This window comes from Pogonomyrmex barbatus, unplaced genomic scaffold, assembly GCF_055798465.1.
Source record: "Pogonomyrmex barbatus isolate J1 unplaced genomic scaffold, ASM5579846v1 scaffold19, whole genome shotgun sequence".
Classification (NCBI taxonomy): Eukaryota; Metazoa; Arthropoda; class Insecta; order Hymenoptera; family Formicidae; genus Pogonomyrmex; species Pogonomyrmex barbatus.
Window position 1 is genome coordinate 2,559,150 of NW_028297115.1, and position 72,089 is coordinate 2,631,238.

The 72,089-nt window shown below is 32.1% G+C and overlaps 4 protein-coding genes and 3 long non-coding RNA genes across 14 annotated transcripts in view; 4 read left to right on the forward strand and 3 right to left on the reverse strand.

Annotated features, from left to right (window-relative positions):
- The window catches only part of LOC112553059 (uncharacterized), a 16,710-nt gene extending 9,561 nt beyond the window's left edge, over nt 1-7,149 (forward strand). Inside the window, exon 3 of the mRNA XM_089075730.1 lies at nt 6,999-7,149. Coding sequence (XP_088931856.1) covers nt 6,999-7,149 — 151 coding nt within the window. The remainder of the gene's footprint in view (nt 1-6,998) is intronic.
- A 4,101-nt stretch (nt 7,150-11,250) lies between these two features.
- LOC148936896 (uncharacterized) lies at nt 11,251-15,527 on the reverse strand. Its single transcript, XR_016138883.1, has 5 exons — nt 15,161-15,527; nt 12,494-12,756; nt 12,201-12,419; nt 11,557-11,674; nt 11,251-11,475 (listed from the first exon to the last, which is right to left on the reverse strand). It is a non-coding gene; the product is annotated as an uncharacterized LOC148936896 (long non-coding RNA).
- A 499-nt stretch (nt 15,528-16,026) lies between these two features.
- Nucleotides 16,027-18,573, forward strand: Vps36 (vacuolar protein sorting 36). 2 transcript variants are annotated; one of them, XM_011642701.3, is made up of 7 exons: nt 16,027-16,164; nt 16,243-16,371; nt 16,530-16,725; nt 16,818-17,173; nt 17,238-17,402; nt 17,873-18,088; nt 18,166-18,573. In XM_011642701.3, exons 2-7 carry the CDS (start codon nt 16,276-16,278, stop codon nt 18,343-18,345), a joined length of 1,209 nt encoding a protein of 402 aa, XP_011641003.2. In that variant the 5' UTR covers nt 16,027-16,164; nt 16,243-16,275; the 3' UTR covers nt 18,346-18,573. The 2 variants fall into 2 exon arrangements, with proteins under 2 accessions (XP_011641003.2, XP_011641002.2); XM_011642700.3 differs by lacking the exon at nt 16,027-16,164 and having other exon boundaries at nt 16,171-16,371.
- Nucleotides 18,574-20,453: 1,880 nt separating this feature from the next.
- LOC105429607 (uncharacterized) lies at nt 20,454-56,208 on the reverse strand. 2 transcript variants are annotated; one of them, XM_089075345.1, is made up of 15 exons: nt 55,941-56,208; nt 31,718-31,808; nt 30,820-30,919; nt 30,339-30,472; nt 29,505-29,897; nt 28,630-29,349; nt 28,069-28,294; nt 27,863-27,970; nt 27,660-27,754; nt 27,462-27,528; nt 27,052-27,386; nt 26,647-26,779; nt 26,213-26,467; nt 26,013-26,132; nt 20,454-25,916 (listed from the first exon to the last, which is right to left on the reverse strand). In XM_089075345.1, exons 2-15 carry the CDS (start codon nt 31,795-31,797, stop codon nt 25,734-25,736), a joined length of 2,949 nt encoding a protein of 982 aa, XP_088931471.1. In that variant the 5' UTR covers nt 31,798-31,808; nt 55,941-56,208; the 3' UTR covers nt 20,454-25,733. The 2 variants fall into 2 exon arrangements, with proteins under 2 accessions (XP_088931471.1, XP_011641004.2); XM_011642702.3 differs by having other exon boundaries at nt 55,852-56,208.
- On the forward strand, nt 38,083-41,970 carry LOC148936897 (uncharacterized). The gene is made up of 2 exons (XR_016138884.1): nt 38,083-40,277; nt 41,692-41,970. It is a non-coding gene; the product is annotated as an uncharacterized LOC148936897 (long non-coding RNA).
- Nucleotides 56,209-59,852: 3,644 nt separating the features above from the next.
- The window catches only part of Sytbeta (Synaptotagmin beta), a 30,643-nt gene continuing 18,406 nt past the window's right edge, over nt 59,853-72,089 (forward strand). For 4 of the 6 annotated variants that reach the window (XM_011642709.3, XM_011642707.3, XM_011642708.3 and 1 more), the window contains exon 1: nt 71,143-71,389. Coding sequence is in view for 2 of the 6 variants with exons in the window: in XM_011642705.3 (XP_011641007.2) it covers nt 66,996-67,259 (264 nt within the window). In the remaining 4 variants the exon portion in view is untranslated. Of the gene's footprint in view, nt 60,268-66,937; nt 67,260-71,142; nt 71,390-72,089 lie in introns of those variants that run through there. The other 2 variants (XM_011642705.3, XM_011642706.3) reach the window with 1 other exon arrangement.
- On the reverse strand, nt 68,329-70,994 carry LOC148936898 (uncharacterized). Its single transcript, XR_016138943.1, has 2 exons — nt 70,873-70,994; nt 68,329-68,539 (listed from the first exon to the last, which is right to left on the reverse strand). It is a non-coding gene; the product is annotated as an uncharacterized LOC148936898 (long non-coding RNA).

The following is a 72,089-nucleotide window of genomic DNA, read 5'->3' on the forward strand; positions in this document are numbered from 1 at the left end:
TATAAAGGCGGATTTGGAGGTTCAAACCTATCGTCGCTGCGTCGAGCATTATAATCAATCGTCGGATCGAGATCATATAGACGGTTCTGCACCGAAGATAAAGGATTGTGGCCTATGCCAGCAACAGCGTCAAACGAAGGCTACATTGGAGGTCTGCTCAATCGAGCGATAAACGCGCTTCCTTTCGAACTACATATCCCCGGCTATCAGTTTTGTGGTCCGGGTACTCGGCTGAAAAAGCGATTAGCCAGAGGTGAAACGGGCATAAATCCACTGGACGCGGCGTGCCGTGAACACGACATTGCGTATTCTCAGAGCAACGATCTCACCGACAGACACGCGGCGGACAAGGTACTCGCCGATAAAGCCTTAGGACGCGTCATCGCGAGAGATTCGGCTCTGAGCGAGAAAGCTGCAGCTGCAGCCGTTTGGGCAGCGATGAAAGCCAAGACCAAGATCGGCATGGGTATGAAGGCGAAGAAACAATCCGGCAAAAAAAAGAAACGAATACTTCCAACGGCGAAACGAGGTGGTGTGTTACCGATTTTGCCAATTTTGGGCGCTCTCGGGTCCTTAATCGGCGGAGCGGCCAGCGTGGCGAAAGCGATAAACGACAGGAAAGTCGCGCAACGTCCACTCGAGGAACTGCAACGTCGCGCGATGGAAACGCGCGGACAGGGACTGTATCTCGCTCCGTACAAATACGGACGAGGACTGTATCTCGCTCCGTACAAAGGCGGACGAGGCGTAACAGCGAAAAAAGAAAAAAAAACGTCAAAGAGACAATAAAAATACCTACGGGTGTAACCACCAATGTACAATTGGACCAGCTGGCGAAGCGTATACGCGTACCGTACTTTAGAGGTGTTTTCATGCGTGACGCATTACCGATTAGCGGCGCGCGTCGAAATGAAAATGGTATCGTAAATCTGGACGACACGACGGGCCCCGGTACTCATTGGGTAGCGTACGCAAAGAGAAACAATCGCGTTGTGTACTTTGACAGTTTTGGTAATCTTCGACCGCCCAAGGAACTGATACGATATTTCGGAGACGATGCTACGATAGAGTACAATCGAACGTCCTATCAGACGTACGATCAGAGCGTCTGCGGACAGTTGTGCTTGTGGTTTCTTCTCCAAAACGGTCGACGCGCGTGAATTTATAAAGTCCGACAAAATGTCGCGGCGTCTCAGTATTCGTCGAACGCTTTTTCCATCATGTCGCTGACGCTTACGCTGAGCGGGAAGAGCAGCGTTCTCGCGACAAATTATTCTCCAGCCATAGATTTGAGCGACGATGACTACGAGCTTGGTCTAACAATTTTGGAGACTTATCACACGATACCGAATGTAAACGCTTCGAACAATACATTTTATTTTGGCAAAGACGATGCAGAAATTACGATTCCCGAGGGGTCGTATGAACTGCATGCCATAAATGAATTTTTGAAACGTGAGATTTTACGGAAACGTCCGCGACGCGACGCGCCCGAGGGTAACGCTGGTGACATCGCGCGCGGCGATGACGAGATTGGAGAATACTCGATAGTGCTCCGCGCAAATTACAACACGATGAGGTGTGAAATTAAATGTGCCTACAGAATAAACTTTAACAAGCCTCGTAACATTGGCTCGCTGCTGGGTTTCTCGAGGCGTATACTGCAACCGCGAAGGTGGCACGAATCGGACGTGTCGATCAACATAATGAACGTAAACATTATCCGTGTAGAGTGCAACGTGACCGCGGGCGCATACAGCAACGACAAAAGTGTGCACACGATACACGAATTTTCACCGAGCGTGCCGCCAGGATATAAGATATCGGAAAGGCCGATGCAGATCATTTACCTGCCAGTCATCGTACGGAGCATTACGGAGCTAACGATACGCATTGTTGACCAGAACGGACGATTGCTCGATTTCAGAGGAGAAGAGATCACCGTCAGATTGCACGTACGACGGCGACAGCGATAACGCGAGCGTGACATTTGAGATGCTCGTGTTGAACGAAGCGAAGCATACGCAGAAAGATAACGCATCTTGTTTTACAAAGAAAACATCGATCGACAATATTCGCTCATCCGGCTGCGTCAAGAAGAGGAAGAAACTTAACGCGTCGAACGTTAAATTTTTACAAGCTTTAGGATTCGCGGTGCGTAACTTGTGAAATGACTGATATGCTAAACATCGAAGACGAGCCAATCTTCGACGATCGCATCGTCAAGATTGAGACTCATGCGTACAACCCGTTCGCCAATACGACGTTCGGGTACAGCGATGAGATAAGAATACCTATACAGCAACAGGATCTGTACACATTGCCGTACGAAAGCTTTCTATATATCGAGGGAAAACTAACGAAGAACAGAGTTGTCGAGGGATCTGATGTGGTGCTGGGAAATAATTTTGTCGCGTTCCTGTTCGATGAGATTCGATACGAGCTTGATGGTGTGGAGATTGATCGTAACAGAAACGTGGGCGTAACCAGCACGCTCAAACATTACGTAACGACATCATCCGACAGAAGCGTGATTCTGAGGAATGCCGGTTGGGATGCGCATACCAGCGCGGATGGATATTTTAACTTTTGCGTACCTCTCTACGCACTGTTGGGATTTTGCGAGGATTACAGACGCGTGATAATCAACGCTCGTCACGAATTGATCTTGATACGATCTCGTAACGACAACAATTGCCTGATGGGAAATTCGGCGTTGGATCCCGTGATCGACTTATTCAAGATACAATGGCGAATGCCGCACGTGTTATTGAGCGAGATAAAAAAACTATCGATGCTGCGCACTTTGGAGAGCGGACGATACTTGAGCATGGCTTTTCGCTCGTGGGATCTGTACGAGTTTCCGCTGTTACAGCGTACAACCAAGCATTCGTGGGCCATCAAGACCGCTACTCAGCTCGAGAAACCGCGATACGTCATCTTTGCTCTGCAAACAGGTCGCAAAAATGTCATGGCTGAGGACACGAGCCGATTCGACGACTGCAACTTAACCAACGTGAAACTCTATCTGAACTCGGAATGTTATCCGTACGACGATATGCATCTTGATTTCGACAAAAACAGATGGTCCGTGTTGTATGAAACGTACGCGCGTTTCTGCAAGGGTTACTACGGATACGAGTATCTCGAGCCGAGTCTCACCGTCACGTCTTTTCTACATAACGGTCCATTCGTAATCATCGATTGTTCTCGACAAAACGAATCGGTCAAGAGCGCAACCGTGGACGTGAGATTGGAATTTGAGACTAAGGAGAACGTACCGATGAATACCACCGCGTACTGTCTCATTATACACGATCGCGTGGTTCACTACAATCCGTTGACCAATGTTGTACGCAAGATCACCTAAGAGCATCGCTGGCACATGAGAGAGAGAGACAATAAAATCTACGATACATCGAAATCGACCGCAGTCTCGAAAAAGTGCTCGTCATGGTCGTGCCAACGTTCGTAGACCTGCAAGGTTTTTTCGTTGGAGGACAATTTGTTGTAAAGGAGTTTGCCGCTCTCAGAAAACGGACCGTTCTCTCTCACTATATTTTCGCAAGCCCTATACCATGGCATTTCCTCGCAAGTGCCGACAAGTCTCGCGCACGTTGGGTGATACGTCATCACCATAGACTACGATGGGACGACGGAACGATTCCATACAGCAAAGCTAAGAGTTTGATTACAAAAGCTGTGCATGGAACGGAAGAAGACGACGACGCCGACGACGACGACGACGACGACGACGATGACAGCGATGCTGTCGTATATGTCAAGGGACACGAAAAACGACAATGGCTGTGGAATTTGCTTCTGGACGATGAGCGCGTGTACATCGAGACTCTGGATGCTGATTACGAAAACGTAGATTCTATAAACATTCTGGACGCTGATAATACTATGCGATGCGGATATCACTATACTAATTGCGCATTACAAAATGTATTCAAATTATTTAATTGGTGGTCAGATAACCATGAATAAAATATATATGATATACGAATTATGTTTTTTTTATTCTTTTTCCCCGTCATCCAAAATACAAATTGTTAAAACATATTTTTATACTCTTCTGTAAAAAAAATCTTCTTTTTTACAACACATATAAACATATATATAAACATATATAATATGCAAAAAACATGTATTTCTTTCATTTCTTTCTTCCCCACCATAAAATAATTAGAAAAAAATAACATTCGCCATAAGAGAGAGAGAGCCGCAACGGAAGAGATAATACGAGAGAGAGAAAGATATTTTTTTTACTCGGCGGCGGTGGCGGCGGCGGCGGCGGCGGCGGCGGCGACCCCCCCCCCCTCTGACGTCATGTCCACGCGCAATTTTTTATATCATCTTCACCGCCCATTTTGTTTATATCGCCTTGCTATCTTATCCTACTATTTATTTATCTCACCTCGTCTTTCTTCACTACACCCCCCCCCCCTCGTGACGTCATGTCCTTCGAGTCACAATTTTCTATTTATTTATCTATATATTTATCTTCTTGTTTATCTATTTGTTTATCTATTTGTTTATATCCCCTTCACCTACTATCTTATCTACCCCCCCCCCCCGCGGCTCAGTTCAAAGGATCGCCGCCTCGGACTTCCCCCTCCCCTCTTCCCCGCGCCGTCCGTTCCCCCCGCACATCCGCACCCCCCTCGGAGGACCTGGGTTAGAACCGGCCTAGTATACCTACTAACAATCCATTAATAGCTTTGGATACTAACAGATACACGTACGCAAAACTGACTCACGAAAAATTAAGACAATGCAAGCAAATAAATACAAACTACTTGTGTGACTAAATCTTTTCAATTAGAAATGTAAAAACCGACCCGCTATGCGAAATAGATATATATGTAGAAAATGACAACTGTTATAACAATTGTAAAATTAAATACATAACAATAAAAAATAGCATATGGATAGCTTTGAGCAATTCATATTCTTGGTTATATTCCACACCAGCGAAACAAACTATTACAATTTTATGTAAAAATAATAAAGAAATGCGTAGAACTATTACAAATACAGAAAAAATAACGTTATCAAGTAATTGCAAAATAATCACATCAGACGCGACAATAAAATCAACAAGCACCAACAAGGGAAAAGAAGTAAAAACGTATTTACCAAAATATAACATTACATTAAGCGAAACTTTCAAGGTAAATAAGACAGAAAAAATTAAATTAAAAGTTATACAAGACGCAACAGACCTGACAGAATTAACAAAGAAATTAAATAATATGAAGAACGAAATAAACAATAACGAGATATCCCTTTTTTCACAAAAACACTTTGTATATCCTGTATCAATTAGCAGCTCATTACTAATAATCATTGTTATCGCAACAATAATAATTGTCATAAAAGGAAAAAATAAAATGAAATAATAACTCACGCAATGTAGATCGCGCCGTTAGAATAAGCGAAAGTATTCGATTCTAAGCAAACGATTATAATAAAAAATGTATCGGAAAGAAAAATTATGTAAAAAGCGAAAACTTCGTACCTCCGTTTTCTTTTACTAACGGAGGGGGGGATTGTAGCCAGATCTACAACCAATAATAAAAGTAGTCCGCACGGCAACAAAATTAGGCCGTATGAATCTCGAAAAGTCTTTCGAAAGACGACACAAATGTGTGACCGCCGAAATTGCGATCAGTCTTTCGAAAGACCGCAGAAATGCATCACGCGAGAACATTGCGAAAAGCTTATCAGCAAATTCCTAAATTTGATGATCAAACTGAGCGTAATATTGATTAATCAATATCACGCAACCGATCGACGCAACCGATCAGAATGCTGATCGGGTATTGATCAGATTATATAACCGGTTACACAAGGCGGAGTCGAGAGAGTCAAGAATAACGTGTCGTTCGGAATCATTATTATAAACATCGCGCAAGATATTACAAGAGCGCGGCGAAGTTCATTATCAGCGTCTCAGGTAACATACTCGGTCGTCGGCCGCCAGAGTAACGCGATACGCGCCGAGCCGCCCGCCGTTTAACCGTGTGTAATAAAATAAGAAATACTAAACTCAAGAATTTGTGCCTTTACTAAATAAACCAATTAAAATAAAGAAAGTGTGTTAGTGAATTCAAGAAGATTTCCTTACATTCTTTTGATCCTGCTCGGAGTCCCAACTCCTTAGGCTTAACGAACCCGACTATCTCTAATATTATCGTTGTAGCCTATACGGGTACAACAATAGTTTTGTTCCGCTTTATTCAGAATTCTGCTTGCGTATGCAATTGGTCGGTCTTGGCCTACTGGCCCTTGCAGATAATACTGCTCCGATGGCGTATCCGGATGCGTCTGTCGTTACTATAAATTGTTTAGTGAAGTCCGTAAGCTAGAACTGGTGTGGTTGTTAACTTTTCTTTTAATGTTTCAAATGCCTTCTGTTGTTCTGCTCTCCGAGCGAACTTCTCATCCTTTTTTGTTAGTTTCGTCAGTGATTTTGCTATTTTCGAAAAATTCTCGATGAATCTTCTATAATAACCGGCTAATCCTATGAAGGATTGCACATCTTTTACCCGTTTTGGTATTGGAAAGTTTGCTACGACCGTTATTTTCGCAGGATCCGGTATTATACCGTTTTCGGAGATAATGTGTCCTAAGTATGTCACCTCCTTTCTTAAAAATTCACATTTATTCGATTGTAGTTTCAGATTGTAGTCTTTTAGTTTTTTGAATACTTCAATTAGTCTTTTGTTAGGCTCTTTCAAATTTGGTCCATATATTACGATGTCATCTAGATAGACTAGGCATTTGAGGCCTTGTAATCCAGTTAGTATGGAATTCATAAGTCTCTGGAATGTTGCAGGTGCATTTTTTAATCCAAAAGGCATTTTATTAAATTCGTAGTGCCCGTAAGGTGTGGAAAATGCTGTTTTTTGTTTGTGTTCCTCATGCATGGGGATTTGATGGTATCCCGATGCTAAATCCAATGTTGTAAAGTATTTCGCGTTTCCTAGTTGGTCTAGTATGTCAGTGATATTCGGGAGCGAGAAAGAATCACCAATTGTTAAGTTATTCAACTTCCGAAAATCCACAACTATTCGTAGTTTTCGCTCTCCAGATGCGTCTAATTTCTTTGGTACTACTAGTAAGGGTGCGTTCCACTGACTCGTGCTGGGACAGATTATCTCGTCGTCCAGCATTTTCGCTATCTGTTTATTTACTTCTGCCTTGAGCTTCTCCGGTAATCTATATGGTCGGACATTCACCGGCGCGCTATCTGCTCGCGTATTTATTTCATGTGCTACTGAGTTAGTGTACGATAGGCGATCGCTTTCTAGGTGGAAGATATCACGGAAATCTTCGCAAATCTAGTGCAAAGTTTTCTTTTCCTCTTTATTTAAATGTTCGGTTCGCATTTGTCTGTGCAATTTTTCTTTACGAGCTTGAACGGGCTCGTCGCTCGTTTCGTTACTTGACATCTCCATGGTATACATGCGTGCGGCGTCTTTTGTCTTTATCTCGTCCACTGTGACTAGCGGCGTTGTTATCTCCACGGATTCTCCCGTGGTATTTATCACACTTATTGGACATACATTTCCTTCTGGTATGACCAAACAATTTCCTACGAAAACTTCGGGTTTGGTTTCGACTGCATTTACTATTCCAATGCTATTCCGATTCGGTTACCGTCTGAATTATGGTTTCACTGCGAGGCGTTAGCATGGTTTTCTTGGACGGATAGAGTTTGAAAGTTGTGTTGCCAATACGGACTTGTTTTTTCCCATGATCGCATTTCGCTTGCTGTTTATTCAAAAAATCTAGTCCCAGTATCCCCTCATAATTTATTGGGAAATCATCTCTTACCACATACATAGTGTGCCGTATCTCTCGGTCTCCTAGCGTTATTGTTGCTCTTATCTTTCTGAGTGTGTGTATCTTGTGGCCCGTAACTCCGGTTAGGGCTAAACGCTCTTCGCGCATTAGTGTGTTTCCCTTTAGATTCCCTACTTTTATTAATGTCAAAGTGGCGCCTGTATCGAGGAGGAAACTTATTTTTCCCTTTTTTTGTCTCTCGCATCGGAAGGGTAATCAAGTCTAACGTGGCGTTTGTGTGAGGCGTATTCACCTGTGTCACTTGATGCTCGCGTACGGTTCGCGTTATCTTTGTTCTCGGTTTCTCTTCTTCTTCGTCGTCGCCACTGCTTGTGAACGATAGGTCATCGCTCCCTCTTTGCTGCTTATTCTTTCTCATTATTACAGCGGTATTTATTTGTCGCCCCTTTTCATTATCCTGTCTCGTGCGTCTCGGCTGCCCCTTTCTCGGGCGGCTGTTCAGTGACCAGCATTCGTCGCGCTTATGGCCTGCCTTTTTGCAGTATGAGCAATATTTCTCGATATTATTTACGTTCGCCGGTCGTTCGGCTCGCGGTAGCGGATATTTGTTTGTGTATTGGCTTGAACGACAGTCGCGTGCCAAATGTCCTAGCCTACCGCATTTGTGGCACTCCAATTTTTGATTGCGATTTCTATACTGTTCTTGGTTGCTTCTTGCTTTTTCGTTATTGTACATTTTTGTAGGTTGGCTACCTTTTAATTTTTCTTCGGCTGTTGTGCCTAGCATCGCGGCTGTTAAATTCGTATAGTTCCTGAATCGTACTATTGTTTGTATCTCGTCACGTAATCCTAGTTGGAAATTTTCTAGGGCTAATTCCTGTATCGTATCTAGAATTGCCTTTCATTGCTCCGCGGTGTGCTTGCGTTTTTCTACCATAGATTGATAGAGTTCAATTGCTAGTTTGTCAACGCGGAGTCCGTATTCTCGCGCGCTTTCCCCGGGTTTTTGGCGGGTTATATTAAACTCTCGCTGAATGTGCGTAGTGCTACGCTTTGCCAAATAACATATCTCGATCTCGCGCTTCAGTTGCATGAACGTGCATATATCCCTTGTTTGGAAATCGTGCATGGCTTTCCCTGTTAATTTCGTGCACAAGATCGCTTTTAATAATGATTTTTCGTCGGCAGGATTTATTTCGCTCATCGCGTACGTGCTTGCGTTTAAATTTTTGAACTTGATTCCGCGATGATCCGTCCATCTCCGGAATCGCATGCTTCTTTTAGTTTCTTAAACATATGTGCGGGGTCTCGCGAATTTCGGACATCGTCCCGTGTATGCCCGTATGTCATTTCTATTGGTTCGTCATTTTCTGCGATTGTAATTAACGATTTCTAGTTGGCTTATGCAGCCCTGTAGTGCTCGCATGTCTTCTACCAACTCGACCAACATTGCATCTCGCGCGTCGTGCGAAGCTTTTGCCAGATTTCCAATGTGCCTGGCTTAAAGTGGCTCTCATCCTTCTTACTTCGTCTTCCAATTCTCTGTTTACTGCTTGTTGTTCTTCCGCGATCGGTTTTAACGGTGTGCCCGAGGGTTGATTTGCCATTTCCGCTGGATTTATGTTTCGTGAGGCGATGTAAAATTCGATTGGATCGAACACGCTACTATCGTAAGACGTCAATGAAAATTCTCCGCGGCTAGGGTTACTTGCGTTCGTGCCGTCACTATGGTCAGATCTCGCGTCTGTTGGTTGTAATAGAGCGTCGTCGCGTCTCTCACTACTCGGTAGTAGGTATTGTCTATGTCATTAAGTGAAAATACAATTACAATGTTCGGATGTAATTCCGGTTGACTCGTCAGACTATTGTCGGAATAATAATTACTTAAATCGCGGCGTACGTTATCGCGCGGATCACGTGAATTTTCCGTCTATTCAAGGCTCGGAGGGCTCGGGCTGAGCGCTCGGCTGACGCACTATGTAGCCACGACGTGTTTCTTTGGGCGGGAGTTGGTTAACTCCCTCGTTCGACATCAACCTACACGCTTCTCTCGCTATCTAATGCGCTCGCCTTAATTTTCTAGAACTTACATTACGATCGCAATTCGCATGTTTGTGGCGTGGTACTGACTGTTGCGGTAGATCGCTGCTTCTCCGGTGTCATTGATATGCTCGGTGTCGCTCTACCGGCTCTTTCTCACCGCAGGGCTTCTTTTCCGGCCTTTTCCTTGAATTTTGATCGTTTGTTCCTTCCAGATGACTGGGTGTTGCTGCGAAACGATCTCACCGCTGCCACCAGAAATGTTGTGCGGATCATTTCGAGGATCGACCAAGGAGTCGGCGAGAAGGAGGTACTCACCACTTTGTTTACCACTTAATAAACTTTATTAAAATTGATACAGGTTGTCCTTCTTAATTCGGACCGCGACAGACGTGACGGCAAGGCGGATCTCGACCAGTCCTCTCCTAGTACCGGTCTCCCGTTTTTATCCTGTTCCAGGCGGCCGGTCCTTGCCGTGTCATTAAAATGTTCGTCAGCGTTCGCGATATATTTCTGGGTCGCGCGGCGGCTTTCTGCGTAAGGGCCGCGCACCCGGTTAGCAGTTGCTTCACGTGGAGCGGTTACACAATAAATGCGCGATTAGCACGGTAGCGTTGGTAATCGCTATCGCTTGACAAAATGATAATTCGTCGTAAAGTATCGCTTGCCGCAATCCGCTTTGTTAGTGGTGGGCGTGATTACGTTCTCGGCGCTCGCGACATTCTTCCCCCTTTGAAGAAGGGAACCACGGAGGGTTTCGAATTTCATGTGTCCCTTACTTGGCGTTTGCGACAGTGACGAATGAGCGCGCGTATGTGCGTAGCGATCAGAGCCGGCGCGCGTTCCTTAGGCCGGCGCGGTCTGGGACTTAATCTTTGATGACTTCACGTATTGTATTGTTTAAAATATAATACAAGTTAACAAAATAAGTATTTGTTTTCATCCTTACGTAACGATTTAATAAAAAAATTGTCTGATTTCGTAGCATTATCTGGAAATAAAAATAAATGTAAATTATATGGTGTATAAACTGAGCATTCTATTATTTTAATTATTTTTTATTGTCATATGTGCAATTGCATATGACAATAAAAAAATACTGAATTTAACGAATACTTATTAAGTACTCACTTATGTGAGTACGTAATCACGAAAAGTCAAAAAATTGATTTTTTTATAATAGTGTCTAAATAATTCGTTAAATTCAATATATATTTTTATAATTATATGCAATTGTGCAGTAATTAAAATAATAGAATGCTTAGTTCATACACCATATTATTTACATTTATTTTTATTTCGAGATAATGCTACGAAATCAGACAATTTTTTTATTAAATTGTTAAAGGATGAAAACAATACTTATTTTGTTAACTTTTATCATATTTTAAACAATATAGTACATGAAATCGTCAAGGATTAAGTATCAGACCACGCTGACTTGAAGAAGGCGCGCCAGCCCTGACCGCTACGCACATACGCGCGCTCATTCGTCACTTTTAATTTGATTTACTGTAAAAACTACTCGTCGCACGCAATTTTGTTAAAGGAAAAAGTTCTTTCTTTTAGCATAAAGGATCACGTAGTGTATTCCAAATGCGGGAGTTTTGGGACACCCTGTATATATAATACAGTTTTTATGTAAAATCGAATATCCGAAGAATGCCGGTAGCCGAAGTGCATGTAGTCCCCCCTTACCTATCTCAGCTACCCTGCGCAACAGGCTCCACCCATATATTTTTAGATCCATGGTCTAGTATTATATATAGAAGTCTGTGATGAGTTGTCTCAGGACATTGATCATGTAAGTTTTCCCCTAGAACGAATTAATGAGAAGTGACGAGTCTCATATGGATTTCATTATTTTATGATCACGTAATTTTAATTTCGATGAAAGCGTGAGATATTTAGTGTGAAACTTTTCATCATCAGCCGACATTGTTAAACGGTGAAAATCTAGTGTTTCTTATCCTACACAGCATATTAATTGGTAAAATGGCCGCAGTTTTTTGGATTTTAAATCTGACAATAGAAGATTTTAATTTTAATTTTTAATGACTATGTATTTCGTTGTAGATAAATATTTAAATTTTTTATGAAAATAAATTGCTAATATATATAAAACACATTATTGTCAAGATGTAAACTGAGAAAATATAATACTTCAAAAAAAGAGTGAATAAGAAAGGAAGAAAAATATTGTAATTATATTTTTTTATTATTTATTAAAGTTCCCATAATAAACTTCATTTAGTCAACTATAACATTTTCAAAAAACTTATCTAATTATATTTAAATATAGTTATCACTTTCGTTATTTATATTCTCTTTAGCTTTCTTACCTGAATTGTGATTTGTAGTTTTTATGATTAAAGAACGTTTTTTTCCTGCAAAATTTGATGTATAGACTCCTTCGTTAGGTGCAAATTCATTTAACTCGTTTAACGCTGCAACTCATACTCTTCGATGAATTGCAGCTCATCACTTTGAATGTCTTCAAACGGGCTTAATTCTCAAAGCTGGCTTAGCTTTTATGCTCCTGTTTGTTTGAAATACATATACTAAAATAGAGAAATTTTTTAAATGAAAGTTTATATATTCCAAATTAATAAATTAATAAATTGTTACAACTTACAATTATTAGTAATTGTCTTCTTTATTTACCGTTAATGTATTTATCTTCTTTGCACGGATAGGAATATCTATTCCTAAATTCGTACCTCTTTATTTTGCTAAATATTAAGATTATATTTCAGTCATGAAGTTGCTTTCAGTGTAGTTTTTGGAATATTTTGATGTGAATAGATCTTCTAGTTATGTCATTAATAATTTCTTTCACTGCGTGATCGCAGTGAAAATAACGAACGATGAAACCATGAGATGGCCATCGGTAAAAATCTAAAAATAAATTATGTCATTGAAAAATACGTGATCGATGCCCAAGAGATCAATCATGTAACTTTACGTGAAATTTTTCACTTTCCATTTTTCACTTTTTATTTTTCATTTTTCACATCTTGACATTTCACGTGAAACTTTTCATGTACAGCGATTATGTATGTAGCTTGGATGCGTGGAAAGTGAAATATAGTTTCATCATGAAATATAGTTTCATAGGTTTTAGCTAATGAAAATTATTTTATTGGTACAATATTATATACATCTTTTAATAACCAATTGTATATGTACTACGTACACTTAATCCTAAGCAACCCTAATCTTCTCTAATTCCGAATATTTATTAATTCCCTAGATTTCCGCTTTTCCGCCAAGATACAAAAAAGTTCACGTGAAAAATTTCACATTTTCACGTTTGAGAGAGTTACACGATCCCGCAAAATCATACACAATTGTAAGTTCACGTGAAACTTTTCACGTTTCCGCCCTAGAGGAAAAGTTACATGTCGATCCCCAGCTTTTGAGGGGTATATTCCAAACGGGAATTCCAAAAGGTGATAGTCTAGCTTATTTTCTTTTCTAGATGTTGGCTGCCATATAACTAAACCGAGAAATGTTCCGAACTCATCATAATCTGCAAAGATGTCGAAGATGTTTCATTTGAAAATTCAAGACCGTAATAATAAAATATATAATTTTGTAACAACAAAAGATATTTATGATTTAGTTCATAATGTAAGTATTATAATAATATTATTGTAGTAACAAAATTTTTATTATAATTAATATTTTTTAAAATTTTCATACACAGAAAAGTTTTCGATTAAGCAGAAATATCCTGAATTACTAGTCTTGAATTCTCATTTATACTATACTAGACTGCTAACTTCTCTATTTATTTGATCCCAAAACTTATGCTGCTTGAATTCTATAGTATTCTGGAGTGAGCCTTCAAGGAGTGGAGATGTCTCACTTATTAAAAAAAAGACAACGTGCAAGTTGGTATCGCTCTTTTTGTCAAGAGATTCTCAGATTGGTTAATGTTATTCTTCTACTATAAGGTTAAGTTTCTACTGTGTGCGTGCGTGCGTGCGTGCGTGCGTGCGTGCGTGCGTGCGTGCGTGTGTGTGTGTGTGTGAGATAAGTGCACATGCATGTGTTACATATATCAATACTCGCGTGTAGCTATTAGCTGATTGCATCGAGTGTCTCACGTAAGTGTCGGTCTACAATAGGTGATTTAAGCTTTAAGAAGTAAGAAATTGACCAATTATAATCGAATATGAAAAGAATACTCGACTATGATTAGTCAATTTCTTATGGCTTAAAGATTAAATACTTATTGTGGACCGACACTAATCGTCCGCGTCGGATAGTGAGTTGCACCGCTCCTGCCTATCTTCTGTATGCAGTTCGTAATTCACGAACTTTTCTCTTAGTGTCGGTCCACAATAAATATTTAATCTTTAAGCCGTAAGAAATTGACTAATCATAGTCGAGTATTCTTTTCATATTCGATTATAATTGGTCAATTTCTTACTTTTTAAAGCTTAAATCACCTATTGTGGATCGACACTTATAATTCAAAAACTAAGCTTCTGATAAAAATTTGGTAGAAGAAAAATCATCTTAGAATCAACTCAGGAATATGACATTTTAAGGACAAACGGTTGTTCTGAATCACCTTTATATAGCATGGGACTTTCATGTGCATGTTCCCTTTATTTCATACGCATGCGCATGAGTTTTGTACATGCTTTTTGAGACCATGCTTTGACTATACAAGTATGGACTGCTAGCCCCCCACTTTTCCCATGTTAAAAGCGTGCCTATTGTCACCAACATTGAATCGAGATATTTTGAGTTTAGGCCGCGGTCCGATTCACGCTCAAAGCATTATTGGCATCATTCTATCCTTGTTTTACATCTAATGAACAATAAAGATAGAATGACGTCAAAAATGAGCTTTGAGCATGAATCGGACTGCGACCATAGGTTCTGCCTCGTGTCCTTATCCCAAATGGCGGATAATTTAAAAATGAAATAAGGATTTCATTTTTGTAAACTATAGATATATTTTATTATCATTTTATAAAAATTATATAATAATTTATAAAATCGTGTACTAATTATAAAATCGTATATTAAAAAGAAGTATAAAACATATAAAAATATTATTTATTGTCCTTTAAATATAACAATTTTTGTCAATGTGTGTCGAATGAAAAAATTATGTTTATTTTTTGTTTTACACGCTCCGAAGTACGCATTTTAACATTATTAAATAAGTTTAAATAAGTTTGTGCAATCAATTTAATTAACTTCTATTTATGGTTTTCAAGAATATGTAAGTTTCGTATATGATCGTCGTAAATGAACTGATATGCACTGATCAATTACTTACGCTTCAATGATGTCACGCATTTTAGTTCGTGGGACATGGTAGCGCCACTGTCCAAATTAATGTTGGTGTCACGAATAAAGTGAGTTACTAGCAGTCCATATTTATATAGAGTTAGACGATAATTTCCCGAAAAATGGAGGGGATAATGTTGGTATCAACGAAATCCTCTAAACGAAATAATTTTAGCTTCTATGGATTAGTAGCATTGTTCAAGTAATCTATTGATTTTTATAACAATGTAAATATAAAATGTAAATATAAAATACATTATAGTATTTTATTAAAATAAAATTAAATAAAGACAAATAAGTGAAAACATAATAAGTGAGAACATAAAGGTGAATAAGGTGAAAAACAATGATAAATATTATATACATTAATGTTATATAATAATATACTACTGTAATAATATACTACCATAATAATAATAAAAAACATTGTTTTTCATCTTATTCACTTTATTCACCTTATTCACTTTTTTATGTTCTCACTTATTATGTTTTCACTTATTTGCTTTATTTAATTTTATTTTAATAAAATACTATAATGTATTTTATATTTACATTCTGATATATAATACTTATTACGTACATGCCCGCACATATGTCAAAAAGGATGTGCAAACCAACAGATTATTACTTGAATGTGTTACTAATCCAGAAACTAAAATTATTTCGTGGTACCAACATTATTCTCTCCATTTTTCGGAAAATTGTTATTTAACTGCTGGGCCTCGTCTACAATGCATCATGTGTCGGTGTCGTGGATTGTGAGTTGTAAGAACGAATCAATCACAGACGAATGTGGAGAGAATATTTGATTGTGATTGGCCCGTTCTTACGACTCACGACCTACGACACTGACACATGACGCATTGTAGACGAGGCCTAATAGTGAGCTCCCCGAACACATCCAACATCGTCCATTTTTAATAATATTTTGTCAATAGTTGAACATTGTAAACTTGCTCATTGATTAAAATAGTTGAATCGCATATTTGCGTTGTATGAGTCTATAATCTAAATTAATCTTAGTTTATGGTAATCACACGAGTAGATATAATTTTTGCCTTTGCTTGACAGTTCACGATTCACGACAGTTTACAATAAGCCACGATGAATAGATTCGAGTATGCTGATTCTCGGCTTATGCCAAACGAGGTTTATGTGAGACGTGATATGGCCATACGTCTCTATGATGGTGACACAAAGGTAATAACAGTACGGCTGCTATTTGCGCCTGAAAGGATCAATTCTGTACAGTGGCTCGAAGAAAAGTGTGTGCTATCTTTAGATCTTCTAATTTATTTTCTTATTTTGAGCCGTATATATAAAGATATTCATACTAAAATAACTTTTTATTTCGATAGACAAATTTCGAAAGTGGTGAATTAATTTTAACTAGTCACAGAATACTCTGGGGTAGACCCGGTGATATACCACGAGGTAATACCTGTTTGTCATTGTCACTAGGATACATTGTTTTCTTTGAAGAAGAAAATCCCGGACCGTTTTCCTTTGGACGAAGCAAGAAGATTGTGTTACATCTTTCTGAACCTGCTGTTGGTGCGAAGTTGATTGATTTTATATTTATAATTGAATTATAATTGAATTATTTATAAATTATTTGGTTGAATTAATAATTTATCTATTTGTAGATAAAATGCCTGGTCCAGCAGATAACAGTTTGTACAATTATGTGAAATTATCATTTAAAGAAGGTCTGGATCCAAATTTTATAACACATTTGTCTGATACTATTATGAGACGAATATGGGAATTCACTCCTGCTACTGGATTAATTGTATCTGATACACATACTAATCAAGGAAATGCAAAACTGCTATCTCATATAAAAACGCGAACCGGTATTATAGGCATTGAGAGAAGTCTACAAGAAAAGCAGAAAGAGACTGATGAAAATATATCATTGGCATTTCAAGATCTTACAAAACTTATGGATATGGCTAAAGATATGGTGGCTATTTCAAAGACCATTTCAGCTAAAATAAGGGTGATTTTCAATGATTCCTTTATAAAGCTGACAGATTGAGGTTCATAATGCAAGATCATTGCAGGCAAGACAAGGAGATATAACAGAGGATGAAACTGTCAGATTTAAAGCTTATTTAATGAGCTTAGGTATTGATGATCCAGTTACGAGAGATGCATACAAAAGTAGCAACGAGTACTTTGAACAATTAGCAAAGCAGCTTGCATGTATCTTGGAGGAGCCTATAAAGGTTTGCAATTTATGTTTATTGAATATACAGGGTCCCAAAGTACTGGCATCATCGCTCGTGAGAAGGTAGAAGGGAGTTTTCGCATTATTAGATATTAGAGTCGCACAAATAAGAGCGCGCGGAGAAAAAGCGTCTGTCTGCCTGCCCATAGAATGGCTCAGTGTCGACATTGATCACTTGGCGCTCGGCGGAAGGATGGAGCGCGCGTGGTAAGGGGAAGGATAGCAGCCATTGCTCACACTTCCTATCCTACAGATCAGACGGGCAAGCGCTTTCTTCCTGCGTGTTCTTATTTGTGCAATTTTAATATTTAATAACACAACAATTATTGCGAATATCGCAAAATGGTATAAGACATTTTGATTTATCTCGCTTCTGTCTACCTTCTTACGAGCGATAAGTGCGATGCCAGTGCTTCGGGACAGCTTGTATAGACCAATTAAGAATTATTGAAATATATCTAATTTTAGGAAGTGGGCGGCATGATGACACTTACAGATGTCTATTGCCGTGTAAATAGAGCGAGAGGTTTAGAACTTTTATCTCCTGAAGATTTATTACACGCTAGTAGACAATTAGCACCCTTAGGTTTACCTATTGTGTTAAGAAATTTTGATAGTGGTGTTATGGTTCTTCAAATTCGTTCTCATGATGATAATACTGTCGTTGATCGTATATCGGAATTGGTAAGCTAAATGATGCATTAAATATATATTTAAAAAATCAACTTTATTTCACTACATTTTTTATGTAAAATTTTTAGCTAAAAGAAAAAGGATTTATGACAGCTGAAGATCTTGCACAATCAGAAGGTATATCAGTATTGTTAGCACGTGAGCGATTACTAGTCACAGAAAAGCATGGCAAAGCCTGCAGAGATGATTCAATAGAAGCTCTGAGATTCTATCCCAATCTATTTTTAGAAGAAATATCTAGTGAATAATATTTTAGATCGTTATAAATATATAATCGATTGCCTTTTCAAAATAATGGCTATCATGTAACACCAACTTCAAAGTTTTATATTTTTCTTAAGTTTTTATATCTCCAAAGTACAGCTAAATTAAACACTAAAAATTGAATTATCTTGTAATATATAAATAATACTTATTTTTAAGCATAATTATTTACTTTTTAATGGAAATTTAAATATATGATGCTCTTTGAACAATTTGAGTATATTATTGATATATTTTTCCCATGTAAAAATAAATATATGAAAAGATACTTGTAATTTAATAACTATATATTTTAATAATATTTTATGTTTAAAGTAAAGAATTTTTTGAAGATAGAAAAAATATATTTTAAATTATTGAGATTGACAATAAAATAGATTTTATATCTGTGTTTACGTATTTTCTGATTTTTTTATATATTTTATTAATAAAAAAATAAGATAGCATAAAAAATTTATATAATTTTATGTTTACTAACTTGTTGACTACCTGTTGATAAAAAAAAGATAAATATTTTTGAAACTTAACAAGATAATCTAAGATGAAATAATAAAGTGCAAAACATCGTTCATTAATCGAAATAAATTTTATTAAAATTTATTCATTAAACGAATTGTGTAAATAGAACCGCAACCATGATTAACAATGATCGTGTACAATTAATAGTACATGACTTTTCGCGTCTATATTTAAGTATGTGTACATACAGGATGAAAGTTATTTTTTAAAATAGTGGACCAATAATGGGTGCTTTTAATTAGTATAGTCTTTGGAAAATTTAGAATGGAATTTTTTTAGATGCTTTAGATCTTTTTCTATTTTCCAAACTTTATTGTTAAACGAAATTTAAAATCAAATTTAAATTTTATTAAAGTTTATTTGATTATAAAAAATGTAAGATTTTACTATTTAGCTAATGAAATATTAATTAAATCATAAGATTAAATATATTTAAATATAAATTATTTAAAAATTATATATGGTATTATTACAAATTTTTAAATTGTCATATTTTGAAAGAAAATAATTATTAAATAATTTTAAATTATAAAATATGTTAAATTATAAATTCTGATCCACTATTTCAGAGATACACCCTGTATTAGACATGTGTGTACAGCGTATAAATGTTTGCTGTACAATTACTATTCACCATCTCTAAATTACAATATTTTCCACAAGTTAATGCAGTTATGATTTTTATATAATTAATATAATATAATATAATACAAGATATCGTATAACGATGCATATTATGTCTTTCGTGAACGTTATCTCGAATGTACTTGCTGGTTTAATGGTTTAAGACTATTTTATTATTTTATTAATTAGAACATTAAAATTTGATTAAATATATAGTAATAAAAAATTACAATATTTAATAAATAATTTGTATACTTTAGATAAAATATTAATACATCTAATTATTATATATTTTGAACATAATAAAAAATGTATACGTATATTTTATTTAATTTTGGCAAAGATTAATATTAGTTTTTAGAGAATTAATTACACGCTAATAATTCTATAAAAATTAATCTTTTTCATTAATTTACAATCAATGGATGTACGTTCGAGTGCATTTTGAAATGCAATAGGGAAGGCTTTGCAAGGTTTTTTCAAAGGTTTTTTCGCTTTAATCAACGAGATACGAAGATTATATAACGCACATATACATACAGGATGGGGTAAATGTGCCCTTATTATATCACAGAGAGGCGTAACAAAAATATAAAATAATTTAAATTTTATAGTATTTTATATATGTGAATCGTACATTCATGCAATAGCTACGTGTTTTATGATTTGTCCCACAAATTATTAATATTCTAAATTATCAATAATAACAATTTATTGAAATACTCAACATATAATATTGCTATAATTTGTTAATTTAATGTATTGCCAGTTATTGTCATATACGTGACAATATATAATATATTGATATATATATGTATATTAAATTATTCAAAAATCATTTATTTAGTTTTTTTTTAATAATAAGAATTATTATTATTATTGAAGCGTGTAGCAACGATTTGTGGAACAAATCATTTTGCACTATTATTGTCATTATCACTCGATTCACTCTCTCTCTCTCTCTCTCTCTCTCTCTCTCTCTCTCTCTCTCTCTCTCTCTCTCTCTCTCTCTCTCTCTCTCTCTCTCTCTCTCTCTCTCTCTCTCTCTCTCTCTCTCTCTCTCTCTCTCTCTCTCGCTCTCTCTCTCTCTCTCTCTCTCTCTCTCTCTCTCTCTCTCTCTCTCTCTCTCTCTCTCTCTCTCTCTCTCTCTCTCTCTCTCTTTCTCTCATTCTCTCCCATTTTCTTCTTTCTGTTCGACTATCTTCTTTTTATTTTTTTGAGGATTTTTTTAAAAATCCTCAATAATAGTGATTTTTATTTTTTCCTTGTTCACTTCTTTTCTATGTTGTAATTATCTCTCTTCATTATTCTTTTGCTCTTTTCATTTTACTTATCGCTTCTTCCTTTTTACCACTACAACTAGCCTCTGACAAAATTAAATTCTGAAAAACGAGATGTAAACTATTAAACAATTATCATTTTTCCCCCTGAACTTGTCCTGTGCAAATATAATGTGTCAGATTTAACTTCAACGTACACACATGTACACGGAAATCCCAAAAAATGATGCGTAGTGATATAGCTCGAGTACTCTTATTACTTTACGTACAATACTTTTACGTTATAATCAGGAGAAACTCAAGTAATTTTGCTAAACAATTAACAAAAACCTCGAAAAACAGAGTTTACTATTCTGCAAATCGCAATCATTCTTGGCAATACCGTGTATACAGCGTCTACGTGTAAATGTAGACACGTAACAATATGCGTATAGACGCGAATCGCATATAAGTATGAAGAATAAAAGTTTAGTTTTGTGCTGATATACAACAGTGTTAAATGTTAATTTGCTTAACTTGGCTTATATGTATCTAGGTATATTATGGATTATGCGTACATAATACGTACGATTTATGTACAGTGCTTTATCTTTAGGTGCACCCTAAATTATAATTTTCAGATTTTAATTATAATTGGCGCGTTTAACATTTAACATAATTCGAAAGAAGTTATTTTAAATAAACTATTTCGACCAAGCAATTTAAAAAGATGCACGAGAGGGATGTGATTGCTTTCAAATAACTGCAAATTAATAAATTCATTCTAACAGGTTATAATAATAATAAATTATAATAATAATAAGTAGAAATTTGAAAATTTTTATAAAGTACTAGCTTAATTAATTAAAAAAACATAAAAACAGAGTAGTCGCGGTTATCACGATATAAAAAAATTATTTTAAAAAAAATTGAATCGAGGATCAATAATAATTATTTATGTATATCATGTTTAACAGCATAATTTTCCATTGTTATTAAAAACGTCCGTCACCTTTTGCAAAATACGTATTCTTCAAATCAATTCTGTTCATCTACACTATGTTCGCGCAAACCATGTATTATACATATCGATGAGAAAAGATAAGTATCATTCTCAAAGAGAATGATACGCCTTACAATTAGATTTAAGCTTAGATGGAATTAATGAGAAGTGAGCGATATTATTAGTCCCATTAGTAATTGGCAATAGAAAAATTTGCACAAGTTAATATGTGTAAAGTAGAATAGTTAGTTTTTGTGATGAAGAGCATACAGTATAGATAGTAAAATTTTGCTTGTAATGATTCTTTTTTTTTTATATGTATATATAATATACGTACACGTGTGAACGCGCGTATACAAATATTAAATTTACGAGTTTTATTATGTATAATATGAAGAGGTACAAAAGTTATAGATATAGAGAATAGGCGTTGAGGTCCAAAAGGCTGTCTAATTCGTGCAAGTCATTTAACGATCGTGTCTTTATCTTCTGTTCTTTTTTTTTCAATAATGGTTGAATAACAAGTTCGATTGACAATGTCGCAACCGTGAATTGGTCGGAGATTTTACATCGATATTCCCGATTGCAGTCTATAAAATAAATTTGGAAATATGAGAAAATATGTGACATATTAAAAAGAACTCATAAGAAATTCGTTCTGTAAAACTGAATTTTTTCACATTTTAAAGTTAGAAAATTAATCATAATTTTGGAAATAAATTTTATGTATATTTGTTTTAGATCGTAAGAATGTTCTATTAAGAATCTATATAATCAAAAATCTAAAATAGAATTAGAAATAATTAACTTTGAGAAATTTTTAGTTTTTATTAAAAAATTAAATTATGTAATTTTAAAGAGTAAAAGAAAAATTATATACTTTCTCAAGAGAAAATTTCAAAATTAAATTAAATCTAAAGATCAAAAACTCAACTCAGAATTACAAAATAATTCCTATCGATTTCCTATCCTATATTTCCTTTTAATTTATTTAAGATTTACAAAGACCTTACCCAGTTACCTGATTTTCATTTTTGGTTATTGTTGAATTTTGGGATACAATCCATATATTTCTGTTCTGCTGTTCTAATAAAATAAAATTTAACAAAATTACCGGAGTATAAATCGCGAAGGAACAGGCACGCATGTCGCTATGTATGGGTCACTAACATACAACAGCGACTTTTAAGGGGATAATCACATGGAAAAGTGTAGCATTTTTTTTTACCCGCTAATGTATGATATTCTTAAAGCTAGTCTACATTAAACTCTAATGATAGTCAAAAATTGTGACCCTTAGTTTATAAAAGGCGATGCATTGTCCAAAGAATCAACATGTAACATTTATTAGGAATTTATGGCGATTATATGAGATTGTATAATTTTTTTTATGATTGCAACGAAATCATCATGTTTATACTGTAAGATTTGTTAGTCTCAAAATAATTCCAACATCATCGAATATCGCAATCGGGTTTTGATTTTTCATTATATCAATCTCCTCATCATTGAACATGGAATGAATTATAATCGAATAAGTATATCAATTAGTATTAGCATGAAAAAATACATTTTACATTTTCATTCGTGGCGATAACTGTACGTCAACTTCGAGTATTTTATAGATAATAATTATTCAATTATGTAATTATGTATAACAGAGTTGGGAAATAACGCGTTACTTGTAATGCCGTTATCGTTACTTTTTTTTGGTAATGAACTGTGGCATTACTTTCTTTTTAATAAATACCCAACGAGAAATGACGATGGAATTGACGTCGAATTAATGATTTCGACGTCGAATCGATGTCGATTTAACGTCAATTCATTTCTCGTTGAGTATAATGGTAACGTAGTTATATTTTTTCAGTAACGAATTTAACAATTACCTTTATCGTTACTTTTTATATTTTGAATTTATTTATGACATAATTTTTATATATTTAATGTTCAGTCTTCGATATCCATAATCTGTTATTATAGATCTGTTTAAGACCTTCCTAAGAATAGTTTATCATAAATCAATCACAAGATTTTAATTATAAATACCGCCTTTTAAAAATTTTTTGTAAACAAAAAATTGAGTGTAAGAAAGTGTAAATTATGTTATTATGTTTATGTATGTTATTATGTTTATGAATTTAATAAAAACAATCTTTTGTATTTGCATTTTGAATATTTTAAAATCTTTTTAAATTTTTTGTCTTACGAATTTAATCTTTTCACAGTGTATGTAGCATATATACATAGAAAAAGATCCCAGTATGTATGCACATCTTAAAAAAGCAATTTATCCTTTTGCAATTTGTATGAAACTTGTAGAAAACTTAGTCCTACTTAATTCTATAGTTTTCAAAGTCGCTGAATTCAAATGTGATATCTAAATTTCAAAATTCAATATAAAATAAAAGCAGATAAAAGTTTAAAAAAATAGTTGTTATAAAAATGAGAACTCTAAAATTATTGAAGTCGCTGAATCAAAATAAATTTTTCATGAATTTTATTATTCTAAATGACAGATCAAACTTTGTTGAAAAGAATCACTCTTGAAAATAATAATTCATTTAAATTTTATCAACAATATTATTTCAAGATAGAAAAATTGCTTATAAATTCCGTTCTTTGTCAAACTCAGAGTCATGAAACGAGAACGTGATGAGTTTTCATTACATGTTTTTATTATTTTTATTTTAAAAATTTGTTTATCTTTTCAATAGTCCGCAATTTTAGATCCATTTGAATTTTGAAATTCTGATATCACATTTGGATTCAGCAACCTCAAAAATCTTAATATTAAAATCATAAAATATAATCATTGAAATCTAAACTTTTTTTTTCACACAGTAATGGTACGAAAATCTCATTTTCGTCACATTGCGAAGGGGTTAAAATAAAAAGTTTTATTATTTTTATATTGATAATTTAACAAAAAAATATGAGAAAAATTTATTTTTTATTTAATTTGATCTCGTTTTAATTAAAACAAGTAACGAAAAAAATAACTAATCATACCTTTTTAAGTAACGATAACGATAAGTTACTACTAATAACTAGTAGTGGTAACGAGTTACTTTTAAAAAGTAACTTTTCCAACCCTGATGTATGGTTTATCCATTAATAGCGGGAAAAGCGATGAATGATATTGAAATCAAATCAAATTTATGAATCACCCCTAAGAAATGAATAAAGAATATTTTCATAATAAATAGCATGAATGATAAATAAAAGTTCAATGTTTTGCTAAACATGATCGATTTTCATATCAACTATTATTAAGCATTTGTAATAATTTTTAATTTCTAAGAGAGAAAAACTTACTGTTGAAGTATTCGTAAAAAGGATCTAAATCGAATTCATGGCTTTAAAAAAGTTAATTGCTTAAAAAGAGATATGTAACAGAACACATAAATTTTATATCGCATTTCAGTCGATTGCGTTGAATCCCTTTAAATAGATCTTAGTTCTCTATTTAAAAGGAACTTTTAATTGTTATTATTGATTGCAATTTGTTAGTTTTTTAAGTAATTTAAAAATTGCCGATGAGTCATTCTAATTGTCACATCACGATTTACTTAAACGATGGCGCGGATTATTTTGGAGCCCAAACTTGCTTAACAATGCGTTCAGTATTAATCGCCTAAATAATCGTGATAATTACTTTTGGATCATGTGATTCTGTAGTGTGTATACAATTTTGCTCATAAATTCCGTCATCAACAATATCGCACATATTGCCATACAGTGGTCTGAATGACCGTTAACAGTCGATAGATGGGACGCGCTTGTAATGCGCATCTCTGTGAGATTTTATCTTATTTTACATAGATTATACATATGCATACCCTCTTCTCGACGCTAAATATATCAGAGAATGAGTATGTGACATAGAATTTTATACGACATGATATTTCAAAAGTACTTTAAGACTCTTTCACTGTTCACTGAACGGAACTGAACGGTTCAGTTTCTACTTCCTGAGAGGATGCCACATAGCGACCGGACGCCGTAAGGCCGTTAACATTTGTCTCCAATGAGCCAGTGCTTTTCCCGTCGAGGTAGATCCTACAATAATGTGTCCTACAGAGTACGCTTTTGGATTTGTACCTTGATCTCCATTTAATTCCGCCACCGTTAATCTCAGCTGTATAGTCTGAAAAAAAGATAGGTTTAATATGGTCATAGTCATAAGAATTATATTTTTATTATTAGATTTTTGTCATTAGGAAAAATAAAAATTTATTAAAACCTGTAAAGCTTGCGCTGGCACACTGAATATTATCGCCTCGTTGAAGATTGGACTTTTCTCGCCTTTCTTCACGGATGTCTTCTTTTTATGCAGCTTTTTTCCTTGTTGAAGCAGGTATACCTTAGCGGAAAAAAAAAAATGTTAAATAATTTTTGAAAAATCATTATTTAGTGGAAGTAAAAATGCGATGCCTGTATTACCTTGACGAAGAAATCGCCCGGAGATGAATTCGCGCCGCGCAAATTGCGTGCTTTAACTACTACGAGAGTGAGTCTCTCCGCTGTTGGCAAGTAACTGAGAGAAAACATCAATTCTCCTAGGTGCGGAGTGGGCAAGGCAGGCCCACTGAGTGGTAGCCAAGTCGTAGCTGGCGGTCTCGCCGCAGGCCCGAGCTTTAAACTGGCTTCGCCGATCAAAGATGCGCCCCCACCGATGTTAGATTCATCAGAAAATACCTGAGTATAATGAGAAATGAAATTTATTTTAATTCACTTCTCGCAAATTATCTATTTAATTAATATTTAATGGAAAAGTAAGTTCATTTATTTGCGATTATTTACGACATTTGAATATATTATACATATGCGACATATGAATATGAAACAGAGACTGTGAAAAAAGAAATCAAAAGCACCTCAACAAGAAGCGTTTTGCCTGCTGGTCCACCGTCAAGAGGAAATACAAATTTCTCCTGATAACTAGGCGATGGACATCCCCTATAAATTCTCGTTTGCACGTGAGTCTGTCTGTCGGGTAATAGACACACCCTATGAAGGAAAAATAACATAACTGAGTACATCTGCTTATTTAATTATTAATTGATTCTAAATTTATTTTTTCATTAACAATCAAAGAATTACAAATTCGTTATTAATTTCAATCAAAAAATATTATAACATGGCAGTAATAAGAGACATCCTACGTAATATATGCTACGGTATGTATATAAAACACTCAAGATATATTTATCCTTAATGGTGTTTTATTTTTATTAAAAGTATGATGCTATACGGTATTTATAAACAAAGGAGGTGTTTACCTAACGAAAGTATCTTGTGCAGGAGAGCCGTCGGCAGAGACAAGATCTCTGGCTTCTAAAACGCTTACGGCTAGATCGCCTTCACAATCGCTTCCGCGACCACCCCATCTCTCGTGTTCGAGTCCGACACAAATGTGACCTACGATAGGTGCTTCTTCCAGATCGTTTAGATTGACGCTAGTATCGGAACAAACGCTCTCGCAACTGATCGCTCTCTTTAATGTAGATTCATCGGGCGGTGGTTCTGGCTCAGGACCTAGTGAACTTCGACGATTTCCCAATCTAGTATTATTATGATCGTTCATCGCGTAACTCAGATACGATTCTTCCAAGCTCTGACAATCATAAGGAATATATTATTGCCGTGTAATAATTTGTAATTTATATTTAAAAAAAAAGTGCATTGTAACCTGTGAAAGTCGTCTCTTCAATTGCACCTCCTCCAAAGCGGCATAGAGCTCCTGGCTGTTTCTTCTTCTGTAAAAAAATTAATCTTGCTAATACACAATATACATTTTTCGATTTTACAACGATTGAGAGAGATAAATTAATAAAGAAAATAACTTGGAGAACATTATGTAATTTTTTTATGGTAACGTGTATCATACCTCAAGGGGTCGGCAGCGTCAAGTTCTACATATTCATGAATGCCGTTTAGTCTTTCTATACTTTTACGTCTTTGCTCGAGGCTGTTGAAAATATCCTAGAAAAGAATTTTAATTAAGGTTTCAAGATATATTAAACTATTAAATACTTCTTATAATAAGTATACATTTTTTTCTAATTGCAAAGAGATTAATAAATGTTGTACCTCTGATGTTCGGGTAAAACTGGGATCTGATAAATAAGTATAAGTTTCATGATTGTGATCTTTAACCAATAAGGGAGACGATGGTGGATCTTGTAGACTATTGTACACCTATAGGCAAACAAAAGCAAAATTAAAAATCAGAATCAGAGGAAAACAGATTGTTATTAATGCTATATAAAATTAAAAGCATTAAAAATAATTAATACTTCTTGCGCTGTTCTGTGAGCTTCAAGGTTTAATTCAGGGCTGTAAAGGTCAGAACTTCGCCTTGATCCGTCGAGGCCAGTTAGATCTGGGTCGGTTTCCGCATAAATATCTCGCATGTCTTGCAGATATTCGGCATCTTGTAAATGATCTTCAGTGTTGTCAAACGATGGTGATGTTGATTGAAACGCAAATCGTTGTACTTGTTGTGCTGAAGAGAGTACCGAACTACAAAGAAATTTGTAATTTGTTATAATTTAATGTAAAAAAAAGCAAGAATATTTTAAAAATTAATCTCAACTATATTTTAAAAATTAATAGAACAATCAAATCAATCATAATTCAATTGGATATTTATAGATATTTGATTAATAAAATTTTACGTGTTACTTCTAACTTTTAAAATTCAAATTATTTCTAATATTTGAAAAATGTAAAAATGTGTGCTAATAGTGTTTATAATATAATATTAAAAAATACGAGTTTATATTGCATTGTTGATTAATTTATATATACAATATTAAAAATACTACTATTCTTATTAATTTTTAATAATGACTTACTTGTAGAATTCCGAAGCGTCTATATAACTTTGTGAAGTAACTGATCTGAGCGCACTGAAGATTCTCTCACCGGTTGTTGGGCTGCTTTTCTTCGTGATCTCCTGAGAGGGATCCGGGGGTGCGGGTGGTGGTGGTGGTATCGGACTCGAGACAGATTCGCTCGCCATCTTTGTCTCGTCTACGATTGATCCTTGAATTGCGCTTGTGAACAGTATTGGTTCACGATTTGGGCGTGTTTGAAGTTCATTCATGGATTCGTAGACAGGAAGATCGGGTAAACTCTGAATATACTGCGAGACTCGCTGAAGATCATGCGACTTGGAAAGGCTGCTGTGAAATATGTAGGGATCAATATTTTCTTGATGGCCGGAGGTATTTTTGAATGGAGTCATCTCGATATTCTGCATATCGCTATTTTTTCGGTTAAGATCGCCATTCAGTTCCTCGCTGCTCTGAAGCATTTTGGAAACGGTCTGTGGCCCATATATCGATTCCATCATCATCTGATTGGTCGCGTTCAATGAATTTGTCGAGTTGAAGTTATCCGGGAACTCTCTAGGCTCGTTTCTTGCATACGGTCTCGAGACGTGATTCTTCTGAACGATCTCATAGTTGCCGTAACTTCTATTAACATTCTCATCATTTAATTTGTCCTCTAGGGGTGGATTTATACCGTATCTAAGCCATGCTGAAGGCTCTTTGGAAGGTGGCTCGAATTGCCTGTAAAATCGGTGTAAAAGATCGAATAAAAGCAACTTTATTCATTTCGGCACTTGCGATCGAACGAAATAAATTAGTAAATTATGTAAAAGTAAAATTAGTAAGTTATGTAAAAAATATCTCGTTAGTCCATTAAAAAAACTTTTATGTTGTACCTGATTGATCTGGAATCTATGTGGTTTTGATTAGCGTAAGGTGTCATTTGGATATTCTCCGCTATCGTTTTCGCGGAGCCATTGTCGAACACGAAGGTGGGACGCTCGATCGACTGGAAAGGACCGTGATTCTTCTGTGGTTCGCTCTGAAAGAGAAACACGGACGGACCGGGGGCTCTCGATCGTATCGATCCTCTTTGCAACGACGGCGGTGGCGTCAACGGACCAGGACCGGCTTCGTGCATCCTGAGATAATCGACAGTACTTGGCGTCTGGAGCGGCGATGGCCTAGGACGAGCGGTCGGTCGTGGTTGAGGAGCGGGCCGCAATGGTTGAGGTGGTATCGTGCTGCCGCCGAGAGGCGGATGTAGGTCCCTGTCGACAGCCTCAAATCTGTGTATAATAGTATGAGTGTGTAATGCATATTTTTTATATATATAAAATATACCTAAAGTTGGTGTGAACTTAATTTAAATCAATACTGTTTCATCGCAAAAGATATAACTGCCAAACAGAGATCGTTAAATGCCCGATTCCATCAACGTAGATTAACTTTAACCTCGTTTCAACTTACTTTTCATCCTCTTCTAGTTCTAAGAATTAGAAAAAGATGAAGAGCAAGTTAAATCGAGATTAAAATAAATCTACGTTGGTAAGCTCGGAAATAAGACGTTCTTTGTTTTTTTTTTGTGGAAAAAATATTACTATTAATTAATTGTAGTGTTGTGTCAAATTTAATCAATTGTATTTATACGTAGAAAATATTTTAATTATATTTGACTGATTAATTAAGACAAATATTATAAAATTGTAATTGTTCAAATAATCGCGTACCTGGTAAAGGCGCCTTGCGCATCTAGCCGGAGGTCGCTATCGCTATGCAAGAGATGTTGAGAGACATTCCCAGTCTGGCGATATAGGCCTGGTATTGTCTGAGCGGTTGGATGCTGAGCCTTTACCAATCCCACCTTCAAATAATTCCATAGATATAATTTAAGATAATGTAACAATAAAGCAATATATAAGAAAATCTTTAAGATTCTGAATAAATTTAAATGTTTCACGTTCTCATTTTAAAATATTGACATATACGAAGAGCAATTGTGCAATAACAATACAATCATAATATATTATAAAATTTTAAAGTTCCTAGATATAAATTAAATCTATGAATTTATTAATCTCATGTCAAGATAAATTAAAAATATGTCATAACAGTAAAAATTTTTTCTAAAAATAAGAAATTTGCTTGCAAAAAAATAAATCTTTAAAATGATAAAATTTAAATATAATTTATATTTTTAAAATACATTACTTTTTCTTCCCGCGGTGCCCAAAGCCAGGAAAGCCTCTGTCTCCATTCCTCGCAAACGCTCCAGACATTTCTGGTGCCAAATTGCCATCCAATGCAATATCTATGGGATTGACGCAAATGTAGAAACTAAGCATTAATTATGTCTATGCCATGAGTCACGAGATAATATGGATCTATTCGAGATTATAACTTGAAAGTTTCAAATATAGTATTAGAAGAAATGATAAAATAAAATAGTTTAAACTGTCAAAAAAGCTAATGAATTTAATTCATCATTTGGTTCGATTGTAAGATTTTAAATAGCTATTGTCGTGCTTTAAGTGAAATTATTGAAACAATTTGTCTTATATTGTTCTTCAAAATAAACGAGCATATTTATCATAATATTTAACATTATTTAAACTTACAGCCTTTATTTCATTGTACATAATAGCAAATCCTGAGCAAAACATATAGATTTGATTTATTATTATAAGGAAAAATAAATCAAGCTTATGCGTGAACAGTATAGCAATAATAGTAAATAAATACAATGGTTATTGGTAACACTTATTGATAACACTTTCACCTGTTGCATACACGCATTACATTTATTATTTTCTCTAAAGATATTGTCTCCCCATCACAATTATGAAAAAAAAAAAATTATTTGAGAAAATTGAAAATTAAAAGCTATATTTATAGTTGCTCCTTATAAATAAATATTTATTAATTATATATTTAATGTACTATAAATATATATAAAGAATATTTGCTATATATGTATGGATTTAAATTTTAAACAAAAATTTTTATTTCAATCTTTCAATTTTTGTTGTTTCAAAAATTTTTATTTTACGTTAAATTGCTGTATCATATTATCGAATTTATTTCATTTTATTTAAATGGTTATTGTTACCTTCTGCAAAGGACAAGTGTGGCACCAGCAGCGATAGCGATGACTAAAGCCACTCCAAGTCCAGTAAGAGCCCAACCCATTGTTTTGAATACTAAACATAAAAAATCTTGTGACATTATATCCGAGGCACATGTAATGAATTTAAAGTCTAAAAATATATAATAAAGTCTAGAATATATTTTTAATTTAGCGAGAGATTGTTTTTTGTATATATCAAAAATATAAAAAATTAATAACAATAATGATAATTACAGCCGATATATGTTTCAAACAAATAGACAATAGATGGCTTAGCCATCTATTGCCTGTAATTATCATTATTGTTATTCTTCATGCGGCACTTGGCGTTCTTTCAAAATTATTTATTCGGTTATTACGATAAATATTAAACCATATGCCTCAGTAGTCGAATGGATAAGATACTCGCGCATTAAACGAGCGATCCAGGTTCGATTCTTGGATGGGGTAATATTTTTCGTAATAAAATAATTTTCAATTTTCATAATCGGGGATTAATCGATTTCGATAAATTTGATTATCGATTTAATAGGGAAGGGGTGAATTTAGATTTAGTTTTAAATAGGCTACGTTGCAAGATCGTTGAATTAACGACATGTAGTGTCGCGATAAGCATTGTCTTGAAATTCAGAAAAGTAAAAATTATTCGACACGAAGACTCAGTCTGTCGATGGAAGCCATTTATTATCTATTTATATAAAAAATTAATTTAAAATTTATATTAAACGTTATATTAATTCTTATAAATATTATGTATTATTAAATTATACATAAAAATGTTATCGTTATTGTTTTGATTTACAGTACAAAAATATGTACGCTCGTAAAAATAAAGATTCGGCAATGATTCAAAAAAGTGCCAGTCAAGATCTGAATTACTACTAGTTATTTGTGTCACTGTGTCAAGGTAACCGAACTTGTTGAAATCTCTTGAGTTTGGTATTGTGCTGCAAATACTTAGTCAATTCATATACACAAAATTCTTATTTTAATATTATTATTTTTATAAATACGTTATATATATTAGACATGGAGTATAAATAAAAGATAAAAAAATCAAAATTATACCTGAATAATAATAAATAATTCAGATTGTCTAAATAAATATTTCCAATTCAATATATTGATTAAGAGTCATTTAAAATCATTTTACCAAGATTTCCTATAGAGTACATTGTATACACCAGTTCGCTTATTATTATCCAACAGTTCACGAAGTTACAGAATCAAACTTAGCAAGTTATATATGAATAATTTATATCTATAAATCAATATAAATTTGTTACGAGTTTTTTGTCTTGAAAGTTTTTATGATGCATATTAACTGGATTAATGATCTTTGTAATTTATTAATTTTTATTGTACGTTAAATGTTTTGTCATCAATTATTAAGTAATCACATAAATACATTTTTAATTAATTATTTTGCACAGAATAATAAATCCTATACAATAAACTAAAACAACGAATTGATTAATGTTTCATAAAATCTAATTCTAATGTAAGCCATTGTAATGTACAGCCATTAATACCAGTACTATATTTTAACGTTTGCTTTTAAGTAAAATCCGATAGCTTTGAACTTTCTGTTGTCTATTAGTCTCTATATTTATGAGGTATTGTGAATATAGTCATACACAGTACTGCAAAGCACAATGTGCTATATACTCAACTTTTAATTTATATCTATTCAAGAAATTTATAATGTATGTGACGATACTTGTGTAATTTTCGAAGCAATTGCGCGATGAGAGATCTAATGTGAGATTTATATTTATCTATATATAGAAATCTGTACGTTTCTAATGTTAACATCAAAATCTATAGTATTGTATGGAATTTCTAGAAAATCTAGATTTATCTGGAATATTTAATCAATTAGATTAAAAGTTAAATACACACTTCTTAAACTATTTTCTTATTTTATTATGCAATATTTTTTATTTCTGACATATTGTAAATAATTTTATTTGATTAGCAACCAAAGCTGATCTAAATTTTCTATAACGTCAAGAAATGATGTATTGAAAGGGAAAAAGACAGAGGAAAAGAAGCAATGAAAGTAAAATATCTCTATCATGAAGTACCTCCGCTTGCGTAGTATACATCAGGAAGTGCCTGAGGAAACTAGGGATATACATAGATTAAATATTTGCCGAGTATTTTACTAGTATGCTCACTTCTCAAATAAAACATCCTACTTTATAATGATTTTTTTTATCAATTCTATCGGAATTGAATTATTGCCTTTTAATTCTGTCTGTATGAGAAGACTTTGAGAGAAATTATTACTAGCATTACTGTGTCTCTTATTTTAATGGAGAAATTATTCATTATTAACATAATTACTAATTTCATTTCCAAGAGTTATCATTTCATATTTTCGAGAAATATTGTTTCAAGCGTTTTCAAAAATCATAAATTATTATATAAATTATTACATTTCTTCTCATCTTAATTTTAATATCGGATTCTCTGATGAACTTGATGTGAAATCTTGTTTCAAAAATCTCGATAAATCAATAGTTCCGCAGTTATAAGCGATTGAAGATGAAGCATTTTCAGCGAATTTCAACGAAGTCTCAAGCAGCAAGCAGATAGCACACAAAATCATATTCTTTAGTTAATTTTGAAGAAAATTTTATTTTAAAATTAAATTCCCTTAAGAGAATTTTAATTTAAAGTTTAGTTGCAAGATATAAAAATTGAAGATTGAGAAAATTGGAGTAAATAATGATCTTTTTCTTGACATTTTCATTAAAAGAAGGTTGATTTTAAGTTTGAAAATTTACGTTAGAAAATTTGTAAAAAAAAATTAAGATCGCAAATTATGGAAAAGCTTGCATAATTATTTATATTAACGTATTTTTTTAATACTTTATTTTGTAAATAATTAAATCGATATGTATATAATATTTATCTTAGAATAACCTTAACCTTAAAAATTCTAAATATTGTAAACGTTATCTTGTCTTGTTATCAATTTTAAATATTTTTGATTACATTCGATGACAGTTGCCTATTAATTATTCTTCAAAATGCAAATTATTTCAAAGAAAGTTCTAACAAGGTATGATCTTGCGGGTTACTAGGTCAACCGTTAGGCAAGTTTAATATGCTTTAGGATCGCACAGAATTTCAAGATCGTCGTATTCTCGACCTATCTCCCCCCCCCCCTCGCAAGAGTTTTCCTCCTTCCGCCATTATCCGAGGATAAGAATCACCTCAAAGTAGGAAGGAAATTGTTCGAGAGAAGGAGGATAGCTGCCAGAATACAAGAAAGAAGAAGAAAGCTTATGAGAAAGAAGGAATATACAATGGGACGCGTCAAGAGTTTTTTTTTCATATTGCTTGGGATCCGCCTTTTATACGCAAACTATAGGCGAATGTCGGAGAAGCGTGAAGTCTCTGAAGAGCTTTTCTCCCCCCAATAATTTCCGAGGCTAACCTCGGAAAAGAATTTCCTTGATGTCCCTGGAGAAAGAAACTGACATTTCGATATATTACTACCATATGGTTTCCATTAAATATTTAATAAAGAAAAAGATATCACGCAATATAGATTTTACGTGTATTTTATACATTATAAAATTATTAATTAAATCAAGTGATTTATCATTAATTTAAAAAAAAAATAAAATATTTTGCAATTGACATTCAGATGTAGAATCAATTACATTCTCTTGATAATATATATAATTTCAATAAAATAGGATTATCATCGTGCGATTGTAATATCGTATATCTTGTCAAAACTCATCATAAAATAATTCTTTCATTGAATTTTACATTAACGTCAAATGAATCAGAGTGATGCACTTTTGTTGAGAACGTATATAAAGTACATTCATATATTGTTATATGCCATGACATTAACAGTAAAAATGTTAATACAAATTGAAATAAGTGATTGCTATAAGTCAGTCGTTACAGAACAAAATGTAAAACAACCTCTTTGAATGTGAATCAAAAGAAAATATCTAATTAGTCGGGACAAACATTACAGACATCAAAGACATTTATATTTGATTTGCGTAATATTTTCTGAATAAAACAGAAATAATTAAAATTATAAATTGTGTTGTAAGGATCTTATTTTCATTTTTATAGAGTTTACTCTTTTACGTGACACATGCGCGTCAATGCACGCCGCAACGATCGAGTCAATTAATTTCTGTGTTTCGCCATTTCCTCATTCCCGTGCTTCCGGTGATGGACCGGAACAATTCATAAATATTCACGATTCCCTCTTTCTATGCGTTTTCTCTGATTACCTCGAATCTAGACGTCAAACGAAGCGGAAATCAATGGCTGAGACAAACCCCTATTCGATTTTCGAGATGGTCGCGATTCATCGAAGTCTGATAAACTGTGCGACATCCACGCGCACGTGCAAGGCTATCTATATGTCTCTTCAAAGAGTAGTGGTGAATGAATATGGTCGCAGCTAGCGAGACAACGTAATCAGATTTACGAGAGAGCGATGGGTTCCATCAGCGCTTACAGCATCTCCATCTTCGTCTCTCGCGTTCTCTGTACGTCTGAATTTCTATTTCGTTTTGGACACTATCCATTTTTCAATTTATTTTCATGACAAAGTAACCGTACGGTGAAGAGCTACATTAAAAGACTGATGTATGCGCACGCATACGTGAAATTTTTCAAAATGACAATTTTCACGTGTACGAGCGACAACAAGTAACAGTAAATAATATGTTCTAATTATGAACTTCGAATAGAATAATACTTATCTTAATAAGAAAACTGAGAATTCTTGCATCAGACAAATTATGTAATTGTTATGGTCACGATTTTAATAGAAATTAATTCGCGATTTTCTCATTATTCACATTACATAATATAGAGCGAAGAAAAGTATTGTCATTTTCAATTTCTTCGAGATAAATCTTACTGTTCTCTCCATAAATTTTATATAAATATTATTATATTAAATTTTATTCGTTTGTGACATACAATTTCTCGCGGTTCTTGCGCCCTAAATCCATCATCGGTAACACGCAACGTGGAAATATATAAGTGTAACATGGCCTCCTTTGCGCCGAGTTAAAGTTTTTCATTGCCAGTTCGTCGGTCTCGACTGTCCATTTAATTACCTTAAAAGCAGGGTGGAGACTGGAAGGAAGTTGGCCATCTTCCGACATGTTAATAATGCACTCAGAATCATCGCTCGCAGCAAGTACATTAAGAGATCTTCGCGGTTCGATGCTCTTTGAGAGATGTTAATTTTATTCGGATTTTAAATTAATTGGCAATGTGATATATTCGTTAACATCTTTAAAATATCGAGTGGAATTCCGAAAACGACATACCTCCGATTTCGATGAAACTTTGTAGAAACTTTCCTTTTGGATCAAAATAAAAGTCCCTAAAGGGATGTTTGGTGACTAGCACGGGAAATTTTTTTTTGGTGAAATGATAAAAATGTTAAATAAAAGTTTATAATAATGAAGACAAGTGCTATCTTAATCTTGACATATATTATCAAGATCATGATCCTGAATAATCCTTAAGAGATTTTAGTCATCGCTCATTATTTATTACAAAGTTATTAACAAAAAACTTTGAAACGTATAACAGTTTATATTACTATTAACAAACCAGTATTAATTTGTTAATGCATGTGTAGATAGTAGACATGTGGGCGAAGGAGGGTTTAAATAATACTCATAGACCTCTAATAAATGTAATATAATATTTATTTAATTAATTGTTGAACTTACTTAGTAATATTTTGTTTATTTCGAACTTAATATTAATTAATCGCTTGGATAAAATATATACAATATTTCTGATTTGAAAAAAAAATTACAATTATGATTAGGACAGGTTTTAACGAGGTGGAAATGCAGAGAGAGAGGCGGAGCCCCTTCCCCGCCCATATGTCTACTATCTACACGTATATTAACAAATTACAATTTTTCATAATGATATTTAATTATCACTGTGATAAGGGTTGAGTTAGGTTAGATCTTTTGGTAATAGAACCCCCCCGTAGGGGGGAGGGGCGGAACATACTAATTCCATGTATATACTTTTCAACGCAAAGCGAAGTTTTACGAGGGTAGTCTGAAAAGTTTTGAGCCTAACATAGAAACAAGTATTTTTTCAGTCAAATATAGTTTTATTTTTCAACATAATCTCCTTTTAAGTCGATACACTTTGCCCATTGATACTCTAACCTCTTTAACCCTTCCAAATAGTAGTTGGCGTCTTGTTCCGCAAAATAGGCGTTTACGTATGCGATGACCTCCTCGTTCGATGAAAATCTCTGTCCTCCAAGCGAAACTTTAAGCTTAGAAAACAGGAAAAAGTCGCTGGGGGCCAGATCTGGTGAATACGGTGGGTGGTCAACCAATTCGAAGTGCAGTTCGTGAATTTTGGCCATGGCGACCGCCAAAGTGTGAGCAGGTGCGTTGTCTTGATGGAACAGCATTTTCTTCTTCTTCAAATGCAACAATTTCTGCCTTCAACTTATCAAGTAATGATGCGTAATATGCTCCCGTTATTGTTTTACCTTTTTTAAGATAATAGATACACACAATTCCGTGACTATCCCAAAAAACAGTCACCATTACCTTCCCAGCTGATGGAACCGTCTTCACCTTTTTCGGAGCAGGTTCACCCTTTGCAGTCCACTGTTTTGACTGTTCTTTTGTCTCTGGAGTGTAGTGGTGAATCCAAGTTTCATCTACAGTTATGAAGCAACGCAAAAAATCTGACTCGTTTCGCTCCAACAGGGCCTTGGAAACGTTTATTCAAATTCGTTTTTGATCCAAAAGTGAGCAAGCGCGGCACCACGCGGCAACGCGCGGATAGCTTGCGCATATTCAATTCTTCAGTCAATATATGACAAACGCGTTCTTTCGATATGCCCATAGCATCTGCTATCTCTCTAACCTTGATTCGACGGTCGTTCAGTACTATTTGGTGAACATTTTCGATGTTATCAGCGGTGGTCGCAGTTTTTGGCCGTCCCGAACGCTCATCATCAGCCAAGCTGGTACGACCACGTTTAAATTCAGCTGCCCATCTTTTTATGGTGGCAAATGACGGGGCAGAGTCTCCGTAAACAGCGTCCAACTCGATTTTAATTTGCGCAGGCGTATTGCCTTTCAAATGTAAGAATTTAATCACGGCACGATATTCAATTTTTTCCATTTTTACAAAAACACTGACATCGACTGTCAAACAACAATTGAGCGTCCAAAATGGCTGAAATTTTCACAAAAGTCTTTCAAAGCATATACTATTGTAGTACTAGAATGGTTTTGAGTAACGTCATCTTCATATTAAGGCTCAAAACTTTTCAGACTACCCTCGTACATGGGTGTACGCAATATTTTATGCAAAGTTCAACTCAAATTTATATGTTTAATACAAGTTAAAATAAACTGGTTGGATTTTTTGGGATAAGGGCATATAACGACGGGCGAAACTTCCGTTTCTCCGTTCACATATTTACCATATCTACCATATCTCTATGATCACATGCATTAACATATAATACACATGCATTAACAAATTAATACTGATTAATATTAGTCGTTAATATTAATATAAACCATTATATTAATATGTTTAAAAATTTTTTGTTAATAATTTTTAAATAAATAATGAGGGATGATTAAAATCTTTTAGGATTAGTCAGGATCTTGATAACATATGTTAAAATCAAGATCATAGTACTTGTTTTCATTATTGTAAAGTTTTATTTAATATTTTTATCATCGTAAAAAATGGTCTTCCCGTGCTAGTCGCCAAAAATCCTTTTAGAGACTTTCATTTTGATCCAAAAGGAAAGTTTTTACAAAGTTTCATTGTTTGAAATCGGAGGTATGTCGTTTTCGGAACTTTATCCAAAATATCTATCTGCTCTTATTGCTAGTACATATCACAGAATATAATGAATATTTTTGGTCTAATAAAATTGGTGCGTTTAATAAGATTTGAAGCTATCGCTATGAAAATTTAATGTTACTTTGCTTAAGCAATCAAATTCGCTTGCGGCAACAATGATTTCAAAGGGCCTTTGAAAGTCAAGCTTCTGTTGTTAAGAAGTGCTTCTCAATTTACCACAGTTCGTTGCAATTACAACCTTGATCGCGTATAACTTAAACGGATGATATTGTAAAGCCAATTGTTATGTTTTATTATAACGGAAGAATAGTAAGAAGTGACTTAATATCATTGTAATATATGAAATGTTAATCGCCAATATTTTAATAAATTATGAAATCCTGTTTGATTAGATTTACAATTTTATAAAAATTGAAACAAGGGAAATAATAAATTCACAATATAAGATAAAGATAAAATATAAAGAAATTAATTAATTAAATTATCTTGTTTTTAAACAATATTTAATTTTATATTAATATGTTATAGCTAACGAATGCGATGCAAGTTTTTCTTTCTGGCTATGTAATACTACTATGATGTGAAAAAAAATGCTTACATAATGTGAGAAACAGCAAAATATCATTCCGTGAAATTGTATTCATCTGCTGCAGCAAGTAACGAGGTATTTTACACATGACGTAGTATTATTTTCTGATAGTGAAACAAACCAGATCTCGAAAAAATCGGATTTTATTCAAAAAATAAAATAATCATTACTTTTATCATTGTGCTCTTTGGTGTACATTGTTGATAAATGTTTATTAATATTTTGATATTTATTATAGATGAAATTTTAGTATTATTATTAAAATTTAAAAAATAATACTTTGTTATTTAATTTTAGTATTGTTATTAAAATTTAAAAATAAAAAACATTGTTGTTTAATTATTAAAATTCATATTTTAGAATTTAAGTGACTGACGGATTAAAAAAAAATAAAATACATTTATATTTTAAAAATATATTAAATAAGCAATACATAGAGATATTTTGTGAAATGGCTTCATTCTGAAAAAAAAAGACGCGAAAATATATGCGATGAAGAAACAAGATTTATTCCTAACGCATAAATAATGATGATGATATGCAATAATAATGATCATATTCATACATACGCGTTTATAACACTTATCGATTTCGTCATACGACACTTCGTTGTACTGTATCACCACTCGTGAGAACGAAAACCATGTTACAAGGCCAAAGAGAAAAATCCATATTCCCGACGAATTACGCCTTATTCGTTTACACTGTTCAGGCTCCGCAAATCGATAATTAAAGAAATTCACTGATAAATATTCGCGTTCAGCTTCGCATTGATCAGTCTGCAAAAATAACGATACGATAAACTACTTATATAGTCGCGCGAAACTACGACTTTTCGATTGGTCGTGGCACAGTTCTATTTTCGGATTCGCCGCATCGTCATCCGTCACATTATCCGATCGATGAACTTAATTATGATATTTTATTCAATTAGATTATGTTCAAATATCTGGTACAATTATACTGAACATAATTTAATAAATCTCAAGATTTATGCAATAATAATCGAGTAAATTATGTTATTAGAGACAAAAAGGAAAATAATAAATAAATTCTTGCTTAGCTAACAAATGTTGTTAATTTATAAAACAAAGTATATTTTGTGAATTTTAACTTGAAGAAAATGTTTGAGAATCCCTGATGTAATTAGCTACGAACAACGACTTGTAGTATGAACCTCGCATAACAACGAAGGTTCGTGACAGCATGCAGAAATGAAAAGGCTCTGTAAAAGGCAGAAATAAAAATTCTCAGGCAATAATTTTCTCTTTGGCAAATTGCAGTCACCTCGCCAGTCACCTTACCAGTGTAATCATAGACACTATGTAGCATTTACAGTGTTCGATAATTTTCGATAATTTTGCAATAATATGCTATATATAAAGATGATACAAGATGATGTATTATTATTGCATATGTATATACCTCTCTTTTTTCTAAAACAAGGATAAATTTCACTCAAGATTTAATTACATGTATCTTCTTCCAGAGATTTCTGCAAGTTATTCATACCTGGATTATATTGAAACAATGGAGCGTTAAACCAAGATTATTTCCACATATAACGCGCGCAGGATAAGACTCATTTGCGCACTATAATTTGTGCCACGATGCAAACCTTCTCGTGCGTATGAATTAAAAGCGGATTTAGATAACGATGGTCAATGCATTATACCATATGCTATACAAATATAGTATAACATATACAATTTGTATTATACAATTAATATATTGAAAATTAAATGGATGTGCTTTGAATTGTTGAAAACTACAAAGTTATTATTGAGAGCTGAGAGTACGCTTTATTGCCACTCGCATTTATTTTGCAAATTCCGTCTGGTTATGGTGGTTTCAGATGACGTATCGATGTATGTAGACGTTAGTAATGTACTAGTACGCTAGTACTAGTGCGACCTATCATGGTACGCAGGAACATAGCCCGAGGCACGCCAGGTATCGGCATCCCGGCATCCGGGAGAGAGACAAAGAGCTTTAGCTCTAGCCGGGGGTATTGGACTATTGGATTCTTCTCTCCTTTCCTCCTCTCTCTTCTCTGTCGACACGCTGTCTTTCTTAGTTCGCCACCCTCTCACATCGTCACCCCCCTCTTATTTTCCTGCGCTGAATGAACGGCGAAACTTATTAAACCACGCCCGTTAGCTGTCTATCTCTTTCTAACGCATTTTCCAAAGTCGAATAGGCAGCTGACTCGTAGAACAATGAACATAATAGTTGCCTCGCAAAACGAGACGCAAACGGAAAAATGCATGGAGGCTTTCGAGAATACAAAAAATATAATAAATAAAATGTTTACATAATTCTTCATACATAAATCTTATGGCTATTAATGTAATAATATTAACAATTAAGTTTACTTATATAAAATGTTTATATTTTTTATCATTACTTGTAACTTTAATTTTCCCTAATTATACTTACAATCGCAATTTTATTATAATTATTCATGGAAAGATTTGGATTGTAATATTAAAAACAAAATTAAGTTATAAAATTATATCATTGACATCAAGGTTCAAGATTTTATTTATTGAGCATGGGATCAAAAACTGAAGCAGTGTCGGATTTTTTGAATAATGAAAAAATATATATGTCATTTTCCTAAAGACAATACAATATTTCAAAAGGAAAAGCGCGATACGCGTTATCGAGAAAGCGGTCAGTTTCTAAACCAAGTTATACTAGATGTTAATATATGAACACTGTCGGTGTAATATCCGATCATCCCCACATCGATTGGCTTTTTGTATCCTACTTTTTTTCCGGTATCTCTCATACGTAGTTGAAACGGAAGCAGTAAATAACACGAATCAATGAGAGACGGAAATAATAGGCAGAAAGCTCTGATAATCCACGACTTTGTTCGTTTTTACTAAAATTTCTCTGTTTGAGTTTTTATATTCCTCTCATATTTTTTCATAAGTCTTTTCACGTTTTTTTTTCCTTTTCTCCATTCGTTTCTCGCATTGTTTATGTTTTATTTAAGACACTTGTCAAAAAGAATAAATAACAAGTAAAGATATGAACATTTATGCAATTACATATTTCTATTTCTTAATGAACTAAAATCAAGATAAAAATAAAAGCGGAACTAAAATTAATTTTCAAAGTATATCGAACTCGATATACTTATATAATATATAATATACATATTTGATTATTTATATTAAGAATAACTGCGCAACAATTGCTTGTCCAACTCTTTAAAGATTAATTAATATTAATTTTTACATAAAGGCTAATGTTAAAAGCATTTGTACTTTTTTATATCAACTAGTTGACGATTTATAAATGATGTTATTAAAACTCGTTGACTCAAATAATTAATGAAAACGTACAGTTTGAATAAATGCTAGAGATTATTAGCTTGGTTAGTTTGGTAGCTAAGTGGTCTACTGATCGCTTAGCTTCATTACTTGTTGGACGTGAGCTATTGTATAGCGCCGTTTATTCTACCTAAATGGATTTCGAAGCGAATCAATAAGACAATAAGCTCGCACAAAGATGACTACTAAACCTCGATTATATTCGCTGCGTATTACCCGCGTATGATTTGTAGAGAATTTGTGTATGTCTGTATGTGAGGCAGGATAGTTGAATATTATTATAACTCGCTGTTATTTCCAAAATAAGCAACGAATAAACCCAAATGTATGTAATAAGTATCGAGTAGTATAATAATAATAATAAACAAATTTGTGCATATGAGCATTTAAAAAAAATTATTTTAATTAATTCATCGAATTTTACTAATTTTGTTGTTAATAACTCTTGAAAATATTATTCATAAATATTATTCATAAATAATTTTATATATATATATATATATATCATATAATTTATGAATTTATGAATTTATGAATCATATATATCTTTGTTTTATTATTACAAAAATTTTTTAATGACAGTTAATATTAAAAGTTATTAAATGATAATATAATCTTGGGATAAATATTTTTAAAAACAAAAGAATACACTTTTTCTAAACGTATAACCTGCGATAGTTTCAAATTTCATAAAAAAATAATAATCTTTTATAGATTTGCATTTTTTAAATATTTTATGTACACTTTTCTGTACAATGTTTTATGTTACCTTTCTCTTCTTATTAATTCGTATTAATTATATCATTTCTTCATAAATGTTTTTATATTACCAATGATGACCAACTTGATAGATATCTTATTATTATTCAACTGTTTCAGTTTTGAAAAACATGATAATATTACTTATATCGTACTGCGTGAATCGATATTGACAAGGTTTTATTCAATCGTTTGATAATTGTCATTAGATGCGCAGCACATCTTATTGTCTAAAGTTAACTTCCATCTCGAACAATAGTGATTGCAGATGTAAAGATAATGCTATAAAAGCCCATTGCATGCTCTTGCGAGATAAGTTACTTGTCCTGCAACGGATTCAATTTCAAGTTTCCTGCCAGAGACAAAAGGAAGCTCAAATCAAAAGGACTGTTGGCAAACTAATAGAGCTTCTTTATAATACTATGTATTGTATAGTGCAAGAAAAAATATCTTCAGATTTCATATAGTATATATGACAATATTGACAACATTCGTCATTTTTAGTATCCATCATATCATATCGAAAAGCGAGGTTCATGATATAACGATCACATTACATAATTCAAATGGCTGAATTATTTAATAATCCATTCTCTTATTTTATCTTGTTGACTTTTATTCTAAAAAGCTTTAGCGAAAAAAATATGAAAATTATAGAAGAAAATGTATATAATAACGCAAAATAATATAATATGTACAAATTACGAATAATTCCTCAAACATTGCACATATTTTTATATTAATTAAATCAAATATATAATCAATTTTGGACTTTTAATATATTTATATTCACTTTTTGATATATAAATGTAAATATGAAAAGAAAAAGATAGCATATTCTTTGACACTCTAAATTTAATTTTAGTTTTATTTATTTGATTCCTCTTGCAGCCATGCATATTACCGCGAGTTACTTTGGTGGCAAAATTAAATAATCCACGGGTGAGTGCATTTTAATGTATATTGTATCATGCTAAAGTGCATTCCTGTTAAAATTATAGATCATCTAGCGAACAATATGGTCAATTAGTAGCTGGGATTAAAATTTCGATTAGTTTAAATTTCGATGTCGTAAAAGAGTAAAAAGCTATTAGTATTATTAGCTAATCATATTTTTGAACACTGTCAAAGCTTCTAATTTAACCTTAAAAATTATTAAATAGTCATATCTTTTTTTGTTTCTTACACTTTTTGAAATAAATATTTCTTTGAGCATATTTTTAATCTTGAATTTTTTCCAGTTTTTGTTTTTTTTTTTCTTTTTGCTTCCTGTTACTTAAAATATTAAAATCAATTCTCTTCGCCGATTCGCATCGTAGAAGTAGATTAATAATTGGCGTGCAAACATAAAGAATATTCAGAGACATATTCCAAGTTTGCCTTTATTACGAAGGAAAACAATAGGAAAGCTGACGTTCAGGAGACATGATGGAAATACCTGCTTCGCGTCAGAAAACGACTTACCGAAAATCGAAGACGAGGGTAAAGGAGCTTTTCGCGAACGTGACGGTTGAACGTATCGGAAAACTTTTCGGTAGTGCGGCACAAACGCAATTTGCCTGTAATTTTATGACGTTACGTGCGGGAGATACGCTGAAAGCTGTAACGCAGAAGCGTCTATCTACCTACAAGGTTACGTCGCATTGCGTCGCATCAATGCGTTTCATTGCGAAAAACTATGCGCTAAACGTGATGCCCGTGTTACAAAGTAATACGAGCAAACGGTGAAGATCTATTACAGATATCAGAGAGGATCAAGTCGACAGTCTCATTAAAGTTACCGCGAAACATGCCTTATAAACACCTTGAAAAATGGCGGAAATCTTGAAATATGCCACGATGAAATAAGACACTATAGCTATAAACTATAAAGAAATGTTAACTGTATTTTAAAAGTTGGGAATATAAAATATCTTTAAATTTAAATGGATATAATAAAAAATGGATAAAAATGGATAAAAAGGAACAGAAGCGTTAAAGATATGTAATGAAAATGTAAATTTTTCATATTAATAAATGTTAATCTTCGTAAATGTTAATCTTCCTTGATATTGATTTGAAAATGATTTAAAAAGACCAACTCTAAATTAAAAGTTAAAGTTTTTGTTAAAGTTAATCTTAATTATCAAGTCTCAAGTCTACATCGAATATTACATGTGTTATATTTACTTTCGTTAATATTTTACTGTTTTAATCTTTTTTATCTAGAAATAATTTTAAATTATGCAGAAATATTGATGCTGTGAATAACGCATGTTTATTGTATATCCACTTTGTCACCATTTTATTTGTTCAAGAAAGTGTAAATGTAAATATAATACAAAATTATGAATCGATATTGTTATGTAAGCCATTTGTCGTGCGACAAAACCCCATTCGCTGCAAAGCCGCGCAAAGACGTTCAAAATACATCAAAGTATCCTCTTTTGTGTCTTCGAGGACGAAGTCCTCTGTACTTGCCTAGCGCGCAGTTGTAAGACCAGCTTGTACGATGTGATCGGAGAACTTTAGTTTCTCTTTTAGGTGTCTTCAGAGAGACAAGGTTTCTCATGGAAAATGCTCAACAACTAAGTATGCATAACGAGACACATTTTCCATCAAACAAGCGCATACGCCACATTTACACGGTAAACCTTGAAAGGTTCAATTATGATCTTACGACATTCTGCGATGTAAAAGGAACATAATCCGTTCAAATAGATTTAACTTTTAGAGGTATAAAAGTTAATTAAGTTACATATACAAGAGAGATACGTAAACAAATTATTTCAAGTAATCAATCAAAGATCTTTCTTTTATCTGTTTTATTTTTGTAATTCTTTCAGATTTTTTATTGTTTTTCCATAGCTTTTTATCCTCTTCTTGTATTATCATTTTGTTTGTTGTAAAACGTATTAGCATTTTATTTTTATGTTATATTAAAATTCTATCCAGCAACACAAAATCTAAAATCGAGATTTTAAGATATTTCCAAGAAAAAATTCAAAAATATTTAAAAAACATTTTATATCCCGATTTTTGTCTTATTATCTAAACTACTTTTTTTTTACTAATGATAGTATAATTGATAGTGTTTTATATATATATATATATATATATAATAGTAAATGTGCTAGAATTGACAGAGATATGTAGTTTGCGCGTATACGTCAAATGTCAGACGAGATTTGGACGATGCTCAATGATAATTACGAGGTACTAGATTTGTCGTAGCATGGTGAGATATCTTGGAAATTAGCTATATCTATAGTTATAATCAATCGCAATGCGACCTGCTGATAATGCATCCGATCGAAGCTATTCATGTCGCAGATGGAGCTTTGGCTTAAAGATATTGACAATACTAAGGAAATGATTATTAATTAGTATATGATATAATACTTAACTTTTGATAATTTTTTAAAGGAAACAAACAGATATTAGACTCTCGTAAATTTGCATTCTAGGCAACAGACCCTGAATGCTTTTACGATCCTGAAATGCTCCAGACGATAAAATGTTCCAGCCGATGGTTCATTATCGATTTTGTCGTATCGTAATATGTGGGAAACCTCAATTTGTTATTTATATACGTCCGTCGTATATAACTAACGAATAAAATTTCAGCATTCGGTGATGGGAAAGTTGCGCTACCGCGAGGCATTTTTCTATTCGATGCCCACGTGTGCCCATACACGTGTCACATTCGGTCAATCCTACCATTATTTACTCGGCAAGCTGTCGATCGCACGCCGGCTACCTATTTGCCTCTTTGTCGGTGTGCTGCAACATTTCATTTCGCCGAGGTATCGGCATGCGTCCCATCGGTCCTCATCGGTCGGAGGAAATACCGCCATTGTTCATGCTATTGCAGATCTAGGAACGGCATAATAACGTTATCTCTATACCGCACCCAATCTCGGGCGTAGGTTTCGCGACGCGGCTTCGGCCCGAGTGCATTGTTCGCAGGTAGTTTTGCATGATGGACCCCAAAAGCGAATGCAAGAATTCAGTGTGCCATACATCGAGCCATTCGGCCGTTCACTTTGTGTTCTTGTGTAACTTCACAAAGGACTTCCATTCGCGGTTGACTCTTGAATCTGGAAGAGCTTTCTTGTCGCGCTGCTGGCGGGAAATGGAAATTTATAGCTTTTTTTATTCGACAAAAAAAATAGTCTTTTGCTTACTAGACCGTATACTAGAAAATCCGATATAACGCGGGGAAGAAATTTAGGGCATCAAAATGTAATTCTGCCTCATATTTCTAGTTTCTTTCTTCTTCTTTTTCAGATTAAAACTCTTATAATTTTTATATATTTCACACGCACACGCCCCCCCCCCCCCCCCACACACACACACTGTTGGAAAAAATGTGTTGAATTTAACATAAATCACATGTCCAAACGATCCACTCAAAATTTTGTGTTAATTTAACATAATATGGATGTGTTAAATAGTAACACTGACATTAATGTTAATATTTTAAAAAAAGAAATGTACTCTTGATCTTAATTTGAAGTTAATTGTGATGAAGTTAATGTGTTACAATTACCATAATTTTTATGATAAATAACATGTCGAGACGCGTCAAGATTCAAGATTGTATCGAAACACAAAGGATAATAACAAGTCATCCCTACCCCTATTATAGAATAAAACCAACATTTCTTTGTGTAAATTTTAACATATTGAATAAATACGTACGAATTGTGTTATTTTAACACATTTCTTAAATCATTTTAACAATTTTACATTTTATATTTGTTAAGGTCAGTTAACATAGTAGGCATGTGTTAAATTTACATGTAAATATGTAAAGATTTAACAAAAATTTTAACAAGGACCGATTTTAATACAAATACAAAATGTTTCTTACTGTGTATGTATGTGTATATATATACATACATCATACATACATACATACATACATACATACATACATACATACATACATACATACATACATACATACATACATACATACATACATACATACATACATACATACGTGTATGTCAATTTGTGTGTACATGTATATATACATAATGTAATAAAATTTATGAATCTTATGCTCAGCTTGGAAAAAAGTCAAAGTATATTTTGAGTAGTTTCCCTGTGCAAAGCCAATAAACAGACTTGTGCGGCAGAATGCAATAAACGATAACAACTGAATGACAACTGCAAACCGCACATAATTTACAGGTGAAACCACATGCGTTAAGTGAGTTCACATAGAGGCGAGCGTACTGTCGAGAGGATTTCAGGATTGGCTGCAGCAGCGAGATAATGTCGTAGTCATTCTTGCTGCTGCAATCACTGTGACTGCACAGCGTGTCTCTATATGTATAATACGACACCTATCAATTTGCATGGTCGGAAACTAACATAAGCAAAATCCAGAAATTTCAAGTCTTTTACTAAATAGACGTGGTTTATCGATTGAAAAACGTAAGGATTTTTTTCTATCTATCAATCTAGATGTCGGATTAGCTATCTAGATTGATAGATAGAGAAAAGAAAATTTTCTTTCGTGAAACACTGAAATTTATTACTGGAATTTATTAATACAAATTAATTTATAACAATAGGTAGAATATAATCTCGAGATATTAAAAAAAGAAATGCACGTGAAAAAAAATATATACATGTATAATGTGGAATTTTAGTGGAAAAGTTATTTCCATTGCAGGCAAGAATGATTACGCGTCGGGAGCAGCATGTGCATCTGTGTCGCGTGTGAACATCTGCTCTTCCTGAGGAGCACTTCTGTGTCTTCTGTAATTTCCTTTTTATCGCGTGAAACAATATTTTGCCGCGTAATTTCGTTGCTGATACATATGATCAAGTTAAATGGAAAATCAATCGGTTCGATATAGTTTACGGACAGCACAGGTTTAATTCGCGTCTGTCACGCGTGTTGCAGATCTGCAGATGCGGATTTCGACGGACTGCATCCGGTTTTGAAGCATCGTCGTTCCCGATACTCGATTTTGCGTCGTATCAACAAGGATGAAATGTCGTATCGCGCGAGCTTGATATCGCCGTACGATTTCCGATGACGCTACTTTCGAATCGATGGACGTGAACAAATGCAACCGTACAGATGGATTACGTATGCTGTTGGAGAGAACGAAGTTGATCGTTTATGTTTTGCACAGGCGTTTCGCCAAACGCGCGCACGTTCCACGTTGTTTTATTTATATTTGCATCCGGTATCAATCCTTGTTTTATGTTTCGCTTATCGTTGCGAACTCGGAAAGAGTTTTTTTTTTATATTTTGTTAGCTAAATATTATGTTTAGCTAAATATTAAACATTATATAATGATATAAATGCATGATATAATATTATATATAAAATATATATTATGTAAATAAATTGTATATATAATATGTCATATCGTATCATAGCGTATTTTTTCAGGCATTTATAGTTTCTTCATTGAAAAATAATGATTCTTATATTGATTAGATTCACATTCAATATCAGAATAGATCTTATTTTATTTAAGGGGAACAATATTTCAAAAGAAATGTCGTGTCTTTGTGAATTATTTTTCAGTCATATATATTTTGTTATTGATTAAAGCTTTAAATGTGTTTATTTATATATTTGGCAATATTTGAGAATTTTTTTATTATCAAATATATGTATATTATAGAGATCGCTGCAAACTGCTATACGTCGAGCAGGATTTCATGATTTCTCTCCTTGTTCATATTCAACTCATCTAAGAAAGATAATCTAAATATTTTTTTATATTAGTGTCGTTTCAGTTAAGTCTACGGAAATTAAATTATGATAATTTTTAGAAAAATGACAGACTTTGAAACAAAAAGTTTTGAAATTTCGATAAAACATATAGTACATTTTGCAGTGAGAAAAATAATAAATTATTTTTAAAAAATTTCCATAAATTTAAACTATACTAATATAGATTTTACATTTTATATTTTAATTATATTTCTTAAATAAGCGTGAATAAAGTGGAAAATCATGAAGCTCTATTCGATATGGATCATTCTACAGCGACGTCTATGATATAATTAAATATGTATATTTGATATTTAAACAATTCTCAAATATTATCTAACATATGCATACTTAAACTGTCAATCAATTTCATGTCAATGAAATATATATGTATCAAAATAATTCACAGAAACACACTTTTTTCGAACTTTAAAAGGTTATTCCCCCTTAACGGCACCAGCCAAGATTTTTTCTTTAAATGGGATTGTTCATATGAGAGAAGAAATGACTGTATTTTATTATATATTAATTATTATATTACTATTATTATTATATTACTAATTATTATATTACTTTATATCTGTAATCTGATAGAAATGGCGATGGACATTCTAATGTTTATATGTTTTAATTTTTACTGGCAGAAATGGTCTATTCTACTTGTTTATTTAACGATCTTTGAACTATAAATCTTTGATGTAGAATATATTAAAACATTTTATTTAAAGAAGTACTTATATTACAATGACTATAAACCTTAAAAATCTGATGATATAAACATATTTTCTATTAAATTATATAAAATTATATTTAATTAATGAAACTTTTATTTCAATTAATGTTTTTTATAAAAATATCTAAGAAGTATTATTAAACTAATTACATTAAAAAAAAATGTTTGTGTGTGTGTGTGTGTGTGTGTGTGTGTGTGTGTGTGTGTGTGTGTGTGTGTGTGTGTGTGTGTGTGTGTGTGTGTGTGTGTGTGTGCGCGCGCGCGCGCGCGCGCGTGTAAAACTTTAACGCCATACATTTTTTAGTATTTATATTTGTGAAAAACATTTCACAAATTATTTAATTAACAAATAAATTTAAAAATACATTCATTATTCATTAATTTACTAGATAAAAAATTAAGAGAATATTCTTTTAGAATCCAATTTTATGTATTGATAGTTTCCACAGTTTTATCCCTTTGTGCTGTACCTTAAACCTGGATATTACGCTATATTTTGTTTCCCCTTCTCGGGTAATGTCATTCTTGTCTTCCAATCCTCTCGTTTTCTGGTTGGCGCATTAAATGATTACATTCATTAATTAATAACGACATAAAAATGACGCGCAACGAGGCAACCGATATTAAAAGTGACGTCATTTTTATCAAGTTTAACACACGTCAATGTGTCAAAATGAAGCTCGTTATTCATTAAACTTTGTTAAACTGCGTTAGAAGATAATATATAAGCAATCAATTATAAATAAGATAAATAAATGATTCATCTTCTTCTAAAATGTTGCGCCTGCGATAGAATTTTTCATGGTAAAAGTAAATTGGCAGACCGATTGAAACTTGAATATTTATTAAACTAGAATCTTGGTCGCTTCATCACGTCATTATTATAAAGAAAGCTTGTGTAAAACGCTTACAAGAGAACATCTTGCTTAATGGGTAAACTTGGATTAAAGTGGAGTTGTCGGTCATTTAAGAGATTACTTTGAACATTTATTTTGAAATAATTGCTGTTATTAATATTTCATTACAAATAAGATATTGCTATGCCATTCTATTTCTTTTAGTCCTCAATTATATATGCAAATAGATTAAATACAAAGAAAGATTAATAAAATTTTTCATTTATAGTATATATTAATTGGGAGGATTATTATATTAGATAAACTATAACTTAAATATAATATTAATTTATAGAAGATTTTTAAATGATAAATTTATTAAAATAGAATAATAGAATAATTACTTTAGGGATAATATTTTTGGAGAGATCATATTAATAAAAATGTTTGCGACTTCGATGTTGAATTAAGATAAAAATTAAATGAGGAAGTTTAATATCTGAGTTTATTCGACTTTTAACAATTTTACACAAATGGTTTAAATTAATTTTTTTTATTGATTATAAATAAGTAAAATCATGAAACTATTTTTAATTTGCATATAAGAAAGAATTTTTAATAAATTTAATAAGTTTAAATCCGTTAAAAAGATCCGTTAAAGATCCTATAGAGATTAATTATAAGAAATTATAAGAAAATATGATAAGCATTAATTTTATAAAGTTAAAAGCTTTGGATCTTTTAAAAATAATTTGAGTTCTTAAAGTTTGTTAATATTTTTTTAAGCTTATTTTTTAATAAATTTTTTCAATAAATTTTATATTTTTAAGTAATTTTAAAATTATTATAAACGTTTTTCTAATATTCTTCTTGTAAAGATTAGAAATTTTGTTGTATAGATACTTGCCTTATTTTTTTCAAACTTAGCTTATATCACAAAATTCGATTATAAGTGATAGATATCGTATTGTATGCACATCCTATACAAGAGAATTTTATTCGTTGATTATATTTTTTTCTCTCACTTTTTTTAAAATCATTTAGGTCACGTCTCTCGAAAGCAAAGTTAAAGCACTCATGATGATGGGGTATAGATTGTAGAGTACAAACAACCCTCCAGTTCGAACATCCGTCGATTTGCTCGATACGCGTGTTCGAGGCAGACGTGTGAAATAAAAAAAAATCATGGTTTTGGAATACTAAAATCGGCTTTGCAATAAATTCGATGGCATTGAGAGCCAACAGATATATCGAAAATACGCTCTCACCATAATTGCTTTGCATTGAAATTGGATATCGCGACGAGACTTGACACTCCTATCTGAAAATTCATGCCCCTGTAACTCTTAAATCGATGACAAAATATTGTATTGTATTAATGAATATCCATTTCAAATACAGATTGAAAATTATGTGAGATTCTAAATTATTATTTTAATTTCTAGTAGCTGCTACTTTAATAACATTTATATCAATAAAGATTCATATAAAGATTTATATTTATAGTTACATTATATTAAAATGTTCATTCAATTATGTCGTACAATAATTTCAAATATATTTTCAGAATATTAATCTAATTAAAGCATAAATGTTTATTTTGCATTATTTCTCTTAAGACAAAACAGATCTTTTTTAGACAGCAAATTGATGAAAAAGTATTTAAATAAATAATTTATATTTTATTCATATTTTCCTTTGTTTTTATTTATAATCTTGAATAATTTTAAAACAATGCCCATTGTAGATCTATAAATATATATTGTTTATGAAATATCGTTATATACATATAATTAAAAATTAAAAATTAAAATAATGGAGATTAAAAATAATCTTGAGATTTAACAAGTTCTATTTAAAAGGGGATTGAATAGCTAAATCCTTAATTAATTTCATCTTTATAGGAATATTTATAGGAACAGATCATAAATGTAACTTATAGTTGATGAGAATTAATTCAGATGGCTTAGAGATCAATTTACATGTAAATGTAACACGTACTTAAAATTGCATGGTTCAAAGCTATATTATGTATTCAGCGGCTGAAATTTGAAATATGAGGGTGGCAGGAACATACGGGATCGCACGGTGGTCATTCATTGTGAAAAAGCGCGCGTATAATTAGCCGAAAATTATGAAGATGGCCTTACAAAGTAATTGAGAGAGCAAAAATCAAGAGAATTCTCACTCGTCAACAAGATTAGATGTAAAGTAAATCATTAAAACATCGGCATGCTAATTATCTTAAAAAAATATGCGGCGGTATATCGTAAAAGAGTGCGAAAGGTTACGTATCAAATTTAAAAAAAGAAAAATTGATTGCGGAGAAAGAAAAAAAGAAAAACTGATTGCGTCGTATGCATACGCTCTGGTTATCGCGAGAAGATTTTCATGCATGTTTTTTTTTCTATATAAATATCGATCCACATTGGGGACGAGCCGTAAACTCGACTATTCCGCGAGACGTGTGCTTATCTTTCGGCTCGGTTTCTAAGTTCATTGATCGTGGTCGAGGGGGATTTTGTACGGCATTGAAATGGAAATAAAACTATGTGCGAATAGTAAGAGAGAAAGAGAGAAAGAGAGAAGAGGGAGGGGAGAGAGAGACATGGGGGAGAGATAGAGACAGACTATTACAATATGATTTGATGATAGACGACAGCAAAAAGTGATGAGTTGCTTCGCGGCATATTTCTCATACACAAATTATATTTAAATCATACTTAAATATAGTCTATCAAATATTGTCTTTAAATTTATTACGAGTTCAAAGTAAATCAGGAATGTTAAAGTTTGCATCATGAGCTCCCAAGAGAACTCCATGAATAAATAAAGCAAGAACTGATTTTTGTCTTGCAGTCTTTCATATCAAGACCCTGCCGATTTACTTCTGGAACATCTATTTATAACTCCATTCTCGATAGCTCGATTGCTCCGGCAAGTGCCAAGCAAATGACACACAAGATGAACAATCAATCATATTCCCAAATTGATACCAAATGTGACAATAGAGACACGTCAAAGCCTATGTCTTCCATCGCTACGTGCCGGGCTTCCTAATTAACCGGCTTATTATTAATTAGCCGACACTGCGGCACAAGTATATATGCGGGCATGCAGCGAAATAACACAGGAGGATAGCAGAGAAAATAGAGAGGAGAAAGCAGCCTCGTTTGCGGGGGTGAGAAGTGGGTATTCGTGGGCGGACGCGCGTGGCGCAGTCAGCGAATCAGCAGGATATCGCACCTGATCAATTAATCGCTGCTAATCGCGCCGAAATCACTGGTCACTATCGCCACTATTATCCGTCGGATGTCCTCCACTATCTCGCGTACCGAGAATCCAACTGCGTGTCCTGCGTATCGTCTTCTGGCATCGTCGTCGCTCGCCGCTTCGTCCTCTTCAATTCGAATCACTATTCGCTTCAATTCAGTCGAACGGACAGTCGGATGGACGAGAGATAAATCTTCGTCTGATCTAATCGCACCTGCTCCTCGAGGCGGCGGCAATGAGCACGAATACAAGCGTGATGACAACGAGCTCGCGAGCACGCGCGACTCTCGCACCTCGCACGACTAACCGAGGCCTGGAATCGGGGCTTGCTTGCCACCCTTGCTTTTGCCATGAAGGTTGAAGAGCGGCGCCACGAGCGCCACCCACGGAGAAACTACCCCTTTCGGATTCGGATTCGTTTTGTGAGGGAGGATTGCGCCACGCCAGCGATGTGTCGGTCGACGCAGAATGAGAAAGCTCTCAAAAGCTCTTCTGTTCTTGATTTTACGATTTATACGCACGTATTCTTAATCCGAGAGATTTTTCGAACCTCGTGCATGTTCTAACAATAAAAATAATGCAAACTGTACTGATGATAACGATGCTTATGTTTGATATGTTTAACGCGTGGCATTTCTCTTTCATCTGACACGTTTGTTAATATTGTTTTCTTGTCTTCTCGATAGCATCTTTTATATATTTCCTAATGTTCGAGAGATATTCTTTCTAGCGTTTATATTACATTTATACAATTTATTATCAGAAACAAATATCATATGATAACTTACCATATGCAAACTTATCTTAAGAAGTAATTAATTAATGAAATACGTAGGAGTTACATAGGAGAAAAAAATAGTTTTCTTACAACAAGTAAATACAATATTAAAACATGAATGAGATTGAGATTTAAAATATCAAAATAAATTTCTATTAAATTTTTATTAAATTTTTCTGTTTTCTATAACTTTTGTATCTTCTATTCTATATGTAATTATAATAAATTAATTTTTTAAAGATACTTTATTAATATGTAAAATTAATGTATTATCTAATATTAATAAATGAAAACACGTGCTATAATATTTTTTTATTTACATCTCTCTCTCTCTCTCTCTCTCTCTCTCTTTCTCTTTTTCTCTCTCTCGTTCTTTCAATTGCATTTTTTAAAGTTAAATAGCAATTTTTTAAATATTTTTAAGTTTAAAATTCTAATGTGATACTTTTGATTTTCGATATATTTCGCGCATATTCAGATTTTCTAATTATAATCATCTATATAAGCAATCTTCTTAAGCTTCTGTCTTATTATATATCGAATATCCAATTTAGATTTGTGCTTGCATGCATTGTTTAATTTAAATTTAAATTATTTCTATTATAATTTAACTATTATAATTTAATTATCAAATTGTGTCCATTTTACTGCACATTTTTTTACTTATATCCCGCTTTTCTTTTATTCTGCAGCAATGTACTTGTAATTTCTTTTTTTCCTGTCTTTCTTTACGCAACCACCTGTAACTTCTTCGAGATAGGCATTTCAAATCTCAATGTATCCTCTTCCTCATCTCTCTCTTTGTCTCTCTTTAACTTAATCGTTATGCTACTTTGTGTCATTTTATATTCTTCGTTTAAATCGATAATTTAAATAATCTATTAAAATGTTATCTTTTTTCATTGTTTCCTGCTTGTTTAATTAAATGTTTAAATTAACTTTGTATAGATAATATTGTAAAATTACATAGGTTTACTAAAAAATTGTATTTTTATTATATTCTTATTGCTTTAATAAAATTATATTTATTTTCTACCATTTTAGGTAAAACGTTAAAGGTTGAACGTAATTATTTCTTGCAGATTTTTATATAAAATTTTAATTAATTATATTATCTAAAAAACTTATGAAAGGAATAATTTTGTAAATTAAGAGTTGCAAAAAAGTTTTTTTGCAATCTTTAAGTTTACGAAAAAAGAACATTATACAATAATCTATTAATTCATAACAAATCTTTATACAAATTTTGGTTATAATATTGAAGATAAATAATGCAGAAAAAGTCAAAAATACTATATCAGCAGTGGAATAAATTAATGTTGTTCAATAAATGGATATTTTATGTTATGCACTATCCGTAAAATAGAAATGTATGTAATGTCTTTACCGACATCCGAAAAAATAGAAAATTCATAAATTTGATAAGAAATGTGTAAAATTGATCGCGTAATATAAAAGTGATTGTGAATTTATTGTAACAATATATTTCTAAATAAGTTGTAAAGCTTAAAACGTACGTCTATTTGTTTAAATTTCTTGCTCTAAAGAGTAATAGTACGTCATGAAATGTATTGATATACATTTGATATAATTTTTTTTACATATTTATTTCATGTATAATTATAAATATAATTATAAATATAATAATTAATAATTAATAATAATTAAAATATAAATTTAATATTTGTTATTATACATTTTATTCTGTTTAGTATATCTTATTTGTAAGCTCCTTTCTTGTTTTTAAATAATTTAAATTTAGATTATACTTATAGCTGTCTGCTAATGCTAGGGAATTAAAGTTCTTCTGCTGATATCTACAACGAGTCCTTTGTCTTCTGTATCATGTAGGTCATTCTTAGGTAACTTTACTCTTATTGCTAGATAAAGTCGAATATCAGAATTTATATGCAAATATGGGCGAATTCCTACATATACATACATATAGAGACTTTAATATTCCTTTTCATAATAGAATTCCATATTTTTATTATTTTTTTATGCATTACGTTTTCAAGTTTATGTTATTCCTTTTAAATTCTGTGCTACATCCTTGATCATTTAATAATCAATTTAATACATAATTACATGTTCCATATAAAAGATTTTTATATTACATATTTGATAAAAAATTTTGTTACATTAAAAAGAGCAAAAAAATAATACCGTTAAAATATTTTTGTTCTGTATTTTAATATTTTTATTCGAATAAAAAGCAGTTAACGAAATAGTAATAGCATTATTTTATGAATTTTTTGGAGTACATATAACGTTTCTCGCCCTTTCTTCTCTCTCTCTCTGTCTCTCTCTCTGTCTCTCTCTCTCTCTCTCTCTCTCTCTCTCTCTCTCCCCCTCTCTCCCTCTCTCTCTCCCCCCCCCCCCCCTCTCTCTCTCTCTCTCTCTCTCTCTCTCTCTCTCTCTCTTACATTATTTTATATCATTTTAAATAATTAATTTTATAATAATATATCTAAAGTGATATATAAAAGAATCTAGAAATATAAGTGCCTTAATATATATAACATTATTAACACATCACATGTAAATAAATGCTAGTATATGCGCATTATGAATATAGTATAATTATTATCATGTATGTTAAAAATAAATTGCACAATCTCACAATTTTTGCTCAGAGGACAATCCATGCACATTGACAAAAGACAAAGCGTACATGATTGTTGACTGTTACTGATAAAAAGCTTGACCGTCTGATAAGCCCTGTGATAAAAGTTGAATATCAGCGAGATATGTAGGCGGACTACCACCTGACATTTCTTTTCTCTCCGACATGTATCTTATATACTTCTTGCTTTTTTCTCTATTCTTGTTTCCTATTTTCTTTTTTATACCTCTCGTTTGTGATCGGTATTGTATGTACTCTTATCTTGCTTTCTTTTCAATTCATTCCTTCTCTTTTTCTTTTTTATGCTATCTCTCTCCTTCTTTCTTTTTTTCTTTCCTGTGTGTCACCTTTAACTTTCTATCTCAAGCTTGTCTTTATCTGATTCATCCTTTTATATCTATCTTATTTTCTTTCTCTTATTTTCTCTTTCCTTGTTTCTTTGCCTTTTCATCCTTTGCTTTTCAGTCTCTTCTCTCTCTCTCTCTCTCTCTCTCTCTCTCTCTCTCTCTCTCTCTCCCTCCCTCTCACACCCTATGTCTCCCCAATAGCAAAATCCGCTGGAGAGATTCAGTCGTTGACGCGCCGTGAAACCAGCAACAACCATGAAAGTTTATTATTACATTATTCTTAAAATTATATACATAAATATATAAATAAGTGACAAATATTCTTAATACATTCTTGATATGTTTCTTGATTACATTTTTAATGAAATAATTATTTTAATTGTATCGAATTAAAATAAGATTGCTGGAAACGTTAAGAATTGAAATCAATATTGAATAGTATTGAAACACAAAAGCTAAATAGTTAAAGTCTTTGATTGCGTTATCAATCGGGCAAATCAAATTATATATTTACTAAACAGTCGGACTATATCGTTCATTTCTACTGAAGATCAGTCTGACTATAACGGGATTTTTCATTTACTTTGACGAGAATCCATGATTTCTCTTATTGCTGAGTTCCACATTTTATCATAAAGGTAAGAAAATATAATTCTTTTGAAACTAATTTTTTTTCGTTTAACATTATTTTTAAATTAACAAGATGCTTATATCTCTCTATATTATTTAATATTAATATATATATTATTTAATATTAAATATTATTTAATATTAAATTGCATTTAAATTAAATTAAATTAAATTAAATTTTTTTTAAATTTAAATTAAATTACATGCTATATTATAATTTAAAGATAATATAATATAATTACAACTGTAATACTGCATAATACATATATTTTATCTTCTTTGTTAATACATTATTAAAATACATTTGATAATGTTAGCAGCAGAGAAATTATATTTAACAAATTAGCATTAATATAATATAACTTAATTAAATTAATTTAATATAACTTTTATAAATAACTTTATTTTTTTAATTATGTTTGATTCAAATAAATATGCGATAATTGTATAAACCAATAATGTGATCAAATTATGGATTGTTGATAATTTATTAAAAGATTAGCTTGAGATTTCGATTGAATTTGAGATTTTGATAACATAATAACATGTATTGCAAAAAATTTACAGATAGCATATCATTTCTCACTTATCAAATGATCAATAAAAACGATCGTTTGCAAGAATACGAAAACTATAACCATAATTAAAAGATTACAGAAAAAACATTTAGAATTGTCTTTTTCTGGAATTGTGATTTGTTTCATGTATTTGGATTATTAAATACAATAATTAAATAATATTTTTTCATTTTTTCATATTTATAAAACATTTTTCTATAAAATTAGACATATTGTGATCATGTTTAGCTCCGTAATTGTAATTAAGTTCATGTTGTAATTAATGTTTCCTTGCTCTAATTAATATTTACATACATCTTATAAAAATCACAGAGTTTACTTCTCTACTAAAAGTTTTATTATATATAATTTAAATTTAGCTTGTACGTTAATAAAATAATTAATTATCATTGTTTTTATAAAATTTCTTATTTAAAACAAAATACCACTTTTTATTCTTGATTTTCTTCTTTAGAGTTAATATAAAATAAAAAATTTTAATCAATACATTCAATGATACTACGACATTGTTACAAATTTTATATTCATCTTCTTTTTAAAACATATCTTTAAACATATATCTTTAACTTGTTTATATTTTTTACAAGAATGATGATACGCTAACATCATGAAAAAATTGCAATTGTTTTGCATAAAAATTTTAATCAAACAAAACAAAAGTATTGATTTGCGCATTTTCGTAAGAAAGTAGCAAACAGAGAACACCTGAATTTATTACAATGATTTATTACGAAGTGACTGTCAACCACAGCAACGAATCGTTTATTCTTCTCATCAGATAGAAAAATAAAAAGACAATTTTTCTTCTAGACGTATTGTATTTTAAATTTGTCTGCAAATTTCAGATGTATGATTTGTTATCAGATTCTATTATTTTGAAATAAATTATATAAAAGATGTAAAAATTTCAAGATATTTAAGAAAAATACGCATTATAAACAATTATAATTTGTTTAAAGTATTTGTTTAAGTGAAAATTATATCTTTCAGTATTTTATAATCATGTAGCTTAAACATATTAGATGCACGAGAAAATTGCATTACCTAATGTAAAAATATAAAGACGGAAAATCAACTAAATTAGAAAAAAGGTAAACATTCCTTTTTCGTCTCATCATCGCATCATCATGATGCAGCAATGACATACACGGGATTAACCGGGTGGAAAAATGAATGATTTGCAAGGCGGAAAGCTAACTATACACAATGATGTGAATTATGACTTTCCACGCAAGTAAGATAAATGGGTCTTTAAATTAGTGCACAATGCATAGATTTCTGCTGAAATTTACGCGCAAGATGTTACTTTAGGATTAATGTCTACTCGCAGCATAAATCGTGATATATTCGACAATACGTCGAATATAATCGGATTTGTTATTGTCCTTTATTTTGCTTTCCTAGAATGCTAGAATATCCAAGGATACGTCGAATGGATTGCGTCGAATGGATGCATTGTAGCATTGAGATATAATGTCATTGTATCAAATGTGTGCATACACCGCGTATGATGTGATGAAATCCTGTGTTAAGGGGATGCTGCGACGAAATTATGACTTCGTGACAATCTCGTGTTGTTGTGCTAATAACTTCTTAATAATCTTTTCACGGAAGAGAGAATAATACGAAGAGAAAATAATATTATGATAACTTCCACATTTCACACAATGTTTCTAGATTGAAATACTTCGCTTGTATAAATTGATTCGAACGCTAGACTGAAATAATTGATCTTCTACGGCGACCTTTTAACCAACCTAAGTCTCTCTCTGGGTGAGTTATTAATTATCGTGTTAATCCGCTTGAGAAACCATCGCGACCTTAATGACACAATTTCTACGAAAAGATGAGAATAATGTCCGACGGCAGATAATTATGCTAATAAGATTAATTATTTTATATTAATTATCGTTTGCAGATTTTCTCATAATTGTACATAACGAATAGCTTCATTTTTTATTTCATTAGTTAAGATCATTTCTCTTTGTCCAAAATAATGAAAATGAAACCTTGATAAAATAACATATAAAATATTTGAAATATTGCGTGAAATAAATATGAAAATCGATAAAAATCTCTTTTAAACAAATTAATATATAATATTATAAACAAATTAATATCAAAAATGTAAAATATGTAGAATTTCAACAAATTAATTGGTGTCTCTCTCTCTCTCTCCTGCACTTCTATTCTAGATCAATTATCTCATCAGATGCTTTTATGCATTTTTTATAATATCGTCCATTATTCCTTTTTTAGATATTATAGGCAGCAAATCGATTATTGGATCTAATAATTGTGCGATACTTCCTCATATTCTATCATTATTATGTCACTCGAATATGAAATATTAATTATTTGTGCCATTTCAAAGCAGAAGCCTTATTTTGTTTACATAAATTAACATCAATAAAATTCGTTTCCATTTTAATTATATTGTCAATCATTTTAATTATAAATCATTTTAATTATATTGTCAATCATCTCTCTTGTCGCATTTTCTCTTTTTAGAATTAAATTAAAAAAAGCAGAAAGAAATCATCATCTATTAAAAAACAGCAATACTTTATATTCTACTGGCATTTTTTTTTTATTAATTCAACTTTTTTTTATTTTGTTATTATATGTTTTATGACCTTTACTTTTATATCTTAAAATGAATTATTATTTGTTCTAATTGTAATTAAAATATTAATATTTATACTTTTGAAAATTCTTATTCTTGCTTTTAGAAAAAAGATAGATTTTTAAAATATTTAAGAGATTAAATCGTGTTATTTGCTGTTTTGTATATAAAAGAAATTTATATACTTTATTTTCGACTAATTGCTACTTCAACCATGTTTTAGTTAATAGCTATATAGTTTGCAGCAGCAATTTAAATTGCAAAGCAACTCTGCTCTAGAATTTAAAGTTCTCAAAGTCGAGATACGTGACTACGCCATTTTTACCCTTGTCTCGGATAATCCGAGATGGTCGTAATTTGCGTTTCAACGCTATCCGTCTCGATACGATGTTGCTGTTTACGCAGAAGTTCACTCATTATTATTCAAGAATCGTAGTTCGTAATGTGCTATTCGTATCTACATATCCCTTGCTAAGACGTTGCAAAATCGGAGTAAATCAAAGGAAGATATAAATATAGCATTAAATATTGTCTAAATTTCTCAAAAAGATTAAAATTAATAAAATTATTTGAAATTATTTCCCGATATTATTTCCCGTGAATGAAATAAACAATAAGATCATTTTTTCGTACATTTCAAATTCTTTCATTAACATAAGATATCTCTATAATCGGGTTAGAATAGCGCTTTTTTTTCTCCTTAGACGAGACCTTGTGATTCGCTGAACGTCTTATGTTTTTAATAAATTATATTGTAATTGTTGATTAGATTTTTATAATAACTACAACAAAAAGATTTTCTTTTTCTTGAAAAAATTCAAGACAGTATATTTGCTCAGAGAAGTGTTAAGAATTGCAATCGCATGTTAAAGTTTTATATATATTGACTTTATAAATACTTGACATAGTTCGGTAAAATATTCATAGATTCGTATATCTCGTTTGCGCGTTAATGTCAAGCCGAGATGAGCAAATCACAAATTCTAAAATAAGCTTCACGACTACGTTATTGATGGATTTTGCGAATTTCTAACAATGTAATATGCATTTGATTGGTACAGCTGATACAATTATGTTCATGCATTTTTATAGCTATAAATCTTACTAATATGTTGCGTGATGGAGCAATTTGCAGCCAAAATCCGAAATTACGTTTGTAAAGCACACATCGAAAATGTATAAGATTTAGTATCACACCAATATTTTTACCAATGAAATATTCACATCACGATCTAAAGTTGAATATTTACAGTCTTCGAGTCAACCATGATTCGAACGGTCAACCAACGTGTTTGTTTAAAATACAAATAACCCATTCAGAGTACACATCACATCACGTAATTCCCCTTAGGACCACCTCTCCCGAAGGAATCTATTCTCGAATCTCAAAAATAAAAAAAAAAACAAAAAATTGTATTTTCAATTTTTATGGAATTTTTATGGATTTTTATGTCTGTCGCGTGCGTTTGATATCTATAAAACAAATTAAATGGCATATTATTTTTGCAAAATAAAACAGTGATAACAGATTTGGATCAATCTTATGACCGTCTTAGAACTTTCTTGAAAAACGACTTTAAAAGAAATATTAAATTTGTTATGTTACTTTTATTTTACGTAAAGTCATATTTTACGTAAAGATAATGACATAACTTTAAAACTGTATTTAAATAATGGGTATTTTATTGATATCGTGTATTAGCTTAATATTTCATTATGTATAAATTAATTAAATTTTTTAAATATATACGTAAAAGAGAAATGTGTGTGTATTTCTAGATTATATTTAAATTAAATTAAATAGTAATTAAATCTGAAAATAAAATCTTTATCATAATAGTTTTGATTTTTAATATTCAACTTATATATTAATAATATTATATATTTATATATTATAAATATTTATATAAAAATTTTTATTTAATTATATCTATAAAAATTTCCTTTATTATATTTCTTATTATATTTCCTTTATTTTAAATGTTTTAAACGATTTTCTACGTTTTATAAAAATAGAATAAAGTTGACAATTTCCTATAGTTATGAAATATATATCCTATAGTTACACGAAACTTTTGTAAACAAGGGGATTGCATGCGGGTAGATATAACAAAGTTATGATGCAGAGGATGTAATTTATTACCTACGCGTTAATTGCACAAGATACTTTTATGCATGGTATGTTTAATAAATAAAAAAATACATCATAATTGCAACGTAGCTGTTTTGATTAAATGTTACATTACAATCATGATTCCAGGTTATTTTGACAAGATTAGTACAATTCAGTATATAATTTTCTTGTTTCTGCAGTTTCTGCGTTTTCGATTTAAAATTAATCCAAAGCAACTTCAATCAAGTTATCAATTTTACTCATAGCTCATGATACCGTAATGCCGTTATCGATAAATTCTAATTAAAACCATAGTGTAATTAACTACTGCGGATTAGTGATTGCCTAGTTAGATTTGCTTTAATAAATATTATTTGTTTCTTTCTAATCTTTTTAATCTTTATTTATCAATGTATTTTATGATTATATGTGTAACTTAAGGAGATGCTGGACTGATGAGCGAACTCCAACGAAAACGTTCACCCAAATGCACACCTAAACGTACATAGATACATTTATGTATATATACATCATACACTCATACATACAGGCACGCATACATATCCATGAAATTGTCAGGCAAAGTATTCTCTTATATACAGCTTCGCATTTTTAAAAGCATAGTATTGTTCTTTGTTGTAATTCCGTCCCGGATGAGTACGTGTTGTATGTGTTTATATATTCAAAGTCTAAACTTTTATGCAAAATATTGTCACAAATTAATCTCAAAAGTCGATAACAAAACTGTAATTTTCTAACTTTTTTTTCCTCTTTCATATGAAATATACAGACCCGGATGCGTTATTGTCTATACTTCAATTCTGGAAAAGGATTTTTAATTCTGTATAATCAATGAAAAGATTACTTTGTCTGAAAATAATTGACTCAGTCGGTATCTCCAGCATCGCCTTAATAAGTTAAATTTAATTATTTAACACGAGTTTGTATTAGGAGCCACATATTGTGATGACATAATAAATAACGGGTGATTGCATTTTTTTCTATTAAAAATTTAATTTCTAGTTTACCGAAAATGAATTTAATAAAATATGCTCAATTGTCTATATATTATTAAATTATATTTGTATAATTGTGTTACAAGATTAAAATAAGATAAAAATTGTAAAGAAATGAAAAAAACCTTCATATTACATAATTATACACATTCAATTTTCTTTAAACTATAAACAGAACAATAAATATCGAATAAAACAGAAACAGACACCTGAAGAATATCAAATTTAAAAGTCTCTTGAAAGATGTCTGCATTAAAATATATTTGGAAATAATTCACATAATTTGTAATTTAATGTTTTTAATGACTTAATAGTATGTAAATATTTTTATTGTTTTATGTACAGATTAAGCAACGAAAGTTGTATCTAATATCGACTACGAGTACGAGACGAAAAAAAAACGATGGTTTCGTCCGCAATATTTGGGGCGGCTGCCGGTACAGGATTAGCCTTGGTGGTAGCCATGACAATCGTAGTTTATCGTTACTACGCCGTGAAGCGAAAGGGAAAATGGAATTGGAGCAACCTGGATCGTTGGCCAGATCCACCAATCAGGAGCAACAATGATGATCAGCCTCATCATCACTACTGCCATGTAACGCCGACGTCACTTGTGCTCGACTGCTGGAAAAAGCCTCAAAAGAGTTATTACGCTGTACAGACTGGGGTTAGTAATTAGTTGTTAGTTTGCTTTTAATTAATTATTTAGTAATTGATGATAATACTCAATTATTAAGTCTTTCTTCTTTACATTGATGAGAAACGCTAAACATCGTAAAATTCGTTTCCTTTATTATATTATTATTTTTTGTATTCTGTTGTAATAACCAAAGAAAGTGAAAATTTTTTCAAGTTTGACAGAAATAATGAAAAATCATTAAATGTTTATCAGAGACATTACACTTTAAATATCAAGATTATAATCATTAGTATTTAATCACATAAATTATGTGTTTCTTTCCTTCTAGTCTTTTAGATTAATAATTTCTTAATGTTAATTTTTAAAATTTTCTATATTTTTTTCTCCGTTTTTGTTTTTGTTTTTTTTTTATATAATATCATTTAATATTGTAATATGTTTGTACTCATTTTTTAATTTATCTATAATCTTATTACGTTATTTTACCATTATTTATTATCTATTACCCGTTATCTATTATTATTTATCATTTACAGAAAAAAATCATTAATTATTTGTTTATCAAGTAAAATACAGCATAGAATAATTTTTTATAAAATAAATATTAACTATAAACTAAAAATATTTTTTATCGATCTGTTTACAATTTTAAGAACACATTTTAATTCGTATATCAGCTGTATTAGTAAAAATTTAATTATTATTTGTATATGCTAATCTTGACTTATTACAAGCATTCCATATATCGGTAAATTATCTAACAAAATGTGTCGGTAAAGTTAATAGCTAACGGTCGGTTAGTTTCTGCCAAAGGTCGATAAGACTACTTGCAAAGGCTAACTTTGATGATTGATTCATAATCACAAGAGGTTAACATTTATAATTATTGCCTTGTGTCGACAAAACATATCTACATTGGTAAAAAATAATTTCTTATAAAAATGCGCAATATTAATTTTTAAATAAAATTAAACTCTTATTAATGCACAATTGTATTTATATTATAATTTTGCTAAATTTAATATATAGAAATAAATAAATTGTTTATTTAAATTGTTTATTTAAATTGTTTATTTAAATATATTAACTAAATAGATTTTAGTTACTGTATATTTATTTAAAAAAAAATTTAATACATTTTTGATACATGGAATTTCACTTTAAAGTAATGTTGCTAAGTATATGTCGAGAAGAGATAATTTTCTATACAATGGAAACAGAGAGGTACGACGTAACTAAATCGATGTAATGCCAAAGTTTAACCTGATGTGACCTATTTTTTTGCTCCGCTTTTAGCGAAATTCAACCTGCAGATAAACAAACAAAGTTGTTACAATTAGAAAGAGCAAACAAATGCAATTATGTGTTAAATATATTTATGTAAAGATTAATCAGGTAAAATATAATTTCTTATTATTATAGATTATTATAGATTATACATAGATAATGTTGTAAACAAAATGAGAGTGAGATTAATAAGTTTATTATTTTGTGTATTATCGTGTCTCTACGCACACATGATTACGAAAAGTTTTTTATTCCGGACAAGACATTGAATCTAGAATTTCGATCGATACAGCGCCGTAACCGCGACGGATATCATTTCAGAGAGATATGGCGCACATAGTGCATCGCGACCAACAGATGGATTCTGTTAACATAAAGAGATATTTATATTTGTTTGTGTAATATTAATTTATGCTTTTAATCTCATTTTAGCTATTAATATATAATTCTTAATTCATTCATTGACAATACAAATACCCAAAAGAAAACGCAATTAAAAGTATCGATAGGCAATTAAAAGCATCGAAATTAGTTAAATTCTATTCCTTTGATAGATTATGTTGTAAATTTATCTATTAACTTTTATTATATAATAAAATTGATTATAGGAAATAATAATAAATATTGACATAATATGTGAAAAGTAAACTTTAATTTTACTTTTAATTTTTAACTTTTTAATTTTTAACTTTAATTTTTTTTTATATTTAATTCCTTCTCTCTCTCTCTCTCTCTCTCTCTCTCTCTTTCTCAAGCAATTGAATACATAAGAATACATTTAACTTCCAAATTTTCAACACTTCGGAAACATTAAGTTTTAAGAGAGTTGAGAAAAATATATCTAGATTAATTTTGTTGAATTTTTTAAAAAATTGATAAGATTATCATTTTGAATTCTTAAAATTTCAATTTATTTTTGCACAAAACAAGCAGAAAATGTTTTATTGTAACTTTTCGTTCAAATCAATTTGCAAAATTGTAAACTCCTATTTTATGCAAAGTGTATTAAAGGTATACTGTAATTAGGTTAATGTACCGTATCCGACATTATATTGAAGACGCGAGATTCATCTGAGACTTAGATATTCTTAAATTTAAATATTGCCGTCATTAAAGCAATCTCATTTTGTTAGAAAGCACTTCAAACAAATTGTTATATTGTGCATGTTTTAACGCTATCCTTTTATTAATAAATGAATTTTTGTAAAAGAAAGAGATCTGAAGCGCTCTAAATGAATATCATTATTTCGTTTATGCAATATTATTTAAATCAACAAGTAATATAAATTTATCATTCAAATGTCGCTGCATTTGTGAGAAAAATAGTCCAAGAAAAACAACTCGTCTACAATCGATACGTAGTTTGCGTGCTTGCTTATATCCATTGCCATGATCGTGAAGAGTCGACGAAGAAAGAAAATATATCGACCGACAAAGAGAGGGAGAGAGACAGAGAGAAAGCATAGATTTAAAATTTTATTTGGTACCTATAATGTAGATCGGCCTCGTATAATGGAAAATCTCTATTGCTATGAAAGTAGAACACTTTTACAGTTCAAGTATGGAAATAATCTATATAATATCTATAAAAATTATGCAAATTTTCCGAATCCCATTTTTTATAGAAATCAAATTAAGAGAGATGTCGCTTATTTTAAGTTTTTATATACTAGTTAAATGGATTCAATGTACTCTTGTCTGGTTAATGTCTAGACGTAAACAGTAACAGAATTATTATTTGAGAAACCTCTTAGCAAATTGTATGAACTATAAGAGCTCTTTGCTAAGCTGTAAATAAACCTTGAACTAAAATTCAATAGAGTTTACTTAAGCAAGAATCTAATTTAATAATAAAAATAATTTGTCGTTGAAAAGTAAAAAAGATTGGATTATTAAATAAATATTGAATTTGGCAAAGTGATGAGAGTTTGAGAGTTCTACTCTTGTATTAATTTCTTCTATTTCTGTTAAATGTTTGCCATTAAATGTTTACTATTGAGCATTTGTTATTTGTTGCATGCCGATCGATCTTCTTTACGAAAATTCCTTGTCAGAAAAATAACATATTGCGAAAAATAACATATTGTCAATTTTTTTCGTTGCTATTTCTCATTTATATTTGTCGATGGTCACGCATAAAATCAAGTTTTTTTTCGAATTATGTACAATTTTATCATTCATTTTATCTTTAGTTTATTAACAAATAATAATTAATATACTTATTTGACACTGTCAATTCTTTAATTTGTATTGATGTACATCGCGATGAGTACGGTTGAAGCGAAACTAGTACTAATTCTCTTTCCCAAAATCGTTGTCGTTCCTGAAGTGTAACCTGTTGCGGCGCACGCACCCTTTCCTATCTCACTTTCGTACTCGATATCCATCTTCTCTTCCGCCTTCCACCGCCCCCTAGTTAAGGATCCCATCCCTCTCGCTCCCTTTCTCTCTCTCTCTCTCTCTCTCTCTCTCTCTCTCTCTCTCTCTCTCTCTCTCGCTTCCTCTGCACCCCTTGGTGGCGAAACCATCCGCGCACCACCACCCCAGGCACCAGCTACGCTCAGCGGCGAATCGTCGTTTTCTGGTGGTACACGACGAGCCCTGGTACTGGTCGGGTGCGTATAAAGTCAGTCAGGCTGGCCCAGTATCGCGGCACGGTGATACTCGGTGACACATATCCGCGCCAGGTCGACCGTGATCGTAGACGTATATTTTACGTACGACCGTATCGAAAACGGGATCAAAAGTCGACAAAAAGTATTTTTTTTCGTACGCGAGAGTGCTGGGATGAAATTAATCTTGTGACTGGGTGGTAAACGTACCGATCGCGACGTACGTAGAACAGCTACTATACCGAGATCTTAACGAGGGTAAAAAGCACAATTAATCATTACTGTGCGTCGTGAAACTGAGGCTGCTCGCTTGCCGTTACTGCTCGGACAGACCGACGACGAATCGGGTCAGCGTCGCCAGTCCAAGTAGTTGTAATCCGCGACGGTTCAGACATTCATCTTCTCCTTGATGGAGACAGTTAGAATAGAGGCGGCTGTGACGTAAAATTAATTGGATCGGGGCTACGGGTAGAGTAATGAGCCGCGGTCGCGCATAACCGCTGAACCGTAATGAAATCAGATGTTCCTCTATTCAGCTTTACGCGATTATATATACAATTAACAAAGAGAGTGATTGTGAAGAGCAAAACGAAATTGAGTTAAATTTAGAGAAAGTAGGGCAAAACAGACAGCTGCAAGGAAAAAAATTAGAATCCTCACTATGGTCTTAAACTTAAGAAAATAACAATGACATAATTTTGACGAACCTAAATAGAGACGTCAATCGGAATAAATAAATATCGATTTTAGCTAACGGACGAGTATTGCCTATTTCTTCTGCGCAATGTTTATTAAAGAAACAATCGAGAATACTTTTCTTTTGATTGAACGCTTTATATGATTGACAATTAAATCCAACGATCGTCCTGACGTTTTACAAAATTAAGATGGCACAAAAAAATTGTGCCATAAACGAAATTTAACATACTTTCTTGAACTCGAACTCCACTGGTATATA

Coding starts and splice junctions, on each gene's coding strand:
- LOC105429607 (XM_089075345.1), bottom strand. CDS start 31,797: ATGGGTTGGGCTCTTACTGGACTTGGAGTGGCTTTAGTCATCGCTATC. Junction 30,920..31,717: donor ACACTTGTCCTTTGCAGAAG/GTAACAATAACC, acceptor TCAATCCCATAG/ATATTGCATTGGATGGCAAT. Junction 29,898..30,338: donor GCGCAAGGCGCCTTTACCAG/GTACGCGATTAT, acceptor TATTATACACAG/ATTTGAGGCTGTCGACAGGG.
- Vps36 (XM_011642701.3), top strand. CDS start 16,276: ATGAATAGATTCGAGTATGCTGATTCTCGGCTTATGCCAAACGAGGTT. Junction 16,726..16,817: donor TCTTTCTGAACCTGCTGTTG/GTGCGAAGTTGA, acceptor ATCTATTTGTAG/ATAAAATGCCTGGTCCAGCA. Junction 17,403..17,872: donor TCTTGGAGGAGCCTATAAAG/GTTTGCAATTTA, acceptor ATCTAATTTTAG/GAAGTGGGCGGCATGATGAC.